Source organism: Lytechinus variegatus, chromosome 4 (assembly GCF_018143015.1).
Source record: "Lytechinus variegatus isolate NC3 chromosome 4, Lvar_3.0, whole genome shotgun sequence".
Classification (NCBI taxonomy): Eukaryota; Metazoa; Echinodermata; class Echinoidea; order Temnopleuroida; family Toxopneustidae; genus Lytechinus; species Lytechinus variegatus.
In genome coordinates, this window is record NC_054743.1 from 4,371,110 (window position 1) to 4,443,198 (window position 72,089).

Here is a 72,089-nt window from a genome sequence, read left to right on the forward strand (position 1 = left end):
TTTCAAAACTCACAAAAATTACTTATCTATTTCTTGATTGATTTTGATTATTTTTGTTCCATCTGACATATACAACAGGTTCACCAAGTTTATACACAGAGTTAAAAAAATTGACTAGAAAATTATTTATGCTAATATGCCTTATATAAAACTTATTCATATATCACCAAAAAATGCTTCTATGTCATTTCTTCATAAATTTCAAATCTATATCCTCAATTTATGTAACCAATATAATTCACTACAGTGTCTACTGGGCTGAAATTAAAATTGTGTTAAATTTCGTTGAAAGATGCCAGATGAGCTCCACATCATTGATGTGTGATTTTTTTTTTTTGCATTTTTCAAAGTACTAAACTACTAATTGCTTTTGATGTCATATTTTGGTAGCAAACAAACCAAAGACGTGTTCTACCTTCAGGCAGACAAGTATTGGTGATTGTGAAACAGCAGGCTCTTCTACATCAGGGGTATTACCTTCCTCAAAGAAGAAAACAAGGTTTTCAACAACAATGTAAGTGATTCTGCTCCTGCGTGGTATGTGGGGGGGGGGGGGTACTAGAATTATGATTTGAAGAGGTTCATTTGAAGTGAACAGCGACCAGACTGCATAGATCGATCACATAGTGTATATTATTGATTGATAAAAATATTGTAAATGACTAAATACATGGCCATGGAGGTGTCTTGAATGAAAAACAACAATAGGATGGGGCTGTTTCACTGTTAAATGAAATCTGACCAATTTTGAGTTATTGTAGTACTTAAAGATTGAATATATTCAAGGTATACTCATGGTGTACTTTAATTAGAACTAAATCTAGAATTATTGATTATCAATTATCAATTAATGATATAAGCTGATACATGTAGATTGCTGTGCACTTACTACAGATGACAGGTATTCAAATTGTTTTTTTTGTTGGTCAACATGTTGTTTTATTTGCACAAATTAAACTGTTGGGCATGCTAACAGCATCCCCAAGGTATTAATCACATATGTGTTTACTCCTGGAAAACAGTTTCAAACAGCATTTTAAGCTTTAATTATGATATCATTGTTTTCAAGGTTTTGGATACTGACAGAAGCTCTGCCAGCGATTTCGATCTGACTAATTCTGAGAGTGACGATGATCAGCTCTATACCAAGAATAAAGTCTATGGTAAGAATTAAGTAAAGTCATTAAGTTTCCCAAATTTCATACCTTGGTCATAGTATTTATGTGATACATGATACAAGCAGTTCCGTGTGATAATTATAATAACAAATATTTGAAGCACAAAATTCATTTTTAGCCCCCCCCCCAAAAAAAAAATGATAATAATAATAATGTCCATGTATTGTATAAATTTGGTAAACAAATCATGAAATTCTCAAACTTGTCATGGGTAATTCTTATCAAATTTAGGAAATGAATTTTGCATTTTCTGTTATCTTCTGCCTCTGCATTTACATATCAATAACTTGTAGTTTCTGTGCATCATATGTGCACATTACATTTGTTGGACTGGTCATGATTGACACCATATTGTGAAACTGGTTTTGTACTAAAACTTGTATCTGGCCACTCTCCTCTGTTTACATTACAGATGTTTTTAGCGCTGTCAAATATGCCTTTACACACTTGGGGAAGCCTTTTGCATTTTGTCTTTGATATCTTTCAAAGTACTAATTCCTTTTGATGTCATATTTTGGTAGCAAACCAACCAAAGACGTGTTCTACCTTCAAGCAGACAAGTATTGGTGATTGTGAAACAGCAGGTTCTTCTACATCAGGGGTATTACCTTCCTCAAAGAAGAAAACAAGGTTTTCCAACAACAATGTAAGTGATTCTGCTCCTGCGTGGTATGTGGGGGGGGGGTACTAGAATTATGATTTGAAGAGGTTCATTTGAAGTGAACAGCGATCCGACTGCACAGATCGATCACATAATGTATATTATTGATTGATAACAATATTGTAAATGACTAAATACATGGCCATGGAGGTGTCTTGAATGAAAAACAACAATAGGATGGGGCTGTTTCACTGTTAAATGAAATCTGACCAATTTTGAGTTATTGTAGTACTTAAAGATTGAATATATTCAAGGTATACTCATGGTGTACTTTATATTGGAACTAAATTTAGAATGATTGATTATCAATTGATTAAATAAGCTGATACATGTATACACATCAAAAAATAAGTCCCCCTTAAACAATCATCAATAATTTCCGAACCAATGCGATTTTTTAATATATTTTTATGTGAGCGTGTTGGTAATTTTATAAGCTATCCTCTGAGTAAATGTTATGGATATATTTGACGTGCTTCAGTGAGCAACGTCAGAAGGCAAAAATGTCACTTTTCAAAAGTCACAAGCCAAATATCATTAATTTGATTTCATTTTATTGGAACTAATTCCACATTCTCATCATGAAACGTAGTCAGAAGGCTTGAAAAGGGTATTTTCTAAAAGACAATTCAACTTTTTCGACTAAATTTCACGGTTGAATAAAGACAAGTCCAAATTTACTGTAATTGGATTTTTTACACATTTCTATCAATAAAAAAGATAGAATATGATGACAGATATTTTGGGGAAGAGTACCTTCAACAATATACATTGTTTCACGGTTCAATGAACATATTGAAAACAAAAATACGATTTCCAAATATTGTAGGCATGTATTGTTTCAATTTGGTAACTGAAAATTATCTGTTCTCATCTTTTGTGTTATGTTCATGACCAATTAACATGCTTCAATGATTTAAAGGCGTTTAATCAAACATTCACGCTTGAATAAACGTGTGGAATGTGATTAGCTCTTTTTTATGTCATTTCAAAAAATGCAATTTGTAACCGGATATCTGTCACAAACCTCCTTGCATAGTTCTTTTGATTTTATTTTTATGACAATCCCGATGTTTAATGCGTCAGTGAGCACACAATATTCGAAAATTATACAAATGAGAAGAAAGTTCAAAGCCTTTTCCCCACTCTGCCGTATCGAATGGTTATTTTGGTGTGTGCGCCTGTAACCGTCTTTGAAACAAACCCCTATGTCATATTTGTTAAAATTTAACTTCATGGGTGCATATGTTGATGAATAAGTAACCCCTTATTCAATATGGTGGAACTTGTTTTTCAAGGCTGTCTTTAGGAATGTTATTTGGCAGTAATGTTAGTCAACCTATGGTCAGAATTCTATGCAGAAATGAAATTGATTTATCTACTTCAGATACGCCATACTTACCTATTCCCTTAAATGCCATTCGATCGCCACGCTCGAATACACCCGGCAAAAAATTCTCCTATAAAAGGAGAAAAAGTCTGCAACGCAGACTAGAGCCCCGCACGACAAGGAGGGAAACCCCGCCCTATACTATATAAGTACCTTGCGTGCGTGGCTCACTTCCTCTTTCTTTTGCCGGCGCCCGAACCTAGCGGTTGTGTGGCGCTTACGCTCAGTTAGAGTTTCTATACACCCAAACAGTAAAAGACTTATCCCAAAAGTAGACAGAGGTCTCAGAACCCACGTCTCATGACAAAAAGTAGACAGAGGTCTCAGAACCCACGTCTCATGACAAAAAGTAGACAGAGGTCTCAGAACCCACGTCTCATTACAAAAGTAGACAGAGGTCTCAGAACCCACGTCTCATCACAGAAGTAGGCAGAGGTCTCGGTACCCACGCCTCATCCGATCCCACAGCCATAACCAGACGGAGGTACGTTTCAGGCCCCACGTCTGTATTATCCACCATAATGAGCCAAACAACTGGATCGAAAGACTCTCCCCGTCAGGGCCCCAATCAAGCCAATAATAACACTTCCCAGAACAATACGAAAGAGGATGGAGCTATGAAAGATGATGGAGGAAAGAAAACCCCCAATATAGCCAGGTCTAAACGAGGTACAGGGTTCAAAATCCCCCTCAAAGGAAAAGTCAAGACACCCTCCCAGGCCAAACCCAAGGGGAAGACAGCTAAAACCCATACTCCGGACGAATTAAACCTCGGGACGTCCGTCACCTTACTGGGGATGATACCGAAGGGGGCGAGTTTTCCTGGACGACTCGGATAAATTCGGAGACGATTCCCGTCACCAAGAAAGCGAAGATGGGAGAATCAGGGAAGGACGTAGAGTTGGGTTTTCATCCCCCTGACAACACGGACATTGCCTCGGCGGCATGGTTCATGAATATGTTCCAGGCGGTGCAAAAATGTATGAACTTGTCGAATCAGCCGATTGCAGGCGACACCAGCGCCCCTACCATCTCAGCGGCGCAGACCAAAACCCAGCCCGACAGCCCAGGCGCCCCGACGCCGGACGGGCCGCTGAGGCGTGACGGAGTACCGGCGAAGCGGCCACCGCAAGGACAACGGGACATCGAAAACCGTACTCGGGGGAGAAGCCCGAACTCTCAGCGATTGGAGCTGACCTGTCATGCTCCCTCTATTCATATTGAGGATGATTCAGACTCAGAATATGGCTACCATCGGCCCATAGCATCCCGCAAGCGAAAATTAACAGACTCTTTGCTGTCTCAACTCTCTACTTCACGATCAGAGAGACAGAGCACTGCTAGCGGTCGTTATGAGAAGGAGGGGGCTTCAGTGATTAATGAGGGTTTTTCGTCAGCTATTTTTGCTTCCAGCCCCAGCTCTCGCCATGATAGCGTAGAAAGCAAGCATGTTTCGGCTGCAGATTTGATTACGAAATACTGCCCCCAGCTTAAGGCAGAGACTACCGACTCAGAGGATTCTAAGCCTATTTTCTGTCTCGATTCGGAGCTTGGGAGACAATCTGTCAACTCAGCTGCGGTGAAGCTTGACAAACCCTTCTCATCCTGCTTGAATTACCTTAATGACAGGGGAGGGACTTCCGTCCTACCAACAGAGTGGTAAGTAAGCACTTTTGCTTTGGGGAACAAGACTTTAAGCACGTTTTCAAGACTCCCACAGTCCCAGATGCAGCCTTTTGTGTTGGTGATGTTAGGGCTAAGAGATCGCGCTACTCTAATCAGAATCCACTCGGGTCACGTAGAATTAAGCTTATGGAGGGTCAGTTGACCTCTATTGACCAGGCAGCCAGGGCATCTATGCGCCTAGCAACCTATCACACATATCTTTTGACAGCCGTTCGGAAATCTGAGAGACTATGTATCTCCCCGGAGGATCGCAGAGACATATGGGAGTGTGTTATGAAGGTTGCAGAATACCAGTTTGAACAGGCTTCGAGGACGGCCATACTTTGCACGAGAGCAAGACGTTCACAGGTCATTGACCTTCTTCAGATTGAAAAAAACAATGCTACTCGACTACTCGAAAGAGTGCCAGCCTGGGGGGATGACCTTTTCAGTGGTCGTTTTCAAGAAGTTTTAGAATCTTCCATCTCTGCCTCGTCCCAGGCTGATAAGACAGTGTACAGGTTGTCTTTGGAATTCTTATGGCCAACGTTCCTCCTCACGTCAGCAGGCCTCTGGGCCGAGTGACCAGCAACAGCAGGGCCCCCCACAACGTGAGGACAGGGATAGGAAGCCCCAGACCAATCAAAGGACCCCTACGCCCTTTCGGGGTCGACGCAGATCGTCCTGCGGTTCTCAGTACCCCCTAAACACTTGTGACTCCTTGTCCGGACCATTTTCCCCAGACTTACACGCCCCCGTATGAGGAAGACTCATTTTCTTTGCAAAAAATTGGAGCCATATAACAAGAGACAGATTAATTCTCAGGATAGTGGAGGGATATCGGGTCGAGATCAACCCAGATTATCGGGACGCGTTCGCACAACTAAGAACCACCTCTGCCCTCCCCCGCTCTCTCGAAAAGAGAGAAGCTCTTTTAAGGGAAATCAACGAACTGGAGAGAAAGCGTGCAATTTCCAAGGTGCCCTCCAGCCGAAAGATTGTTTTGTCAAATGTCTTCCTAATTTCGGAAACGGTCCGGAAAATTCAGGATGATCCTGAATCTAACGAAACTAAACAGGTTCATCGAAAACAAACCATTCAGGATGGAATGCCTCTCGAAGATCCTGCCCCTGTTTTGCCCCCACAAGTTGGCGGCCTTTATAGACTTATCGGATGCGTATCTTCACGTTCCAATAGCAAGGTCCTCTCAGCATCTCCTAGGTTTCGCAATAGGAGGGGACACTTACCAGTACCAGGCCCTCCCTTTCGGCCTTCGCTCTGCTCCTCGCATCTTTACAAGGCTCACCAGGGTAATTGCTGTAGAGCTAAGAAGAGGGGTAGATATTATTTGCTATCTGGACGATTGTTTGATCCTCGCCCCCTCGGAACAAACCCTTCACAGACCTTCTCATAAACTGGGAAAAATCAAGATTGCCTCCAACTCAGACTCCAGATTTCCTTGGAGCATTTATAGACATCTCGCGTCAGGTGGCAGCCCCCCCCCCTTCCCCACCGGGTTCAGAGAACGAGAGCAGTCGCGGAGCAACTCCTGTCCAGTCGTCTCTCGACTGCGAAGACTTGGCAGATTTTTCTGGGACTCTTAGCAAGCTTAGTGAATACAGTCCCCCCTTGCAGACTGAGGATGAATTTTCACATAAACAGGTTGAAGACGATTGCGGTGCAGTTAGCCCTCCGACACTTTGCATTCGAGATAATGGAAAAGTGTGTCCTGATAAAGTCAGACAACCAGACGGTGGTAACATATCTCAAAAAAGAAGGGGGAACTCGGTCAAGGACCCTTTGCAGACTGACTTTAGAGATTTTGACATGGTGCGACAGTCGCAACATCACGGTGAAGGCATCCCACATCCCAGAAAAGGAGAATCACATAGCAGACTTCTTATCAAGGGGACGCTATCTCCCTCAGAATGGATGCTCCACGAGACTGTGGCCAGGGAGATATTCAATCAACTCGGCAACCCACAGGTAGATCTATTTGCCTCAACACTACCAGGGACCCAGCACTACTACCCCAAGCCCAACAAACTGAGGCTCACACTGTGGCCCATTACACGGCAGCAGCAATCAAGGCTGGACTCTCTGAACGGGCTGCCAATTTCTCAGCAGAATGTTTACGGTCTTCCACACGATCAACCTACGACTCTAGACTCAGTCACTATGTTAGATGGTGTCGGCAGGCTAAGACTAATCCATGCAAGGCATCTGTAGGTGAGATTGCTGATTTTTTTATATCTTTGTATGACAAGAATTTGGCATGTAATACTATTCGGGGTTACAGGTCTGCCATAGCTGTTCTACACGAAGGCTTTGGCAATGGTGAATCTGTTTCCTCGTCTATTTTTCTGTCACGGTTATTAAAGTCCTTCTTTCTTAACAGACCCAGTAGAAGGCTTCTTGATCCTGCTTGGAGCCTTCCCCAGGTGTTAGTCTCCCTCAGTCAGCCCCCTTTTGAGCCAATGCATAATGCATCTTTGCGAGATTTAACCATAAAAACTGTTTTCCTTCTGGCAGCGGCTTCTGGTCAGAGGCGTAGCTCTATCCATGCTCTTACCACAGCTCCTGGGCATATTCGTTGGGAGAAAAACAAGATTAGACTTATTCCTCATGGCCGTTTTTCTTGCTAAGAACCAACGGGAGTCCTCTCTCCCTCTTGAAATTGTTCTACCATCAATAAGTTCCTTTTCTTCAGTTAGGGAGGATAGGGTTTGGTGCCCGGTAAGAGCATTAAAATGGTACCTTGATAGGACTAAACATTTTCGTGCTTCCGATCAACTTTTTGTTAGTTTTATTCCCCCTCACAGGGCTGTCTCACCGGATACTATCTCTCGTTGGACTGTGGAGGCGGTGAAATCTGCTGGTGATCCAGTCATCATTCACCAGAAAGCTAGAGCCCATGACACAAGAGGATTGGCTGCTTCCTGGGCTGTATTCAAGGGCGTACCCATGGAGGATATAATGAAAGCGGCATATTGGTCCAACGCTAATACATTCACATCCTGCTACCTCTCGGATGTCCTCGGTGATGAATCCAAGTTTGTGAGGGCCACCCTGTCCGGTCGCCATCGCTAATCCAAGGTACGAGTTTAACTTTACAAGCTTGTAATTAGTATCTTATGTAATAGAATTGATCTGTCGGCCTTTTGGCTTTGGCCCTTGGCCTGACCACCTCCCATAGTTGTTTCCGTGGGAATCTGGCATTTAAGGGAATAGGTAAGTATGGCGTATCTGAAGTAGATTATGTTGTTCAGTAGTGAACACCATATCTACGAAGTAGCTATACTTACCTATGCTACCCTCCCACCTCCCCTCTTTCTGTATCTGAGGTTCGTTTGCCTAAGAAAGAGGAAGTGAGCCACGCACGCAAGGTACTTATAGTATAGGGCGGGGTTTCCCTCCTTGTCGCGCGGGGCTCTAGTCTGCGTTGCAGACTTTTTCTCTTTTTATAGGAGAATTTTTTGCCGGGTGTATTCGAGCGTTGCGATCGAATGGCATTTAAGGGAATAGGTAAGTATGGCTACTTCACTACTGAACAACATAGTTTATTTATGGATGAGTGAGCACGCATCAAAGAGGAAAATTGGTATTTTCAACAATGTCACAGAGTCATTTTAAAGGGTATTAAAGTGAATATCGGGGCAAATTCGGTTTCAAATGTGACTTTAATCGCTGTTGTTTTATCATCCATCATTATCACCACACACTTTCCTAACATTAAACATTTTCATGGTTGAGCGAGCACATTTGAAAACTTAGGGATGAATACTCTTTAAAATGCATAAATGTATTCTTTGCCTAACAATTTCTCATGATCAGTTTAATTAATGGACAAATCAGTGGTGGATCGAGAATTTTGAAATGGGGAGGGCATATAACCGGGGGAGACACCAACATTTTCAGATTTTAACATGATCTAACCAGTTGTAGAGGATACCTCCACAATAAACACATATGATGATCTGGAACGGAGCGATTTCAAAGTGGGGGAGGGGGGTGACCTGAACATGCAAAAAATTAATAATCTACGGTCATGTTTACATTTTTGTACGTTTTTGGGGCTTTCGCTGCCCCTGCTATACGTTGTGCTGACTCAACCATGAACATACAATATTAAAATTGCATAAGGAGTTGCTAAATGATGGATGGTAAAACAAAATAACACCATAAAATTCACCTAATAGTAGCTTTTGACCAACTTTGTATTCTCACAATCTGAAAAACGACTATAATTGTGGCTTTAATTCAATCTTTAATTACTCATGCGTGACTCAACCGATCAATCTAATTTTTCACCAGGAGTTGCCTAATGAATGTAAAAAAACACTTACCAAATATCTAAAAATAATTCCGTTCAACAGTTGCCGCAATTTGATTTAGGGGGACTTACTTTTTTGTGTGTATAGATTGCTCTGCACTTACTACAGTTGACAGGTATTCAAATTGTATTTTTGTTGATCAACATATTGCTTTATTTTCACAAATTAAACTGTTGGGCATGAAAATAGCATCCCCTTATATTCATATGTGATCCTCGTGAGAGCCCAAGAGATAAATAGAACAGCCTGCATTATATGAGCTGTTTGATGTTTGAAAGAGAAGGTATTAATCACATATGTTTACTCCTGGAAAACAGTTTCAAACAGTATTTTAAGCTTTAATTATGATATCATTGTTTTCAAGGTTTTGGATACTGACAGAAGCTCTGCCAGCAATTTCGGTCTGCCTAATTCTGAGAGTGACGATGATCAGCTCTATACCAGGGCCTGTTTCAAAATTGGTAACCATCATGCTTATTTTTGAAAATTGTTTTTCAACGATGTTTTCTCATTTTTTATTGATGATTCATATCTCCTCTTTCATGAAGTATAAGTATCCATTCGATTTTTGACTGTTTTCTTGAATTTTTGTTAAATTTGAAAGCATGTCGGACGGAATTCTTTCTCTGAAATTAAATGGTCCTAGGTAACACTTAATATCTTTGTTTTGAAGCTGCATGTTTATAAATATTAACATATATATCAATCATCCTTTTTATACATTAACTGGAATCATATATGTAGAAATGAATGATTCCTGCAATTTTAGAAAAGGTAACTCAAAATTTTCCGTCCGACATGCAAACAATTTCCAAGAAGTTTTCCCTCAGAAAAACCATTGAAAATTTTATAGATTTTTTCCCAGCCAAATATCAATGAATTGATTGTAGTCTTAGAATGAATGATGATTTTTAAAATTTACCTGCACCTAAGTAGGAAAAAATAAGGATAACTTTTTTTTCCGTCCGACATGAAAGTGGCATGTCGGACGGAATCTATTGAGATAGCACAGATTACACTTCTGTTCTGGGCCTGTTTCAAAATTGGTAACCATCATGCTTATTTTTGAAAATTGTTTTTCAACGATGTTTTCTCATTTTTTATTGATGATTCATATCTCCTCTTTCATGAAGTATAAGTATCCATTCAATTTTTGACTGTTTTCTTGAATTTTTGGTAAATTTTATAACGTGATGCTTCACTAAATTGTGATTCTTGTTCACTCATGCATTATTTCAATTCAATAACTCATACAAACACAAATTTATTACAACATCCTAAACTTTGCAAATTCTATTGGACTCACCTACCTGCACCTAAGTAGGAAAAAATAAGGATAACTTTTTTTTCCGTCCGACATGAAAGTGGCATGTCGGACGGAATCTTTTGAGATAGCACAGATTACACTTCTGTTCTGGGCCTGTTTCAAAATTGGTAACCATCATGCTTATTTTTGAAAATTGTTTTTCAACGATGTTTTCTCATTTTTTATTGATGATTCATATCTCCTCTTTCATGAAGTATAAGTATCCATTCAATTTTTGACTGTTTTCTTGAATTTTTCGCAAATTTTATAACGTGATGCTTCACTAAATTGTGATTCTTGTTCACTCATGCATTATTTCAATTCAATAACTCATACAAACACAAATTTATTACAACATCCTAAACTTTGCAAATTCTATTGGACTCACCTCTCATTAAAAAACTTCAAGGCTAATACCTGCCCAGCCTAATTTCTATACACTCTGTTTAGGTGGAAGTGCTTCCTGAAGCATGAATGTTTTTTTGTGTGTGTAATTTGGAAGTTAGTGAGATTACTTGCTTTACACACAAATATATATATATCTACATATATCGGTTACACTTCGTAATTCCGAAGCTTCGTAATTCCGAAGGTTCTTTATTCTGAAGGTTCGTAATTCCGAAACACGTAAATTGCCTATACCTCGATGTTCGTTAATCCGAAAACGAAAAGGGGTTCGTTAATCCGAACATTTGTGGCGTAATTCCAACGATTCGTTATTCTGAAGGTTCGATCATCCGAAAACGAAATGAGATTCGTTGTTCCGAAGGTTCGTTAATCCGAAAACGAAATAAGGTTCGTTGTTCCGAAGGTTCGTTTATCCGAAAACGACATAAGGTTCGTTTTTCCGAAGGTTCGTTAATCCGAAAACGAAATAAGGTTCGTTTTTCCGAAGGTTCGTTAATCCGAAAACAAAATAAGGTTCGTTAATCCGAAAAATGAAAACCGGCAGTGAAAGCCAAAATGGAGTCAAGTGACTCTCGAAAGGGAGTCCGGCGTCCATTACTCTCGTGGGGAGTCAAATCTACTCTCATGAGAAGTCATGCTGACTCCGTATATAGAGTCAGATCATGGTTACGACCCCCCCCCCCCCGACAAAGCAAGATTGCACTATATACCCGGGGGCCAGGGGTCTATGCTGTATACATGCATGACAAAAGAAAACGTGTTTTAAGGGGTGTTCTTTCAGTTTCAGACAAGGACCAAACGTAGTTCTTGGTCGCAAGGGTATCAAAAACACCGATTTAAAAAAAAAATAGGTTATCACTAAAGGACTTGAACATACATGGTCAATCGCACGTAGCCGTATTTGTCTTTGGTGTACACAGTACAGCGTTTTGTTTGACTGTCCACCCCGGGCTCCGTTGGCCGGCGGCGCGGCAATTAATATTAAGACACAGTTTATATTGGCGAGCGACCAACACGTCTGCCTTTTCGTGGTGATTGATTTACGTTCGTTTTATCGTTGAGAGTTTTACTGAAATTTTTTTTCTAATTGGGGAGTATTTTCTCTTGGTGTGATGATATGGAAGAGCAGAATGCCGTCTTGTTCTGCAATCAACTGTACGAATCGAGATCCGGGATCGAGATGTTCGTGAAAATCTTCAGAACTTAAGGATCGACATTTCACATCCAGGCACAGGTAAAGAAAATAAGATTTTTCTTGTAGTCCCATCCGTAGATTTTTGTGTTAACTGTGTGTAGGTATTTATGATTTTGATAAATCTCGTGTGGACGGTGAGAAATGTTTGATTGAAAATCAAAATTGCACGAGACTTCAACAGATGGCAGCTATCTGTTTTGAGGAGGTTTTAACCTTTTTTTGTGTAATTCTCGACTCCTACCAAGGAGATGATATCTCCTTGCTCCTACACAGTGAGATGGCTCGCTATTGTGCAGCCGCTATTTGATTTATTGTTTCACATTCCACAAAAACATACATCTTGAACACAATTATGAATACATGATGACAAAAAATACATAGTTGTAGTATTTAACAAGAAAATACAATTACGTGAAATATGAGGAACCTATTAAAAAGCAAAGCTTGTAAACATATAGGTTCCCAGAAGAAAATGATAAAGGATTAAAAACTCCTAACGCAATGAAGCGACATTAATAAAATGAAAATACTCAATACATTATAAAGAGATCTACAAGATAGTCACTCGAGCAAGGCGCTTAACCGCTAGCATACGATTGTAAAAGAAATGTTTTCAGCCTACATTTAAAAGAATATAGAGAGGGCGCCTGAATTATATGGGTGTCTAAATTATTCCAAAAGGAAGGCCCTGTAAAAGCAAATGATTTAAGGGCAAGAACAGTGCGCACTGGGGAAATGTGGAAATTGTGTACTTGTCGAGTTGGGTAAGAATGGATTTCTTGATTTTGAACAAGCAAATCAGAAAATACACTTGGTAATTCCTGTTTATTTAGTTGATACATAAATATACCAACAAAATAATAATATAAATCGGTTACTTTCAATAACTTGTTTGAATAAAATAGCGGATTAGTATGAGCCAGAAAGTCAGAAGAAGAAATTATCCTCACGGCTCTTTTTTGAATTTTAAGTATGGATTCAAGTTTTGTCTTAGAGGCATTTCCCCAGGCTAAAATTCCATTATTCAGATATGGTAACAATAAAGTGGAATACAATAGTTTCAAAATGTGATGCGGAAAATGAGGCTTAAGTTTATTTATGACTCCAACATTTCTTGAGAGTAATTTACGAAGGTGATCAATGTGAACTTTCCATGATAATTTACAATCAATAAAGATACCAAGAAATTTTGCTGATTCAATTTGTTCTAAAACATTACCATTCATATAAACAAGACCTGGCAATGTGTGTAATGAGTTGCTAAAAACCATATAATGTGTCCTTTTAAAATCTAGGGATAACTTATTAGCTTGTATCCAATCACACACAGAGCATAATTCAACATTTAGTCTTTCAAGAAGGATTTGAGGATTGCTGTGTGTAAAAAATAAGCTCGTGTCATCTGCGAAAAGAAGAAATGATAAAAAAGAGGATGAGTTTTGGAAATCATTGATGTATAAAATAAATAGCAATGGACCCAAAAGGGAACCCTGAGGCACGCCACATGAAATTTGCTGTATCTGAGAATCGGAGTTATTAATGACCACAAATTGAGTTCTGTTTATAAGGTAACTTCTGAACCACTCCAAGGCCTTTCCACGAATCCCATAATGAGAAAGCTTGTATAAAAGTATTTCATGGTTGATCGTGTCAAAGGCCTTGGAGAAGTCCAGAAAAATACCAGCAACATGAGATTTGTTATCAATTGCCTTGGTAACTTTATCGATTAATAACATTATTGCATGAACTGTTGAATGCTTTTTACGAAAGCCAAATTGTGAATTAATAAAAATATTACAATTCATAAGAAATTTTATTGTACGAGAATATACTGTTTTCACTAAAATCTTGGAGAAATTAGTCAGTAGTGAAATAGGGCGATAGTTACCCAATTCATCCTCTGAACCCTTTTTATGGATAGGTATAACTTTAACAACCTTCATCTTATTAGGGACAATGCCACACTGTAAAGAAAGATTGTATACGTGCGTCAAGGGCATCACAATTTTATCAATAATTTTAATGAGAAAATCATAAGTAATACCATCATAACCAGAACTTTTTTTCGACGGTAGATTTTTAACTATTTCTATAATTTCGTGCTCGGAAACGGGTGAAAAGAATATGGTACGAGGATTACGGTTTGGCAAAAAAGAATGAAAGGGTTTGTTACTATTAGGTATAGCATTAGCCAAATTTGGGCCAATGTTTACAAAGAAGGAATTGAATGCTTCGGCAATGTCTGCATCATCTGTAATTTCTTTGTTTTGGTCGACGATCCTATTAATATTCTTTTTTGATCCTTCCTTCTTAAAAACTTGATTTATCACTTTCCAGGTTGACCTTGTATCTTTTTTATGAGTTTCAAATAAAGAGAAAAAATAGTTTCTTTTGGCTTGTCTCAGCACTGATGTTAGGGTATTTCTATAAATTGAATATTTAGATTTAGCGTTATCTGTGCCTGTAGATTTATATTTATAGTATAGTTTATTTTTCTTGTTTATTGATTTAAGTAGAGACCGTGTGATCCAGGGAGAACGTGGTACTTTTTTATAATTTGATTTGGATAATGTTCTTACTGGAAAATAATGGTCAAATGATGGTAGAATAATATTTAGAAATTCATCATAAGCTTGGTTAGCATCAGTTGTATTTAGTACCGTGGACCAGTCAACCTGAGACAAGCATTCTATAAAACGTCTAGTATTTTGTTCTGACATTCTTCTTAAACCTGGAAATGTTGAATAGTTTTGTTTAGTATTAAAAATGTGGGGAGAAGAAACAAATACAGGGAAGTGATCTGTTAGATCAGATACTATTATACTCATGTCTAAATAACCGTGGATGTTTGTGAAAACATTGTCAATGAGCGTCGTAGTAACACCAAAAATGCGAGTTGGCTTAGTGATGCAAGGAGTAAAAGAATTGGAGATCATAGTGTCTAAAAAATCCTGGCAAGCTGGCTTTTCGTGGTAGTGAAGCAGATCGATATTAAAATCGCCCATTATAAAGCAATGTTTGTTCTGAAAATAGGGTGAATCAGAAAAGGAATGCAATACTTCTGTAAAATCAGTTATGTTAGCGTTAGGCGGTCTGTAAATTTCACCAACAAGTACATTTTTTCCTGATGCAATTTCAATTTCAATGAAAATGCTTTCAATTGTTTCCGTCATGCATGTAAAATCATTAATTACTTTAAATTGGAGATTATTTCTTACATATAAAGCTACGCCGCCACCGTGTTTATTTACTCTATTATTGGCAACGATTGCATAATCATCCAAATGAACAAGAGAAGTAAGTGGATCGGATAACCAGGTTTCGCATAAACCTACGACAGATATTTCTTCATTCAGTGAGTTGAGAAACAATTGAAAATGGTCAAAATTTTTACACAAGCTTCTTATATTATAATGTAGAGCTGTAAAATTTGAAGATTCTAATTTTTTACATTTTAAATCCTGAGGCAATACATAATAAGAAGACGTGTCTTTTATTGATAAGTCATTTGTATCATAAGTAAGATTTATATCAGGCATCCTTTCATTATAAATATCCGCGACAGTTGGATTTGTACATTGTATGTGTTCAGGACTTACATTAAGATGGGGAAGAACATTAGGCACGTCATGGATACTACTCATTAAAGAGAGGAGATGTCACAGGAAGAGAAAAAGCGCCTCTGAAAGGCAAACAGTAAACAGGCAAACTATATTAGGGTTAACAATGCAAAATCCCCTCGACGAGGCTCATCGATTTATGTCTTTATATTCATTCATGAAAATATGTGAAAAGAACTACCAAAATGAAGAGTATTATTCCGTTTTGGCCTGAAATCCATCAAGACGGAAAAATAAACCGAAAAGGCAGAAAAACAGTGACTCGTCTTCGGCTATCGTGCAACTTCACTTTCCAGTTTTATCTGAACTTCATACATGTACGTAAACACATGGCCATTAATTCCCTGTACAGATCGAGCTAGAACTTCAGTCTCTGTATTTGGTGAGTGGAGCTAACGGAGTTTAGCAGAACAACCAACATATCAGAGACCAAAGCTTTTGGCCTAGACGTGACTTACCTAGTCTACCTTTCTCTTGATCATGTTGATTTTTATGTCACCCTTTCTTCGAATAATTGCAATCACATTTTTTTTTTGATTTCCTCACTGCAACCCAGATCTTTTGAGACAATGGGTGATAAACATGCGTCGGGACAGATGGATGCCAACAGCCAGGTCTCTTTCATGTTCCAAGCACTTCACACAAGAGAGCTTCCATAGGTTTGGACTACGTGTTCAGCTCATTGATTCTGCTGTGCCAACAATCTTTGACATACATGTACCTCATCATCTAAAAAAGGTATGTTGTAACGTGTATGTGTGGTTTGCATTGAAGTACAATCATTGTGAGTGTACACAGTCAGTTCTATTAAACACTTCCCAGGCTGTGAAAAATGCATGATTTGAAGTGATAAAGTAAAATTAGACAAAGCATTGACAATTTCATCTAAATCGGACAAGGACTATCAAAGTAAACACATTTTAAAGCTTTGCCTTATTTTGGTGTAACTGTTCTATGCATGCCATTATGAATATACAATGAGCAAGCTGATGATGTCGTTTGTATCCCCACTAATTTTATTCTTTTGTATTTTATCATTTGAAATTATATGTATTCTTTTTTAAACATTTAGAATACCAAAACCGGCTAATGGACACCAGTTGACAGAAATCACATTTATGATTGTTGCATATGAAAAGAGAACAAGCATGAATCTTTCTTTGCAACTAAAGGACCACAATTTATGGAATTAGCTAATTCTTAGTGATTGGACTTTTTAATCAACATAGTTTAATTGTTCTTTGCATGGGATAATCCTTTTACATTTTTTATTTTATCTCTTCTTTATCAAATATTTAGAAATTTCCTGCTGTCCGTGTTTCTGCACCACCTTTGAAGGAACCAGATGTTCATTCTAGTCCACTGCCACAGCAAAGTACATCAGCTGATCCTCTGGCTGAGCACAGTTATGCTACAATGGATTCGCCACGGAAATTGACGCGCAGGTTAAACCTGTCCGAAGACAGACTGGAAAAATGCAGAAAGAAACTAAAAGTAGTCCATCAACGAACACGCCGTTTGAAACGAAAGGTAGAGACCCTGAATGGTGTCGTCGATGAGCTACGGAATTATCAGCTGATTTCTACAAATTGTGCAGCCTTACCTGAAGGGACTGTAGACGGCATACCCAAAGAAGTGATGAATAGAATCATTGGCCCGAATTCACGAAAAACCTAGCTCCTGGTTTTTGGTGGTTTAAACCCCCTCCAGGTTTAAACCCCGAGCTGGGTTTTTCATTTACGTTTCACGAAAGAGGTTTAAACCCGAGGGGGTTTAAATGCGTCATAAAACGTCATGAAAAGTCATATTTTTAGTCTGCTCTTAGATGTGGTTTAAACCATGGTTTAATTTTACGAGCATGTGCACTTGAGGAGTTTGTGAAAAATCCGTGAAGCGAAGAAAATTTTTCTTGCGGTCCTGGACCAGACAAGTGGTCTTCTTGATTAGAAATTCGTAAGTATTCTTCATTGAATTCGTAAAAAAAATCCCGTTTTCCTTCTCTGGAATATATTGATACGTTTTAAGCAGTTATATGAAATTGGTAGTGTTGTTTTTCATGATTGCGAACAAGGTTTTGGTATTGACAAGTCCAGACGATGCACTTTATCGTCGCGTGTGTTTTGCCACAGTCCCATCCGTGCATTTAAGTGTTGGGATATTTTGTCGCTGTGTTGTTGAACGAATTGAAGGTGCTCAGCCGCGGGCCGGGCTTAATTGTTTTATGAGCTTCACGAGGATATTTATATTATTATGCCATCTATATCTTAATTTGTCAATGTCAAGATGAAAATTAAATATCTAAATCTATATAATTTTTGTACTATTTGGTGCATTTTAAGAGGAGAAACTCAGAGTCAGAAAGAATTTTTTTTTCAATTTGATTTTGAATTTGCCTTGACTAAACTTCGTAGGCCTACTAAAAAGCCTAAATTGCATTTCAAATTCAAAATATACATTTGTAGATCGAGACCTACCTTTTTGCTTTCAGCACAGGCCAATTTTTGAGGCTGTAGGAATATTAAAGAGTTGATTACTCAAAATTTGGTCTAAAGTCTTTTCACTTGCAAATAGAGAAAATAGAGCCCCCCCCCCCCACAAAAAAGGCATATTCCAGTTTCAAACAAATTATTACAATGTTTTTTTTTTATTTATTTATCATTCACAGTGTTTACTGTGAGATTTGCATTTAAAAAGTGCAAATCTCACATAAACCAATGAATATTTTTTTTTTAATGAAAAATTATTATTTTTTTTTAATTTGACCATTGTTTCACAGAATTACATCGGCATCAGAGGTACCATACAGTGTAAGTCTCTATGGATTATCTCCATCTTCTTCACAGCTTTAAATTACTAAGAGGTATGATTATTAATTTGATTTACATTGTTTTGATTTGTTTAAAAGTATTATTGAAATGATTTAAGATATCGAACATGAAATATTTAGACTGAAGAAATGAAATGGCTTGAATGTAGTTTTTGTTAATCTCAGGAAGTAAATTAAGATTGCAGTAATTATGTTGGCAGATCAAATCTACTTGCACATGTACAGTTTGGAATGATTATGAAGATCACAAAATAAAAGAAATAAAAATAATTTTCAACTCTTCTGCATACAGCTACCTTTCCCAAGACATTGTGGGCTACATGATGCTAAAAATCCATCAAAATCGTACAAGGATGGGCCATCTCGAGATCAGTATCGACTGTCAAAAGAAACCGTCACCAATATGCTGGAAGCCGAAATGAAGAGGGACACACAGAGGATAGATCAACTTCCTGTTTATTTGCAGGTGTTGACAACTCTCCATTTTTATGCAGTGGGTAAGTAATTTAATTTTTCATAAACGATTATTGAATGTTTCTTGGCACTGTTAAATCTAAATGACTGAGATTGTTTCTTTAATTTTAGGACTCCAGATAAAGCTGATGACATGACAATATCTAGAAATCAGAGAAGGAGCATATAAATAAGAGTATCATTTCAGTAACAGTCAAGTACCTATGAATTGCATAATTTAAAAATTCCAAAACTACCACAGCAGTAGTGAGGCTCTGCTTTTACAACTGTTATGTCAGGTTAGAGTTATAAATTTTGCCATTAACCCGTCGTAGAGCTTCATGAGGTTCACCAAACTTGTACACAAAATTTTGAAATTTTGAATATGAAATTATGCTAACTTATGCAAAATTTATTCATGCTAATTTATGCAAAATTCATAATCACAAAAAATGCTTCTGTATTTGTAGACCAATTTTGATTTTTTTTCTCATCCGTCTGGTAGAGCTACATGTACATGAGGGTCCCCAAATTTCCACACAGACTTTTGAAAGTTTGACTAGAACATTATTTATGTTAATTTATGCCAAATTCATTCATATATCACAAAAAATGCTTCTATGTCACTTCTCTATTAATTTCAATTCTGCTTCCTCAATCTATGTCACAAATATAATTCACTAATGACGACTTGGCTGACATTGAAAATTGATGGTACATTGTCCGGGTACTGTACAACCCAATTATTTGTTTTACCTTTAATAAAAAGATGTGCAAAACTTCAAGGTAAAAAGTCTTTAAAGCATTGGGCAAAAAATTATTCAATAGTTGTTTTGAAGTCAGCACTGCTGCTATATTGAATCGCATAATGATGGCGAGACTGCCAAAGGCGTTCCACTTGTTGAAATATATTGGAGAAAATTGTATGATATTTGTACAAGATGAATATTCATTGTTCAACATCTGTATGTGCTTCAATATAATGTTTTAAATTACCTCAAAACAATCAACTCACCCATCAACCATATGGTTTGTTTTTATTTTACAGGATCATTTTAAAAGATGCATGGTGATGAGGCAGCAATATCGCAGTCATCAATGTGTCAGAAGCTAAAGCAAGAAGGAAGAGGCAATACATGAAGATTCCTACAAGAGAAGAAGTTGAAGCAACTCGGAGACAGTTCTATCTAACTGTTAGATTTCCAGGAGTGAAAGGTGCAATTGATGGGACACATGTCTACATCAAGAGCCGGGGGGAGGGGGGATTGGGCCATATGATTCTTATATACCCCTTCCAACTTCATGTGGAGAGGAATGCCTATAACAATGGCAAAAGCATTAAGAACATAGAAACACAGAGTTCATTCAAATTTATGAAGAATACTTCTTTATTTGTTAATAAATTGATTATTATAACCCTGTGATTCCTGCAGCTTAGCTTCAGCAACCTCTCTTTCTTTATTCAAAACGTCCATTCGTAGTTTGTGCTCCTTCAAGCTCATATCGTGTCTTTCAATCTCATTTCATGCTCTTTCAATCTCATATCATATTTTTTCACTCTCATCTTGTACTCTTTATAAAGTCGAGACCATGTTTCTTCCATTGAACTTCAATTCTAATGGCATGCACTTCTACCAGCTCAAACTCTTCTGACAGATGATTCTTTTTTCCTTGAGATGGGTAATTCAAATTCCATTTTGCAGAACAAAGGTTTGTGGTTACTGTGGTATTGCTGCAGGGTTAAGCCTATCTAGGCCCCCCCCCTCAACGAATCGCGCAATATTTTTTACTTTCAAGTCTTGGGCAACTTTTGAGACCAACTTTGCATCACCCGGGTACGTGGTTTCGAAATTACGCAACATTATGTAAGTGCATGTCAGACCGAAATTTGCTCAAAAACGTGATTTTGTGTACAAAGTCAATTGAAAACACAAATTGTGTTTTAAACCAAAATTCATAAATGTATGATTATTTTTAGTTTTGCTGGTCTAAATGTATTGATTTTATGCTTTTTATGATCACAGAAGAGTCCCCAGCAAATTTCATTGAAAAAAACAATGAAAAACAAAAGGTCAAAAAACAAATAAATACATAAGAAATTGCAAAAAAACAATAAAATACATAAGAAAATGATTTGATATCGCATTTTTTCACGTAAACTTGCTAAGAACACCACAAAGAGTTTCTATACCAAAAATTAGTACATTTGGAGCTTTATTTAGGGAGTTAGAGGAAAAAGTAAGATTTCGCATACTAATTACGCATAAATTAGCATAACCCCTTTTAGCGATTCGCATGGAATAAATTACCCTACAATCTTGTAGATTATGTCCCAGGCAACCCACTTGCCAATTTTCGGCGCGATCGCGCGGTCGACGGCCGAGATCTTAGGGGGGGGGGGGGGCCATATGAACTCCCAAAATACCCCGGCCTAGATAGGGTGAAAATTCAATATTGAAATGCATTTAAGTACATAACATATAGTAACAGTACAGTTGTAAAACACATACTATAAATCATGTTGTCAAAGATGTATGTTGTTTAACATACTGGTAACTCTCTACTTGATAGGTTCAGCTTCTGACACCAATGTACACTGTGTTTTCTGATTGTTCTTGGAACCATAAATTGAATTTTTGAAAACATTAAAGACTTAATTATAAAAATTTATTTTAAAACAGACAACAATGCAATGCATTCTTTTCAGAAGTATACAATATTTAGTGCACAGTTCATTGAATTGCTTGAATCTGGTAACATACATATATTGAAGCCCTTTTCATACTTCGGATGATTCACCCTCCCAGTTCAGTTTTATAAATCCCTCTTCACCTGTAAATACCTTACTACATATCTGTAGTATATTCAGATTATTTTGTGTGTACCAGTGTATTGTGCATCCGATTGATCTTGTAATTACATGTACATGTACTTGTACTTTATTTGGGGATCATGTTTAATTTCCTACAGTATTTAACATCTATTTCAACTACTTCTGATATATGAGTCTGGCCAAAAAATATTCTGGCAGAAAGGGTCAATGGAAAAGGGGAAAAAAAGGCAAGGTAATTTTAATGATACTAAATTACCTTGAAGAGGAATGCGATTTTGAAGAAATTCCACCAGTCTGGGAATGTTTCCTTGATACCTCAGACAAATAAATTTGTAGAATTTGTCCTTGTTGTGAAAGAAATAGATGAACTTCTGTTCTTCTGCAGATTTATAAATATCAACAATGTGTCACATTCATCTCAGATGGGAGGGTTTTATTATTTTGTTTCAAGGAAAGTGATGAATACTCTTGATAATGTAATTATATTATGATTTGGGAAGTATTTTGAGAGGTCCACTATGTGAGATAGTTTTTATTCAAAAAAGCTTCAACTGGACATGGAGTTTTCACATTTGCAATCATTATTTGTGTATAAATTGCAACAAGCATAAAAAAGAAGAATGACCTTTCATTTTGTGAGGATGCATTTCCTAATTTAAGAACTGTTTATTTCAATAGATTATTAAACATATTTTTGTTTCATAAAATATTTAAAAGATAAATGTTCTTTACACGGTTGATTTATTGAGATATGTCTTTCAGTCAATGATGGATTTGAAGTGGAGGGGGGGGGACAGGATGTTTGATTAGGTTTTATTTAAAGTTCTTATATGCAAGAGTATTTTCTAATCATGTATTACAATAAGGATTAAGAATGCAATTTTATAGTGCTTGCTTCAAAGGATTTTCACTAGTAAAAAATTATCTGCACTTTTGTTATAAGTACCCCCTTATATATATTATGGGGGGATGTCAGATATATTGTGAGAAATATTCACCTAGAATGGGAAAACAAAATCAGAGTAGATGCACTTGGTTGTTTGGGTGGTGTAACTTGAGGCAGTGCTGGATTTGAAGTTGCCGTATTCCATGGTTGAGGGAAATAAAGATGATTGTTTAATTCCGGGAATGCTTGATATTTATATAGATTTTCAACAAAATTAAATGCATAAATGATCTAAACTAACTTATTAACAGAATTTTGTATGTATGAAAATGAATTAATTGGAGAATTAAATTAATAAAAAAATCACTTTAAAAAATAAAATCTATTTTTTATTAATGTCAACACAGTTACAAAAAATAAGCGTGAAGGGAGTGAAGTCAAAGTAGATGCACTGGCTTTGCTAGGTGTTATTGGAACTTGATCTATACATGACCTGCAATGTATATATATATATATATATATATATATATATATATATTTTTTTTTTTTTTTTTTGGGGGGGGAGAAACATTGTTCATTGGATTAATACATTACATGTACATGTACTAAGAATATTATATGCCTATAGAATGTACACTCTAATGAATTTGACATTTGAAAATATTTCCATAATATTTTTTGCCAAGGTATTTTGTTGTACAATCATTAAGACAGGAAATAATTATATGCTTGAATATTGAAATTTTCATGATTTCTCTATGTACAACGCCTTGAAATATTGAAATAAAAAAATAGTTAACTTTAAAATATTTAAACTGCTTTGATGTAAGATGCTTCTTATTACAGGTTTTCTGTCGATGCATTTTGAAAGAGCAAGGGGGAGGGGGTGGCAGAGAGAAAAAAAGGTAGTAGGATGGTGAATGTGTGTGCAGTAGCGTACCTAGGATTTTCTATGGGGGGGGGAATCATCTGCAAAAAAAATGAAAAAAAGGGGTCTTCAATCACAAAAGGATTTCGTACCAGAAAAAAATGGACAAGCAAAAAAAATAATTCTCGTCAGGGGGGGGGGGCAGGGATAGGTCCCTTGCATGGGTTGTGACTCGTCGGGGGGGGGGCAGTCTGCCCCCCGTAGGTACGCTAGTGTGTGTGAGAGATATAGAAAGAAAATGAGCGGTAACAAGAGAAAGATTATGAGAACGAGAGAGAACACTTCATCACTTTCACTTCAATATTGTTTAACTATTGAGAAAAGTTTCAAATTGAAATGAGAAATAGAAATTGATATAATTTATTTTGATAAAAAATATTCAGGAAATATATATGATAAACCTCTATTTTTTGGGGGGAATGAAATAAACTTCTAATTCTAGCTACAACTACCCCACCCCCAAAAAGGTTATCTTTCCAAAAGTCGGGTCATCTCGTCCCAAATGATTTTATTTTGATTTTGAATGATCTTGTATTTTTTACCGGCATCATAAAAGAACTAAACTATTTTGAGTAGGGATTTCAGCCAATGTTTCAGTTATCCACAAATATTTATTTTTTATGCGTGCTAGGGTTATGGGATGCACTTTTGATTACCATTAACAAAATAAAGTCAAGATTTAGGGAATAAATCAGGGCGGTCTCAATTTTAAGAAAGGAAAATAAACAAATTGGAGGATAACGTTTACTTCAGAAAATTTTGGGACATGTTCTTTCTAAAATTTACATTTGAATTTAATTTTTTTTTTATTTTTGGCGATGGAACTGGATTCAAAGGTCGTTTCGCAATTTTGATTATGACGTAAGAACAGCTGATCGACAATCTTTGTTATGAATGTTGTTTTTTTTACTGAAAAAGCATTAGAAGACCCATATACTTTTCGAATATTGGTTGCCGGACGACTGTACGGGCATGCGCGTTGTTAACTCTCAGCTCAGCCTCAATTACATAGCGATCGAGATCGTAGACATGCAAAATCAACAGCTTATTTTCATATTAAATGCCGCTTAACACCAAAAAGGTAAATATTAAGAGAAAGCGATGTGATAAGATACTACTTAATCTTGAAACTGATGAAGTAATTATATTCATACTTCAAGTTTCATCTGGTAATCTTTATATTACATCGGTTGGTTGTCATTTTATTTTCAGCCGAATTAAATTTATTCAATGATTAAAAACATGACATCGATGTTTACGGATGGGACCGACATGAGATTATCGTCGACGCGCAGACGACCGCAATGGTTGAGACAAATTTTTATTTTTATTGCATTTTGTGATGTATATAAAAAATAGCGGATGTACAATACAATTCGACTCATCCAACAATGAATAAGTTTTTAATGTACTTTCATTTCATGTAATCGATTGAGATTGCAAATTTCGGTATTTTATACCCCAGACTTTGGATTTTCGAACCCTGTTTGCCGTGGTCAGCAAAGACGTAGCAGACAACATACGCTCTACTGAGCATGCTCAGAACCGTGGTCTAAAATAAAACCATGGACTAAAGAAACCATCGTTCGTGAAACAGAGAGGGGGTTTAAACCCCCTCGGGGTTTAAACCGTGGACTAAAAAACCTATGAGGGGGTTTAAATCTCCTTTGTGAATTCGGGCCATTGAGTACATAAAGAGGAAAAATCATCTGCTTATCCTGAGGAGCTGAAGTCTTTTGCATTCACATTACAATTCTATTCGGTAAAGGCTTTTGAATACGTCAGAAAGATTTGACTTGTGTCTATAGGATTGATGATGGTCCAGGTTTCACAAAACAAGCGTTCATGTCACTCGCAGGAAAAGTGACTAGAAACAGAGAGGCTGGTAAGGAGACTGTCATCACCTTGATGTTAGATGCCTAAAAAGACTCTCTTCCCAAGATCTTGGTCATTGACCGCGAGATCAAGACGAAAATTGGCACGCGTATTACAACCAACGTTATCTACAGAACTATATATACGTAATTATTTGGCAATTATTCAGCTTGATTTTCAATTAATTAATTATACTAATTAATGCATGAAATTACTTAATTGGCCATTAATTTGTAAATAAGGGCCCAAAACTGCTAAGTTTGATCTGATACTCCTTATCTGCATTCTTATTGAATACCAATCAAAAGATTTCAGTGCTTATCACTTTTTAATGTATTTTACTGTTTTACAAAATTTGTCCAACAATTGTATTTATGCGAGCCAGAACATGTGCAGAATTTTGAACCATTAAAAACTTTGCCTTCAGGAACTATTAAAGAACATCATTGTGTAATGTTCCTTATCATTTGCCTATGTTAATTTTCAATATCTTTGACATGTTAGGTGCTTCATGCCTATTAATATTGGCCCTATGTGTTTCTTATCCCTCTTAGACCCTACATATAGAGTCTCGATGACCCCCCAAATGGAATCCTGACGACTCTCCAGGGGAGTTGAGGTGACTCCCAATTGGGAGTCCAGCAAACGGTTGACTCTATGTCAAAATTAACTCCATGTTGGGAGTCATCTGACTCCCCTGGGGAGTCAATGTTTCCTGACTCCCCTGGGGAGTCATATATCATGACTCCCCAGGGGAGTTGAGGTGACTCCCAAATGGGAGTCCAACAAACGGTTGACTCTATGTCAAAATTAACTCCATGTTGGGAGTCAGATGACTCCCAACATGGATTTAATTTTGACATAAAGTCAACCGTTTGCTGGACTCCCAATAGGGAGTCACCCAGACTCCCTTTTGGCTGTGAGTGGGGAAAGCAGAGGCAAGGGGAGGGGGGCGGGGGACACTTTTGCCGTTCAATTATTATGAGGATGGGAAAGCAAGGGCGGCCGAACGAATTTTCGGGGTAAAGCCAAAAAATGAAACTCATACGTCAAAATGGGCACTTTGGTGATATTTTCACCTTAAGATTATCATCTGCTTGAAGTCATTGTGTGTTTGATAGTGATTAAGTAGAGAAAAACTTTTTTGAAGTGACTTCTTATTATGGCAAAATGTATATTTAGGCTTTATTTTTCGGGAGAGAGTATAATGAGCGAGCGGCTTGGTAAAACAAATTCAAAGGTGAAGTTGTATATAAACGTTTTTTGTGGTCAATTATTCTTAAAATGGTATTATTGCGAGGTGTTGCGAGCGGGAATCACAAGCTAAAAGTTTAGGTTATTTCAATAAAAAATGAAAATTAGTTTTTAAAAATCCGAACAGATTTCTGCTGTCATTAAAAAGATGTGCACCTAACTAAAGAATTAACACGAGCGCAAAACGCGAGCTTAAACATACTGACCAGAAAAGGAACTAGTTAAAGAAAGCATGTAGTGACCTTTTTAGGATGCATATTTAACCAATCGAATGAGAGTGCGAAGCGCAAGCTGAAAATTTTCAATATTCTAGCCTTAAAACTTAACTTAACTTGTATACTTTAAAAAGAGTATTTTATTTCGAAAAAAACATGAAAAACGGCATATTTATTTTTAAAAAAGGAACTTTCCCATTTTGGAAAATATTAATTCCCATGTTTTTTATTTCATTTTTGATGGCCCCTGCCTCCCTCCCGACCTGATCTAAAGGGTACAGTTTAAGAACTTTTTGCAGTTAGCCATGAAGACGATGCGTGTTTTAACCAATGGCGGCGGAACGTATTTTTTTTTGGGGGGGGGGGGCAAAGCAAAAAAAGGGGCCAATAGGGGCAATTTGGTGCAAACGGATATTTTCACCATTAGATTATCATCTGTGTAAAGAGGTTGTGTGTTTTGTAGTAACTAAATTGAGCACAATTTTTTAAGTGATCACTAAAGTTATATATTTACGTTTCATTTCTGCGAGCGTAGAGAGCAAGCGGTTTGGGGGAAAAAGTCAAATCTGAAGATGTAAAATTCACCTTTTTGGTCAATTACTGTTAAAAGGGCATCCTTGTGAGATGTTGCGAGCGAATCACGTGCTCAAACTTTTGGAAATTTCATGTGGGCCTAGAATGATAATATTGATATAGATACTATTTACCCAAGCAGGGAAGCCACTTCAGTTCTGAAAACTATTCTCCCAGCTATTATTATTTTTTTTTTACAAGAATGCTTGTAAAAATGTCCAGTTTTCAGGTTGGAAAATCGGAAAAATTTGGCTCACGTTTCTCGCTCGCATCAAGTATTGTTTATTGAGGAACTCATTCTATTCCTGGTTACAAAAAAGAAGTATGAAATGTCCAGTTTTCAGGTTGGAATATCACAAATTTTAAACTTGCGGTTCGCGCTCTCATTATTTAGTTCGTAAGATATATATTCTATTCATGAGTCACTAAATGCAGTCCTTAAAAGATTACTTTCTGAAGCCTGTTGCATAAAACTTTTTACCTGAGAAAACTCTGGTAAAAAATGAAAACTAAGGTTAGTCTGATTTCCGCCACTGACTTTAGCACAGGGCAAAAACTGTAGAAACAACCTGAGTTTTCTCAGGTAAAACGTTTCATGCAGCGGGTCCCAGGTCAGTATATAAACAAATTACAGCTTGCCCTCGCATTAATTCTTTAGAAAGATACACATCTTTCTCACGATTACAAAAAATGCTCCGAATGCTCACTTCACGTCTTGTTACATGAAATGTCTACTAGTTTGAGCTTGTGATTCGCTTTCAACATCTCACAAGGATCATTATTAGTATTATTTTTATTACCAGCAGAAGCTGTTATTAAAATTGACATCCCCTCCAATACAAATCCTATTATCTAGAGGTTGCTCGCGCGCTTCCAACACACTTGATCCCCTGCATCTTTAATTAAACCATTTGCTTATAGGCAGCAATTGCTCAGATAAAATCGAAATTAGCCTATGCTTGATCAGGGCGCCTATATTCTTAATGAAATACATGCTTTGGCCCCAACACACGCATGTATAATCGATCGTTATTACTATCATTGCATAATATCGTGCAATCTTGTTATGACAACATCGTTTTTGTTACCAAAATGAATTATTTTCATTTTCGGAAATACGAACCTTATTTAATTTTCGGATTAACGAACCTTATTTCGTTTTCGGATTAACGAACCTTCGGAATTACGAACCTTATTTCGTTTTCGGATTAACGAACCTTCGGAATTACGAACCTTATTTTGTTTTCGGATTAACGAACCTTCGGAATTACGAACCTTATTTCGTTTTCGGATTAACGAACCTTCGGAATTACGAACCTTCGGAATAACCGAACCTTCGGAATTACGAAGCTTCGGAATTACGAATGTATGCGCATATATATATATACACACACAACAAAGAAAAGTAAGCCTCCCCTCTAACAAACATCTGTAATTTCCGAACCAATGCAAGTTTTAATTTTACATGAGCGTGTAGATCAAGCTACCCTTTGAGAAAATGTTATGGACAAAGTTACAGCAGGAAAGAAAGGAGGTAGAAACAGCAATAGCTAGTTTAGCAAGAGATCGTGTAGGAGACAGGAAAATCAAGAAAATGCATCAAGCCCTCCTAAACATGGAGTATATACCCAGGACCTGTGTTATGAAACACATGGTGTTTCATAATGACAATAAGTTTTTTCGTCATGTATAATCAAAACTTGTAAATCTTGTGAAATTGCATTTTGTCATCGTTTAAAAATACAGCCTTATGACTTATAGTGTTGTCACATAAAGAAAAGTTTTTTTGTCATGTTTCTGCCGGAAAATACCAAAACTTGTAAATCTTGTGAAATTGCATTTTGTCATCGTTTAAAAATACAGCCTTATGACTTATAGTGTTGTCACATAAAGAAAAGTTTTTTTGTCATGTTTCTGCCGGAAAATACCAAAACTTGTAAATCTTGTGAAATTGCATTTTGTCATCGTTTAAAAATACAGCCTTATGAAATATAGTGTTGTCACATAAAGAAAAGTGGTACTATCTTGTTGGTGGCAATGGGGCAAACGAAAACTTTGACACTTCCCAAACATCCTAAAATTTACTTTATCTTACAAAATATTTGTGTTATCAAGAAAAATTTGGTGTCGAACGATGGGGTATGTCATGCCCCTGCATCACATTGCTTTGTCATCAGGACCTGAAATATATTTAGGTGTCTGTTTCCCCCCCCCCCCCCAAAAAAAAATAGTATTTTAGGAAAATAACAATGAAAACTTGACAAAAACATTTCATATTTGTGCTAGTTACTTCTCAAGACACACATTTCAGATTTCACTTTTTGTTCAGTACTGACATATTATAATAGAAAATGTAATATTAATCATAGATTTGACAGTTATATATTTCTATGAAACAATGTTTGAAAATACAATAACAAACAATATATCATTTGGCACGACTTTTACTTTTTTTCTTCAAAGAAAATTCCACCAGTTATATACTTTCATCTCAACGGCTTCTAAATCATGTGAAATAGCTTAATATGATCTTTCATTTTTACACCAAATTCTTCATGGTAGTATTTATATTTCTGAAGATGTAGTAAATGTTATGATGTTTGGCAAAGCAAACAAATTTCACCAAGTTCTGTGGGTGTATCTAAACTTTCAGCCTCAACTGAACACACACATACATATATATATGAATATACAATAAAAAAGTAAGTCCCCCCTTAAGCATCCAAAATTTCCAAGCCAATGCAAGTTTTAATATACTTTACAAAATGTTATGGGCAAAGTTACAGCAGGAAAGAAAGGAGGTAGAAACAGCAATACCTACAGGGGGTGTTTCTCAAAGATTTAAGTATGACTTAAGTCGCTCTTAAATGTCGACGCGTACATGATATGCAACGCGCGATCTTATTGATAGATACCCAATAGTGCGAGCCTCATGACACGATCTTACCATTGCGGTCAAGCCTTTCATACCGCACGCAACTCGGTTTTTAAGTGCGACTCTAAGTCGTACTTAAATATTTGTGAAACACCCCCCAGATCATGTAGGGGACAGACAAATCAAGAAAAGAAAATCAAGGTAATTTTTTTTTTTTAGATTTCATTGATTAACAAAATATATGTGCTCTATATGTACATGTATTAATGTTATCTTTTGCTAGTTTAGATGTTATTCAGTGCTTTACACAAATTGTAAAGCAGCAAGAGTTGGATATATATGCATAGGTATCAACCCAATGTTTTTTTTTCTTCAGATATTTCATTGCTTTACAAACAATGGAAAACACTAAGTTTGTGATATATGTATAGGATCAACCCAATGTTTTTTTTTTCTTTAGATATTTCATTGCTTTACAAACAATGGAAAACACTAAGTGTAAGATACATGTACAGGTGTCAACATATTCTTTATTTTAGACAGTATTCAGTACTTCACAAACAATGGAAAACACCGGGTGTGCTATAAATCAATGTGATCTTTGCTAGTTTAGATGTTATCCAGTTCTTTACACAAATTGTAAAGCAGCAAGTGTTGGATACATGTACAGGTATCAGCCCGATGTTATTTTTTCAGGTATTTCATTCTTTTACATACAATGGAAAAACTAAGTGTACAATATATGTACAGGTATCAACGTAATGTTATTTTTTTCAGATATTTCATTGCTTTACAAACAATAGAAAACACAATAAAGGTATCAATGTAATCTTTGTAATTTTATATGTTATGTTAATCAGTACTATAAACAAATTGGAAAGCAGCAAGTGTTGGATATATGTAGAGGTATCAATGAAATCTTTAAAATTTTTAGATGATATCCAGTGTTTGCCAAACTTGGAAAGCAGCAAGTGTTTTGTATATGTACAGTTACAGTGTCAACATAATCTTTGTAATTTTAGAGGTTATTCAGCACTTTGCACAACTTGGGAAATACTAAGTGCGTGATATGAATACTGGTATCAACTTATTCTTTATTTTAGACATTATTCAGTACTTCACAAACAATGAAAAACACCAGGTGTGCTATAAATTAACATGATCTTTACGAGTTTAGATGTTATTGTGCTTTACACAAATTGTAAAGCAGCAAGTGTTGGATATATGTACAGGTATGAACCCAATGTTTTTATTTCAGATATTTCATTGCTTTATAAACAATAGAAAACACTAAGTGTGTGATATATGTAGTTGTCAAAATATTTTTTTTCCTTTAGATATTTCATTGCTTTACAAACAATGGAAAACACTAAGTGTGTGATATATGTACAGGTGTGAACATATTCTTTATTTTAGACAGTATTCAGTACTTCACAAAGAATGGAAAACACCAGGTGTGCTATAAATCAATGTGATCTTTGCTAGTTTAGATGTTATTCAGTGCTTTACACAAATTGTAAAGCAGCAAGTGTGGGATACATGTACAGGTATCAACCCAATGTTATTTTTTTCTTCAGATGTTTCATTGCTTTACAAACAATGGAAAACACTAAGTGTGTGATATATTTATAGGTATCAACCGAATGTTGTTTTTTTTCTTCAGATATTTCATTGCTTTACAAACAATGGAAAACACTAAGTGTGTGATATATGTATAGGTATCAACCCAATGTTTTTTTTCTTCAGATATTTCATTGCTTTACAAACAATGGAAAAGACTTAAGTGTAGTATATATGTATAGGTATCAACCCAATGTTTTTTTTTCTTCAGATATGTGATAAGTGTGTGATATATGTACAGGTGTCAACGTATTCCAGTGTACGATATATGTACAGGTAACAATGTAATCTTTGTTATTTTTTATTTGTTTGGTATTTTGCACAAATTGTAAAGCAGCAAGTGTTTGATATATGTACAGGTATCCATGTATAATCTTTGTTTAGATGTTATTTGGTGCTTTACACAAATTGCAAAGCAACAAATGTGTGAAGTTGGGAGTGTTAGATGTTGATCTTGCCAGTCTTCAGGGGGGCGTTTCATGAAGATTTTTGTCTGACAAGTTGTCAGATCTGACATCTTTCCTTGATTCTGATTGGCTGGGATGCACTGTAACTATAGTAACTGTCGGATAAAATGGGACTTGTCGGATAAAACGTCCGACAAGTCCTTTCATGAAACGCTCCCCAGGTATCAATATACATGTACATTGTTATTTCAGATGATACTCAGTGCTTGATGTTACATATATGGTAAAGTGTTCATGGTGGTGAAGTACCAATTCGTATGTCTAAAGTATGACCTTAAATGCATTCACATGTTAACTTATTTCTTGCCATTTTAGGCGTTCCCGACTGGGGTACATTGTAAGGTACCATGATATACCTACAGTATGTCCTTAAATGCACATTGGTTCTTTACATTGCAATTAGCATGACAACATTAAATGCCAGTCTTTCCTTGCCATTTGACGTGTTAATCGATGCTTTGCTTTTTATATGTACAGTGTTCACTTGAATACCTTGTTGATGTGGATATTACCTAGTGTCTTACAGACATGGTCAATTTGCAAATGTGTGATCTTCATCTACATAAATGTAGGCCATCTAATTGTGACTAGATGTAAATGTTGACTTAATAGTTTGTGAAATGTTTCATATTTTTAGATTTTCCCATCAAATTTCTAATTTAGTGAATAAAAAAATAAAGATAGGTCAATCTATCTCGCACAAAGTGCATAAGAAATTATAAGTAGGTCATTAAATTTTGCAGATAGCACAGCCAAAAGCACCAATCAGCATTCAAATTTGCTTTAGTGTAGGCTAAGTCACCAATCGACATACAAGGTCGTACAATGCCAACCAAGTTCGATTATGAAACCCCCTTAAGCTGCAGTACTGGAGTAATTAATTTTGCCGTAGGAAATCCAAATCATTTAATTTGTATATATTTGTTTATGCATGCCTGCCCACAGGATGGGATGTATAATGGTATCATGCATATTTGATTTAGATATGACAATTATCCCAGACTAAATTGTGGTAAAAGAGCAAGAGACCTACTATCTTGGTATTGTGAAACAAATGGCGCTCCACAGCATATGATTTGGCTTAATTATGTCTTTGCTTTGAATCATCAAAATAAATTTACAGTGCGTCCCAGAATAAAACGAAACCGAGATTAAGCGATGATTTATCACAACTTAATCACAAATACAATAGACAAAGGACCTACCATTGTAAAGCTTAGAATCTCTTCTTTCACCTGATATTACTTAGATTATTCCTCATTCACGCATGAGTGAGCAAAAGTAATTTAAAGAAGGGATACCAAAAACTAATTTGGCAGGGGGTGTCTGAATTTCAAAAAGAAAATCACATGTCTAAAAAAGTTCAATTTTTGCTCTTTCATTTGACACCTTAGAGACTAAAGATGGTCAAGAAGTAAAAAAGTTATGTTCCTTCGAAACAATGCTTGTATTTTCATAATTTCTTAAAATAAACGTGTTTTCACCGGTTTCCCACAGAAGCTATGGCATGGTTAACAAAAGACTTAATGCATAGCTGATCGTCAACAAAACGGAGTTTCGAGTGAGTTTGAATGCAAGCCTGTTAACCCTAAATAGACTGGGCTATTTCGACGCCTAAGAAGACTGGGGATGGGGGGCTGATTCAGCCCCCCCCCCCCCCTTATGATCTCGGCCGTCGATCGCGAGATCGCGACGAAAATTGGCACACGCGTTACCCATGGCATTATTTACAAAACTATAACATCAAATTTTGCAAAAAAATATCATGTCTCATTAATTATGCTAATTTATGCGTAAAATCATAAGTTTGCTCTTATTAATAAATAATGCCCCTGAAATGCTAATTTTGATCAAATTGATTTTTAAAAAAATTCAAAATCACATTTATTTTCTTATGTATTCTATTGTTTTCTAAATTTCTTATGTATTTCTTTGTTTTTCGACTTTTTGTTTTTTATTGTTTTTTCAATGGAAATTGTTGGGGACTTTATTTTGACCATAAAAAAGATAAAATTAATTGATTTTAAGCAGTAAAAAGAAAAACAATGATGTATTTGTGAATATTGGCTAAGAACACTATTTGCATTGGATTTGTACACAAATTCACGTTTTTGAGTAATTTTGGGTCTGCATGCACTTACGAAATGTTGCGTAATTTTGGAACTGCGTACCCGGGGGTCACAATTTTGGTCTCAAAAGTTGCGCGAGACTTGAAAGTAAAAAGTCAGAGAGCGATGCGGTCAAAAAATTTCGCGCAGAGGATTTATCGCAAAGGGGGGGGGGGGCTGAATCAGCCCCCTCCCCCGTCTTTTTAGGGTTAAACCTCTTCATTTTATGAAATTATTGAAATTCAAGCCTTATTTCAAATAACCAGAATTCGTTATTTTTTGACCATTTTCTGTAATTGAGGTATCAAATTAAAGAGCAGATATTGAACTTTTTGAAAATGTGGTTTTCATTTTGAAACCCAGATAGAGCCCACCAAATGACTTTTTGGTATCCCCTCTTCAAATTGTTTTTGCTCACTAATGCGTGAATGGGAAATAATCTAAGCAATATCAGGTGAAAGAGGAGATTCTAAGCTTTACAATGGTTGGTCATCTGTCTATTGTATTTGTGATTAAGTTATGATAAATCATCGATCTCGGTTTCGTTTTGTGTGGGACGCACTGTATATATAATAGCTTAAACATTAAATGTAAATCATATGTCGTAATTTGGATTATGATGTTTTCCATTCATTTCTAAAACCATAACCATACAAGTTTGCTGAATAAACATAACTCATGTAAACAGCAGAGAATGTTGTGTGTGTTTCATTCTTGTAGTAGAGACTGGAAGAAAATTAATGCTGTGTATGAATATGATAATGGGTATGCGAGATCGTGGGTCCAGAAAAACAATTTTTCCAACATAAAAGTCTTATGATAATGTTGATGATGGTCATGATAATTCTGCTGCTGACATTGAGGATAATGATGGTGATTGTAATGCTTTAGGTGATGATCAGGGTGACCAGATTTCACAAAATGAAATACGGGACAATCGACAAAATAAGATCAACAAAGAAGACTACACAGTGTTAGACTTGTGAAAAAAAATAAAGAATTGAAAGGATCGAGGGTGAACGAAAGAATGAAGGAGAGAAAGAAAAGACGAAAGAAAAGAGATGAATTGAGAAGAAAAAAAATGAAGGGGAAAAAATAAAGTTAGAATAAAAGGATGAAAGAAAGAATAAGAGAAGAAAAGGTTTCCATCATTATTTGAATTGAATATAGAAAGAAAGGAAGAGAAGTTAAATGAATGTGTGAATTCAAAGACAAAATAAAGGAGAGAAAGAAAAAAAGAGGTAAGTCATGTTTCCTTTATTCTTTGAAAATAAGAAACAAAGAAAGAAGTAAAACAGGAAGGAACGAGGGAAGAAATTTAGAGAGGGAAAGAAAGAATAAGGGAAATAAGGGAAAAGAATAAACGAAAAATAAAATAATGAATGAAAGAAAGAAAGGAGGAAAGAGAGGGAGGAAAGAATGAAGGGAGGATGAGAATGAAAAAAAAAGAAAATAATGGAAGGAGAGAAAGAACCGAAACCGAAACGAAAAAGGAAAGAGAGGGAGAAGGAAGCAAAAAAAAGTTAAAGGAAAAAAAAATAAGGAAATGAAAAAAAATGAAATTTAATTAAAAAAAAAGGCAGGTAAAAAAGAAGGATAGAAAAAAGGCAAGCAGGGAGGATACAAGAATGAAGATAGAAGGATAGAAAAGATCAAACAAAAAACAATCCAATCATCTAACAAAAAATCTTGAAATTTGGTGTTTTTTTAGTATGGTAAAACAAAATGTTTCAGAAATTAATAAAAATTCGAAGTGAGGCATTGTCAACTTAGCAATTTGATGACATCGCAGCATGATACACAACGAAAGCTGAAACAACTAGATCTAGTTATGAAAACTCATAACTTGTTTCTCCGATTACATTTACATCTCCAAATCAATAACCTGAGAATCCATAATATAATTATACAAATTTCCCGCCGATTTTGTGATTATTTTGGTGGAAAACCTGTTTGTCATGTCATTGTTAGCACCATTGAGAATCTGCTCCGATCCTAATTGCCAAGCCAGTACCTGCCAAACACAGGTAGAAGGCCAGTTTGCAATGTATTGGGTACAGTTTAGCAAGAAAATCACCGCAAAGGTTTAGTTATCGATTTTATTGTTGTCTCTGCTTCGTCATCTTTTAAATGTATTAAATACATTTTGTTCAATTTTCTGAAATACGGGACAAATAGGCGTCCCGGGAAGGGTTTGTCGGGACACCGGGACAAAGGAGCAAAATACGGGACGATCCCGGGAAATACGGGACGTCTGGTCACCCTGGTGATGATGGTGCTCACCCAAATGCCTTATAAAATTTTTTTTTTCCTCTCTTCTTCTTGTGCTACTTGCCATTGTCAACATCAAATCTTAACCGAAGGTTAAGTTTTTGTCTCGCCCACCAGAGGTGAAGGCGAGACTTAGGGATCCAAATGTCGTCAATCCGTGCGTCACAAACCTGTAATGACACATAACTCCCTAACCATAAGTCGCGTTTCAACCAAACTTGAATGGTGGATGGACTTGGGGAACTTGCATTTTATGCTGCAGTCTGAGGTCACATGGTAAGGTCAAAGGTCATTTTCAGGTCAACGTTAAAGTTTACATGCAAGACTCTCTGATGACACCTAACTCCGCAACCGTATCTCGTTTTTCAACCAAACTTGGATAGTACATGGACTTGAGGGACGTGCATGTTATGCTGCAGTTGGAGGTCACATAATAAGGTCAAAGGTCATTTTCAGGTCAACATTAAAGTTTACATGCAAGACTCTTAACTCCGCAACCGTAAGTCGCTTTTCAACCAAACTTAGATGGTAGATGTACTTAGGCGACCTGCATGTTATGCTGCAGTCGGAGGTCACATGGTAAGGTCAAAGGTCATTTTCAGGTCAACATTAAAGTTTACGTGCAAGGCTCTTATGACAAGTGTTATTCCATCCCAGTCATTTCACAATGAAGTTTCAAAATAATCCTCTTCCGTGATACCACAAATGATATTCCTGGTTGTTTTCATAAGTGGGCGAGACACAAAATTGCTTTTGCCTTGTTGAAATGACAGCATTACTTAGAAAGTATATAGACTTAGTTCTTGAAATTTGGACATAATAGGCAGGGGTATGAGTGGTCACTAATAAAAAGATCTGAAAAAAGCTGAGTGGTGAAAAAGTCTGAGATAGAACGAGCTCCCATTCCTTTTGTACAGAGGAAAGCCCAAATAATAATTAAAAAAATAAAAATCTGAACTCTCACACCCTTCATAAGGTTAATCAAGTATCACTAAACATCCTGCTTTGGTTTAAGTCACATGACCAAGGTCTAAGGTCATTTAGGGTCAATGAACTTTGACCAAGTTGGGGTATTTGTTGAATTACGGATCTGATTAATAAAAGTTACACATAAGTGTATATAACTGAACATCCTGTGTGAGTTTCAGGTAACATGACCAAGGTCAAAGGTCAATGAACTTTGGTAAGGTTGGGGGTATTTGTTGAATTACCATAACTTTAAAAGTTTATGGATCTGATTAACAAAAGTTGAACATAAGATTGATCAAGTACCACGGTCAAAGGTCATTTAAGGTCAATGAACTTTGGTCATGTTGAAGATAATTATTAGATTGTTGTCATAACTTTCAATGTTTATGGACGAAGGACAAAGTCATTTCAGGTCAATGGGCTTTAACTATTTGGGAGGTATTCGTTTGAATTTGAATTACCAATTACCATAACTGTGTTCTATTTATGCAATAGATGGTATATCTTAGCTAGACGGATGCAACCCCCGGTCTTTCTTTTTCAGACACCCAACAACAGGTTTAAAAAAACTGTCCACTTAATTGCAATGAACCACTCAAGAATTAAACTGGTCTTAAATTACTGGTCTCCAATCCAATCCAATCCAAAAGTCATTTGATATAGCGCCTTTTCCTTTCGGTAAACATCATGAGATCGAAGGATATCTCCAATTGGACGAACATAGAGTGTAAACAACAGTGGCCCGAGGACGGAACCTTGCGGAATGCCGTAGTGCAATGTATGTGGTCTGGAAAACTGACCCGACACAAGAACGCGGCTACTTCGATTCTCCAGATAAGATTTCACAAGTTCAAGGGCAATTCCTCCAACTCCAATGTCGTCCTGGAGACGATTCAGAGTTAACCTTCAACTGGACATTTCAAACTGGTCTCGATTACTGGACTTTGTTACTGTTCTGGATGGTCTATACCGCTGTAAACTGGTAGGCCTATCCAGCCTCAACTGGTGTAACTGGTATTTTTTTATACAACCATAACTATCAGTCAATCGTCGCTGAGCTTAATAATATTTTAGCTAGACGAATGCGATCCTCGGTCTTCTGTCTACGTTTTCCAGACACCCAACAACAGGTTTGGAAAACAAAGACTGAAGACCGGGGACATGCGTAATGTAAGTGGTAGTAAAATAGTTGCAAACGCCAGTTGAGTTGAGTCTGCTTGTACGTGATTGCGCATTGAAATGTGTCAGAAAACTACCCTTCTTTGTAACCAAATACTTTTTCTTCATTTCAGATATACAGGAGCTGCAATTCGCTTTTCTTTGTAATGCAAATAAGTTGCTAGAGCAGGAGTGTGAGTGGTAGTGAGAGTGACTCTAGGATGGTTGAGCGGATTTGAATGAGTGTGTACAAGTGAATGGGTTGTATGTGAGGGGTTTCTCAGTTTGTCTCACTGCTAATTGAGGAAGCCATTTAGGTGGCCATAGAGGAAAGACTTCTAGCATGTCCATTCCTTATCAGCCATGTTACTGAATTTATTTTGAAGCCAAGCACTACCAAAGCTGAATTGTAAGTTATAAATTGTCTTGTTTTCACACTTATATACTATGATGTGTTATTCTCTGACGAATTTGATATTGAATTTTAAGGATGTTTTAGTATAAAGACTGGAGTTGTATCAGGCATAATGTGTGAAGATAGATCGATGATTGATTAATAATTGCCGCTCAGGATTAATCCTGATTTATAGTGGTCTCGTTATTGCATGTAAATTAGTTAACATTTCATTCAGTAAAACAAGTATTTACCTTAATCTTTAACTTCACTTAGATATTTCTAAATGATGATTTGCTTGTGATTTTATTGTTATTTGATCTAAAGTAATTGTGGGTGTCAAACAGAAATAAACTGTTACAATTGTATTATATAGAGGTAAGGTATTATTTGCATATCGCTATCTATGGAAGTTTGGATTGTAATTACAGGTGGCTCCTCCCTTTGGGGACTAGGACAGAGTATAAAGCCAACTGAAGGGTTAGACAGCGTGTGACAGAACTTCCCCCTCCTGTGTGATGAATTAACTTCGTGAATCTCGCAATACTGAGTGAGAGATGATGGCGTCAAGCCTCTGTGTGGTGGGGAACTGTTATGGAATCTTCGTGCTGTACCCATTTGCAACTCGCTAATCTTCAAAAGGAAAGTAAGAACAGTACCATCTGGCCATTACATGTCCGCACTACTTGCTTTGCCTAAAGCAAGGAACATTTACTTCAAAATCTCCGGACCTTGAACTCTAGCCAGCTTCCATAGAAGTCACACACAATTTCATTTAAACGATTTGATTTATGCAAGACTGGTTACTGAACATAATTTCCTGGTTATATATTTGTAATATTTAATTATATTCTGATTGACATCCAATTTTAAGTAACTATGATTTCATTAATTGCATCATGAGTACTCTGATAATAAACGGAGTCTAAACTTAAACCTCCTCGACTCTGTACTCTGTTTGTGTCCAAGCATTTTCCTGACATAATGTATGCAATAAATTTTCAGTTTTATGACATTTTTCAGAATTGGAATGGCTGGATTCCGTAAGTGGGTGAAATGTGTACGTTATAATTGCTATCTATCGTTATTAATCATGCCCTTGCTGATAACCATATTAACAATCCGCATATAATCATAGCTTATGACGTATCCAAGTTCTTAAACTGGAGATGAATGTTATAGGCAAATCTTAGCTAGACGGATCCTTGGTCTCCTTTCTTCGTTTTCCAGACACCCAACAACAGGTTTGGAAAACGAAGACCGGGGACATGCGTAATGTCAATGGTAGTAAAATAGTTGCAAACGCGAGATGAGTTGAGTTTGCTTGTACGTGATTGTGCATTGTAATGTATGCAAATTTTCAGTTTTATGACATTTTTCAGAACTGGAATGGCTGGATTCCGTGGGTGAAATATGTACGTTCATTGCTATCGATCCTTATTAATCATGCCCTAGCTGAAAACGGTATTTATAATCCGCAGCCAATCATAGCTGATGACGTATCCAAGATCAGAATATTCTAAAACTGGAGCTGAATGTTATAGGTTCATCTTAGCTAGACGATTCCCGGTCTTCTGTCTTCGTTTTCCAGACACCCAACAACAGGTTTGGAAAACGAAGACCGGGGACATGCGTAGTGTCTATGGTAGTAAAATAGTTGCAAACGCCAGGTGAGTTGAGTCTGCTTGTACGTGATTGCGCATTGTAAGTATGCAAATTTTCAGTTTTGTGACACTTTTCAGAACTGGAATGGCTGGATTCCGTGGGTGAAATATATACGTTCATTGCTATCTATCCTTATTAATCATGCCCTAGCTGATAACGGTATTCACAATCCGCAGCCAATCATAGCTGATGACGTATCCATGATCAGAATATTCTAAAACTGGAGCTGAATGGTATATGCACATCTTGGCCCGAATTCACAAAGGTGGACTAAAGTTATACCCGGGGTATAAAACGCGTCATTTGACGTCATTTTAATCCATGGACTAAAGTTAGTACCTAGGTACTAACTTTTGCGATTCACAAAGGTGGACTAAAGTTATACCGGGGTATAAAACGCGTCATTTGACGTCACGATTTAGTCAGCTCTTTGGGGTGGACTAAATCGGTGGATTAAAGTTAGTCCACGGTTTTAACCAATCAGAGAGCAGCATTTCTATTGCGGAAAAGTTACCGTCAGTTTGCCGCCAAAAAGTTAACTTTTTTCGGCAGTCAATTCATGTGTTGTTGCCGTATATAACGCTACGAATTTCACGACTGCGACCAAGATTGTAAGTAAATTGCATCATTACTTGAAGTTTAATTAGTAAGAACTCTTCAGATTCATCTATATCTATTAATGATTGCTTAAACTGTCCTAAAAGTATGCTCCAAAACTCAATATTGTATCTGAATCATTGTCATCGTCGTGTGTAGAGCTGCTCAGTCCCAGCAATGTGTTTTTGTGTGTTTAACAGTGCGAGGATGCAACGATCCCGCTGGTACGCTAACCCAGGCCAGGGAGCTCCTGCTCGGCTTCTCTGCGGGCCGGAGCTCCCTGGCCTGGGTTAATCACGTACACATGGTACCGTAGCCTACTCTATCTTCTGTGTTATCTTAAGCCATTCTTGCAAGGAAATATGGCCAAATCGTGGTTTTGGGAACCACTCGTAGATTTGTGTACGTGCACTTGTAGTTGTAGTTTTACAAAGACTGAATGGAGGTGGAAATGGGGAACTGTGCGTGTGATTGAATAAAGCGCTGCTGTATGAAGTGAACGGTGGTTCCCAATATCACGATAATGCCGGAAATATTAATTATATTTGCTATCAACCCCCCCCCCCCAATAAAATGCCAATATTTCTTCGCAATAATATTTGTGAATTGAGTCTAGAAATGAAGTTGAAGTCATGATAGGCCTAGATCTAATTGATATCCATTTTAATCGTTGCAATTTTCGGATTTGGAGATGGATCTAGTTTCTTCTATTTTAATGTTAGATCTATATTGCTTGATTTTTCGGTGTGGCTTGCTTCACTTCAGACCCCTATTATTTTTATATTTTTTGTCTGTTAAAAGATGGTATGTGCACAGTCAAAATTTGTATGATGGGGTGTCCAAACTTCGCGCACTTTTCAAAAATATTCATCAGGCTTAATTTTTGCACACAAAATACTCAAAATTTATACAAAAGCAATTCAAGAAATAGTTACCACATTGACGGCAAGATCGTAAACTATAAAATCATGGACAAAAATGTAAGGTAGGTCAAGGGGTTTTGCCATTATCGCGATCTCAAAATTCTATTCCGATCGGCGAATGCGGGCTGTGCAAAATGGTGATATCGTGATGCTTGTTGATTCTTCAAAACGGGCGCTCGCGGTGACAAATTTGCCGATCTTTTGCCAATATTTTCATGAATACTGAACTCATCCTAAAGAAACTTACACCAAAGGGTAATTTTAGGTCGCTTTTCACGTTGATGATGTCAGATTTTAAGGATATTGGCTAGTTATTTAGATAATGACCGTCCGCGAAGTATGGACACGCGCGAAGTTTGGACTCACTGCCATAATATTAGACTGATCATGAATTAATGAGTTATTGGAATTTGTTGTTTCTCTAATTATTTATAGTATTTTGAATTGTACTAGTATTTGATGTACTGATTGAATTTTAGCAGCCTGAATCAGGTTTGTCAGAATGGTATACAAGTGGTCCTGTATACAAGTGAACTTTTCTATACCTACCCCCCCCCCCCTATTATTTTAATATTTTTTGTCTGTTAAAAGATGGTATGTGCACAGTCAAAATTTGTTATATTAGACTGATCATGAATTAATGAGTTATTGGAATTTGTTGTTTCTCTAATTATTGAATTGTACTAGTATCTGATGTACTGATTGAATTTTAACACAGCCTGAATCAGGTTGGTGAGAATGGTATACAAGTGGTCCTGTATACAAGTGAACTTTTCTATACCTACCCCCCCCCCCCCCCCCCCCCCCCCCGTAAATCATTATTGTATATTCATGATTTATTTATTGTCAGTCTGTGTATAATTAGCCAGATCCAACTTTGATTAAAGGTTCTCTTTCTTTTTTGTGTGTGCTACATGTATATTTTTTCCCCACCCCTTTCTTTTTTCCACTTGGTGACCGTACAAATGTATTTTAATTTCACATTAGGCCACATTTAGATCTCCATTGTCTTTATATACCGTGACATTGCAGTATGATTGATTAGTATTTTTCCCCATTCTATTTTTCCTCCTAACAGTCTTAACACTTCAGCAACATACCATACATGTACCTACGATTGTGAAAGTCATGGCTCGCAATTTTGAACAGCTGCGCCGTGTTGAGAGAGAGAGGGAGGTATGTATGAGTTCTCTTTTTTTTCTTTAATTTCATTAGAATATCCTTTTTGAAGAAACAAAGAACCTCTATGAATTAAATTCTATATACATTTAGATGCATGTTATTTTTTCCTTATAGACAAAAAGGAAAAGTAAATAAAACAAAACTGCAGCTGGTCCAAGCTATTTAAAAAAAACTTGGATAGAAGATGGACTAGGGGGACCTGCATGTTAGGCTGCAGTCAGAGGTCACATGGTAAGGTCAAAGTTCATTTTGAGATCAAAATGAAAGTTTATGTGCAAAACTCTTATGATAAGTGTTATTCCATCCCAGTCATTTCTCAATGGAGTTTTGATACAATTCTATTGATTGCCCTCGCAAATCAAGATATTTCTGGTTATTTTTATTAGTTGGCAAGACACAAAATGGATTTTGCCTTGTTTACTGTAATGTAATTAAAACTTTAAAGAGTAAACTACCCATTCATGTTGACTCTTCAACACAATCTTCCAACTCCAACTTTCTTGCAGATTCAGCAACACATTGGAAGACCAGAGCGTGGATTAAGGGACAGGAAGAATCCATTTGAATGCTACGAGGATGAACCTTTCAGAGAAAGGTACCGCTTCTCCAAAGAAACTGCGATGTATATCATCAATATGCTCGAAGGGGATTTAGAGAGACAGACAGACAGGAATGACCCATTGCCTGTCATGTTGCAGGTTTTGACTGGACTTCGTTTCTATGCTGTTGGTGAGTTAATCCTTTTCCCTGTTATCAAGATCCCTTGAGTTTTGGAAGTTTGCATGTGCCCTCTAACTATAATATAGGGGAGAGGGGGGGGGGGGGTGGGGTTACATCACTTAGATGAATGTGCTTTCAAATTTCTCCAGTCATTCATGCTTTCTTCCAGGAATGTAAAATTGACTAGACTGCTGAATGCTGATTAAATCCTTATGTATTTTCAATCATAATTTACAATATTTTGTCTCTTGTTTTGTCCTTCATGTCATTATCCTCTTCACCACTTTTTCTTTTTCTTTCTACCTCACTCAAATTTCTCTTTCTATTTTAAATCCCGTTACACCCTCTCTCTCTTTTTCTCCATCTCTCTCTGTCTCTTTCCCTGAGCTTACCTCTCCCTCAATCTTCTATCAATAATAATATGAGATAATCATATCTTTTTAAGTAGACTTATTACTTTTGATACATAACACTGTTAATACGTTTTTGCTCATTTGCCTTGTTATATTATACTTCATAAATTCTTGTATATTGACCCTTTCACCATGTGCAGCTGATCAATTTTTATGTCTATTATATACACCAATAAATAAATGTTTATGATCATCATTGCCGAAACATATTTTTTTTTGGGGGGGGGGGCATCATGGTCTTGTGGTTAGACACTTGTCTTTCAATCTGAGAGACTTGTGTTCGATTCTCAACCTAGGCATTCTTTCCTTCTACAAGAAATTTACCCATGTTGTGCTGCACTCAATAACCCAGGTGAGGTGAATGGGTACCTGGAAGGAATAAATTCCTCGAATGCTTGAGCGTCTGTATGGTGGATCAGCTACTGCAGGGGTAATAATTATGGTACCAATTGTAAAGCGCAGTATGGTATTTAACTGCGCTATGTAAATGGTCCATATTATTATTATTCATCTGAGAAATAAATCTGCTGCATGATAACACGACCTATGCTCTTGCAACATATGCTTCATTCTTAATCCTTCTGAGGATATATTGCTAGGGTTAGGTTTGTAAGAGGGTTTCTGATTCAGAATAATGTAAGGATCAAGGATTAGGGATTATTTAATCATGACTGGCTTCCATATCAAACCCATTACTTAATATCACTTATTCATAATTGTAGGCACCTTTCAGAAGATGCATGCAGACGAAGCAACTGTATCACAATCATCCGTGTGCAGAATCATCAAAGATGTTTCTGAGGCAATCGCAAGGAGGAAGAGACAGTTCATGAAGTTTCCGACGACAAGAGATGAAATTGAAACCACCCAGCGACAATTTTATGATTACTGCGGGTTTCCAGGGGTCATCGGTGCTATCGATGGGACCCATGTCTACATCAGGAGTCCTGGTGGGGAACAAGCCCTGTACTTCCTAAACAGGAAGAACAGGTACTCTGTAAATGTACAGGTTAGTATTACACTACACTGTTTTCAATTTGAAATTGAACTGATTGATACTGGACTCAGGAATAATTTGATAATGACCCCAAAAAAGACATAGTACTATTGTCTATCTCATTTTCTTCTCTCATGGAAGTTATTGCCCTCAATACAGAACTGCTTAAAGATAGTAACAGATAAATGTAACACCTATGTGGAAATTAAAAATAGTTGAGAAACATTTTCCCTGAAGAACATATCACTTGATACATAGGGATAGTGATTTTCTGATTTACTGGTTAATCAGAAAATCTGTATTTCTCTCACACATGTGCTTTTCTTGTAGAAGTTCATTGAATTCTACATTTCAAAACAGATTTCATGTGTTTTCTGTATACATTTTCTATGAAACGTCAATTTCTAGATTGAGTTTAAATGAAATTATAGGTTATGATGGTAGATTTTTTTTAATGGATATTTATCCTTTCACAACATTTAGGTTGTATGTGATGTAGCTGGAAAAATAACAAATATCGTTGCCAGATGGCCGGGCAGCACCCACGATTCACGGATTTTCTCTGAGTGTGCATTGAAAGGACAGCTGGAAGCTAGGGCTGATGGTTCTGAGTGGCTACTTGGGGATAGTGGGTATGTCAATTATTTTTTCAAGATAATTTTCATTAGAGGGAGATTGCCAGATGAGCTTATGCCGTGGCGTGTCGGCCGTCCACAATTTCAAAATGCTTCTTCATTTCAAGTCCAATTGCAGTTCTGTTTGTTTTATACACATGTTTGATAGCTCAAGGTGGGGATACAAAATTTCTACACAGAATTTTGAAAAACATTAAATATACTAATTTATACATACACCTGTATTTTTCTTAAGAATCACATTTTGACTTGGAAATTATTTATGTTATTTATAAGAAATTAATATATGAATTACAAAAAAATTGTGAGAATGAATTTATGTATTATATGGGTGTAAAATTACCTCATGAATGTATGTGAAGTTCTTTTGAGCAAAAGTGATTTAAACATTTGGTAGATTATAAGTGAGGAATTAGGTTTCTGTGCTGTCCGCCCATCTTGTTTTCGTTCTTGTGATGACAATGTAAATTGAGTTTTCTCATTTTTGTCTCGCCCACCAGAGGTGAAGGCGAGACTTAGGGATCCAAATGTCGTCCGTCCGTCACAAACCGAATGACACATAACTCCACATCCGTAAGTCGCTTTTCAACCAAACTTGGATGGTAGATGGACTTGGGGGACCTGCATGGCGGACGATTAGGCTGTAGTTGGAGGTCACATGGTAAGGTCAAAGGTCATTTTCAGGTCAACGTTAAAGTTTACATGTAAGACTCTATTATGACACCTAACTCTGCAACTGCAAGTCGCTTTTCAACCAAACTTGGAAAGTGGATGGACTTGGGGGACCTGCATGTTATGCTGCAGTCGAAGGTCACATGGTAAGGTCAAAGGTCATTTTCAGGTCAACATTAAAGTTTATGTGCAAGGCTCTTATGACAAGTGTTACCATCCCAGTCATTTCACAATGAAGTTACGTGTCCTCGCAAATCGCAATATTTCTGGTCTTTTTCAAACGTGGGCGAGACACTAAATCGCTCTTGCCTTGTTTATAAAGATTTGAGTATTTTTCCTGTCCTCATTCATTTTCAAACAAGAAATTTTCTCATTTGTGATAGCAATGGTATTTGAAAAATATTAACACCCAAAATTAGCATTCTAGGAACTTTTTTAGTGAATTAGAGCAAAAAGTATGATTAACGCATAAATAAGCATGATAAAGCCTTATGAAAAAATCTTTATTTTGAAAAAAATTATACAGCCTTTACATCACATCCCACACTGTTATCATGCCAATTTTCACGGTGTTGGTTGATTTAACCTCACAGTCACATAAAACACTGTAAGACCGGTGTGGTTAGGATTAAGTTAAGATTCACCAGTCTTGAATTCAAAGTAATGCAAGCCTAGAAGTTGAAATGAAGTACCAACCATGAAAAGGATTTCGATGTATCTAATTATAGATTTGAATCGCAAAATAATTGGTTTAAAATTATAAACAAAATCTCCATCAAAATAATGTAATGAGAAACATAATTACATAAGGAATGTTAACGTAAGCAATGAATAAATATGTAAGAGAAATTCTAATGCTTCTTATTTAATTTTTCTATTGCAGGTACCCCTGCCTCCCCTTTCTGTTGACTCCCCTCCTTAATCCTCTTGGACGGCCACAGGTGCGCTACAATAGCGCCCACAAAAGAGGACGTTGCGTTATCGAGCGCACCTTTGGCCGTTGGAAGAGGAGGTTCCCGTGCCTCAATGATTTGCGCGTGAAGGTGGATACTACTTTCACAATAATAGTGGCTTGCTCGGTCCTGTGGAACATCTCCCTCGACCATAACGAGGTAGATATTCCAGGACCTGAGCCAGAGGAAATGCCTCCACTTGTCCACCTTCCTCCTGGCCTACATGACGCTGTCGCTGGTAGGCTCAGGAGAGAGCAAATCATTGAGGACCATTTTTCCAACTAACCCAAGTAGCCACTCAGAACCATCTTCTCTGGTACCAGCTGTTCTTCCAGTCCACTTAGAGGAAATCCTTGAATTGAGATGCTGACAAGGTATTTGTTATTTTCCAGCATTACAGGGCTTTTACACTGGGCATTCAGAGTGTTAGGTAGTACGCATACAATCATTTTTACTACCGTATTATGGACATTGTTTCTTTGAGACCATGTCGCTCTTTTACGTGCACTTTGGAGCATGAAAAATATTAGCTTTTACAATTTGAATTCAAGGATTACACTGTCACAGCCTCATTTTTTAAATTGGCATCATTGTCATAAATTGAAAGTTGCTCTTTCAATTCTCTGATGGTGCTATTCATGATGCATTTTTTAAAAAATATTCAATTTAAGGAACTCCTTGTCATACATGTAGACACCTTTTTAAGATACCAATTTATTTCCCCAAAGTTAAACTTGTGCGATACATATCATTTTTCATGTGTCAAATGAAAATTAAAAAAAAAGAGTTTTAAAGTAAATACTTCCAGTTTTAAAAGTCCAAAATGATTGAAAAGATGCCAGAATTCTGTCATTTGTGATTTGCACACCAAATAGTTTTCCCAAACAACTCTGCATACCCAGTGTGGAAGCCCTTTCACATGCAATCTACATTTACATGTTCCCCATCAGCGACTCCTTATGTAGACATGTCTCATTGATACACCCAGTACACCTGGTTACATGCAGTAATGGTAAAATTGTCTGCTGACTTGGTTCAAATTCATCTCTCATTGTTTGAAACTTCATGAATTAATATCCTCCCTCTTGCGTTTGTTTCAGAAATATCTTTGATGAATAAAATGATTATGATACATTTGCTTCGTCTAAACGAAGTCCTGTCAAAACAATTTTAAGGTCATTCCCTGTTTTTCAAAAAAATCAATTTCAAGCATATTGATGATATACATTGTATGTAAAGGCATTCTTGTAGCATTCAAATGGATTTCTTGTTAAAATTGTCCATCATGCTCTGGTCATCCATCTTTAATATCCAGTGATATACAACTGTGTTATGAAAGTGTTAAATATTCACATGCATTGGGTACATAGTTACCAAGTCAAAAGAATGATAGTAACAAGATCATTAACAGTGTCTGAATTCCAATTTATTGACATATTTGTTGTATGAACAATAAATATTTCTTCAACTTTATTGCCATTAGTGGTCTAATATATATATTTATAAATATATATATGTATGTACACACATAAAAATATGTCTTATTAAAAGAAATGGATTATGTACATTTCTGCTCTCTGATAAATAATTTAGGTACATGAAAATTATGATGAAAGAACTTGTATGTTAAATACTTTCCAAAAGGCAAGATAATTAATACCAATTTAGGGGGCAATTGAGCCTTGACTAAATGTTTTGAAGAAATGAAAAAAAAAATAAAATGCAAAAGTTCATCATAATAGAAATAAGGAAGTTTGGATATTTTTCATTTAGTCCTCGGAATATGCGGCAAGAGCAGCCTTTAGCTTCACCTCTTCAGTCTTCTTTTGAACTTTAAGGATTTCCATCCTATACTCATGTTCTATCCTCATGTATTCAAGTCGTATCTGGTGCTCTTCCTCTGCCAGTTCAACGAGTCTCTCCTCGCTTGAATGGATATGTGGATGTTTGGGTCTAGTTTTTGGTTGGTGGGGAATGGTTGATCGCCTCTTCTCTCCACGAGGTTGAAGTTTTCGAGTTGTGTCTTGCCTAGGAGAGAACATCAATACATAACTTATTATTATAAAAAAAATATATAAATGGAGGCATTTGAATGTGAATTGCAATTATTATATTCAGAGCTATACACACCCATATTGCAAATGTAAATGATCTCAAAAGTTTCTAGAAAACAAGTCGTAAATGAAATGTGCAAGTACTTATTTAGCAATCGGGTGATTTATATAGAAGTTGTCCAAAGCGTTTCAATGTGATGAATTATGTAATTCATGAAAATGAAGATTCATGAACAAGTAATGCTTGTTTATATGGTGCAAGCATATTTGTTTTAACTTCTTTAACAGACTAAGATTTTTAAAAAAGATTCTATTCAAGGCTGTGTGTTGGTATTTATTATAGGATCAGGTTCAGCAGAGGCATTTAAACAAGGTATACAATGTAGGTAGTGTGGTTGATATAGTTCCATCAGGAGTTGGCCGGAAAAGGAATTATTTTATAAAAAATTTATAAAAATGTAAATGTTGAATAATGCTGACAATCTAGTATTTATATTTAATATATCAGTATGTCAAATGAATTATAATCTACACATGAATATTGATTTTCATGACTGTTTTATAAGCATGGGTGTGTGAATTGAATTAATGTTAATAGAGAATTGTGATTTTAATGCCTGTATTCCCCTCAGATGATTCACTTTTAAAGTAGATTCTTTTATAGACTAGATTTCTCTACCAACTGAGCCATCTGTTTTCAAATGTGTATCTTGTTAATAATAAAAAAGAAGTGAACTTACCTTGTTGTTTCAATGTCTCCATTCTGAGTTGTGGATGGAAGGGAACTGTTCTGCATGTTTGCTTGACTGAATTAATGTATATGTGTGAAAAAAAAAATTATGCAAATATTACTAATGGAATGTAAGATCTGAAGTAATTCAGGAGAGTGTTAAATGTTGCTTATCACCCCCCCCCCCCTTTTTTATTAGGGGCAAGGAGGAAACAGTTAAACTGAAGTTGAACATTACTTAGGTTTATTAAGTTAGCAGCACTTAAGGAGATTAATTCGTAAAAAAAAATGATTACATATAATTTCATGCACTATTCACTTTATTTTGTATATCACGTAGGCATTTACTTTTCAAATGTGTGTATTGTTGGTGAGGAAAACATGGAACTTACCTTGTTGATGCAAGAACTGGTTTATGACTTGTTGATGGATGGAGACTGTTCTGTTCGTCTTGCCTGCATAAATGTAAAAATGTGTGTGAGAGTGAAAAAAACAATTGTTTAATTTTTTTCGAAATGAAGAAGTACATCTCTTGTAGTATAAGGTTATCAAGGGTGCATTCATAAAAAAAGAAAGTCCACCTTTAATAGGTGTAAGGAGGGAGGGGGTACAGTGAGGTTCTACAACTTACTTGAATGTATTGAATGTGCATCAATGATGGAGTTGAATTCTGAAAAACACACAAGTGCCTATCTTGAATTCAAAAAGCACCATTCCTTTTCCTTTCCCCCCTTTTTGTATAGCAGGTAATCCCATATGTGGCTTATCCGGTTTCAAACACATGACCCACACACCTCTTTTGGAGCAAATCTTCACCCCCCCCCACCATGAATAAAGGATAAAACATTTTAAACAAGATAATTCATCCACCTTCCAAGTGGGTTGGTTAGAAAATATTGCATTAGCAACTAGGCTTTTACTTTCCAAATTTGTTTATTGTTAGGGAGGAAAAACATGGAAATTACCTTGTTGCTGCAACAACTGGTTTATGACTTGTTGATGGATGGAGACTGTTCTGTTCGTCTTGCCTGAATAAATGTGTGAGAGAATTATTAAAATATTACTAATGGAACGGGACATGTTAAGTAGTATAATAAGGTTATCAAGGTTGTATTCATAAAAAAAAGAAAATCCACCTTTAATAGGTGTAAGGAGGGAGGGGGTAAAGTGAGGTTCTACAAATTACTTGAATGTATTGAATATGTATCAATGATGGAGATAAACTCTGCCAAAACAAAAGTGCCCGTTCGGAATTTTAAATCACTATTCAAATTAAGTTTTATTTTATATTAAAGAGCAAGTAATAATTAAAAGCCCTTACTCAATCTGATATGCGGCTTAGCCGGTTTCAACACATGACCCACACCTCTCTTGGGGCTATTCAATATGACCTCCCCCCCCCCCCGATGCTACCTTTGAAGTAGGATAGTTAGATAATATTGCTTTAGCAACTGGGCTTTTACTTTCCAAATTTGTGTGTTGGTGAGGAAAACAGAAATTACCTTGTTGATGCAAGAACTGGTTCATAACATGGAGTGGGTCATCTAAAGTAGTATGATGGGGTTATCAAGGTATGATAGGGTTATCAACATTCATAAAAAAGAAAATCCACCTTTAATAGGTTTTAGGAGGAAGGGGGTAAAGTGAAGTTCTACAAATTACTTGAATGTATTAATTGAACACCAATGATGGAGATGAAGTCTGCCCCCCCCCAAAAAAAAAAGTGCCCATTTTTAATTTTAGAGAAACATTCAACTTGATTTTTTCATAGCAGGTAATAATTGAAATTAAGCATCTCATATGTTGCTTAGATGGTTTGAAAAATTGCCCTAACTACTAGCTCTCCTATGACATTTTTTAAAATGTACCAGGCGATATTCGACACCCCCCCCCAAAAAAAAAAAACCTTTCAAAGGAAAGTTAATTTGCCAAAAAAAATCTGAACGTGCTTTTTTGTATAACTTGGAAGTGTGAAAGGACTTGAGAAGAATTAACCACCCCAATCCTTTTTTCTTCACATATATACTGGTACATGTATGATGAAAGTGATTTGTGATTTTTAAAAATAGATCTGCACATTTTAAAGTTCGGCTTTAAATTAAAAAGGGCCTACGATGAAAGAGGTAGGATAGAGGTATGGGGGCAAATTTCTTTATGGTATGCATCATCGGAATTGATTTAAAAAAAAATAGAAAACCATGACTATTTTTTCTTAAAATAATTGTTTGATTATTGGTAGTAGGAATATCCACATGGCCTCGTTTTTGTTATATTTTTGTCTTTTTTATTAAAAAAAAAATGGTCAAGAAGTGCATGTTGTGAGCTGAGTTTGTATTTTTTTCACGCTGGATTATGTGTAATTGATTGTCGAAGTATAGGGGGAATTGCAAATCGGTAGACTGAGAAGATAATAGTTTATAGGCCCTGCATGTGACCTGTGTACAGTAGATCGAGCCTCTGTTCAAGCGAACAACTCATGCTGACATTTTCCACGAGAAAATGCAAAAGAACAGCCAGTGCTCTTTGTTTATGACACTCCATACAGCGAGATGTCAGAGTTATAGCTTTATGGTGGAGAGAGAGGGAAAGAGATATACAGTAGTTGAAAGAAATTGAATGAACGAGCTTCAAAAATGGATTATCAAATTATTCAATTAAGTGACGGGAGAATTGTGGGTTTGTGTTTTGTTGACACAGTTGGAAATTGAATTTTTGTCAAAGGTTATTGAAATAAGAAATGAAATTGGCAAAGCTTCGTTAATACATTTTTTCATGAACTATTTTGCGCATTTCAAGAAAATGTGCAGATACTGCTGGCGTTTCATAATCGGAATTTGAAGTAAACAACAACAAATACCGGCTTGTCATTTGCAAGACGATATGGACGACGAAGAGATTTTTCTTTCCGGTATTTTTGCTCATTTCTTATCATAGGAGTACAATTGTGGAAACATTTTATTGCACAAAAAAGCTTTCGGGCTTTGGGGTAAGTCTCAAGCTATTCAAAGTATATTAGAGACCGAAATGAAAAGAGAAAGGGATACTCTGCGATCCCTAACACAAGTACAGATGGACATGAGGATGAACTTCGATATTGAACCGTCACGTCCGTAGAGTATGCGCTATAAATGGCTTTTCCAAACACAAATTACTACGTATGGGACTAAGTTGAAGTTACGCGGTGTCGCAGACGACAAGAGAACGCCGGTAATAAAAATTCTTTGAAATAAATTTGAAAGGGATTTCAAGAATTGATGAATGGGTCATATTTTGACTTTTTTGCATTTTTCTGATGTTTTATTTGTAAGGATTTCAAAAATAGTACCAGTTTTACATGATAAACTATTTATAGATATAAAATAATGAATAATTCTAAATCAAACTGTTATTAAAATGAACTTACTGCAAACAATCATCGCCTGTGGTCAGACCTCCATGGCTTAGAAATTCCAGGGCTGTGACAGCCTCATTATTCAACCCGGCATCATCGTCATATGGGTTAGATAACTGGATAAAGTCACTTGGGAGAATCTCCTTGATTAATAGAGTTACTGATGAAGGAGGATCTGGAGGTGGCCCTCCTCCCGTCATACGGGAGCGTCTCTTCCACTCGCCATACTCCTTTTTTGCCTGGCTGCGAAGTTGTTTCCACTTGGTCTTTATTTGCCCGGTGGTCCACTTGTTCCCATATCTGGCAATAATTGCAGAACAAACCTCATCCCAAGCTAGGTTTTTTCTTTTGTTGTTTAGAGCATCATTTGCTCTATTAGCAAAGATGTGGGCACGGTCCTGCACGAGCTCCAGAAGATACGATCGCTCGCTGTGATGCCAGTTGGCAGATCTGTTTTTTGCAGACTCCATTGCAAACTGGCATCACATCACTTCTGAGCATGCTCAGTACAAGCAGACAATCATCTCACTACTGAGCATGCTCAGTGCAGTGTTATAATAGTATGCTAGCTTCAGTTCATGATTTAATCCATGGACTAAAGTTATACCCCGGGTATAACTCAGCCATGGACTAACTTTAGTACCCGGGTATAAAGTTAGTCCATGGATTAGTTAGTCCACCGTTTGTGAATAGCGCGGTGGACTAACTTTATACCCGGGTATTAGCTAACCCCCGACTAAATTTAACCCCGGTATAACTTTAGTCCACCTTTGTGAATTCGGGCCCTTATCTATAGACGGATCCCCGGTCTTCTGTCTTCGTTTTCCAGACACCCCAAAACAGGTTAGGAAAACGAATACCGAAGACTGGGGACATGCGTAATGTCGATGGTAGTAAAATAGTTGCAAACGCCACTTGAGTTGAGTCTGCTTGTACGTGATTGCGCATTGTAACGTTTGCAAGTTTTCAGTTTTATGACATTTTTCAGCACTCGAATGGCTGGATTCCGTGGGTGATATATGTACGTTCATTGCTATCTATCCTTATTAATCATGCCCTAGCTGATAACGGTATTCACATACCGCAGCCAATCATAGCTGATGACGTATCCAAGATCAGAATATTCTAAAACTGAAGCTGAATATTATAGGCCCATCTTAGCTGAAAACGGATCCCCTGTCTTCTGTCTTCATTTCCAGACACCCAACAACAGGTTTGGAAAACGAAGACCGGGGACATGCGTGATGTCGATGGTAGTAAAATAGTTGCAAACGCCACTTGAGTTGAGTCTGCTTGTACGTGATTGCGCATTGTAACGTTTGCAAGTTTTCAGTTTTATGACATTTTTCAGCACTCGAATGGCTGGATTCCGTGGGTGATATATGTACGTTCATTGCTATCTATCCTTATTAATCATGCCCTATCCATCAGGACTTATTTTAAATCTCTGTAATTTAGTGCGTACCCCAGATCAGAATATTCTTAAACTGAAGCAGAAAATAATAGGCTCATCTTACCTAGACGGATCCCCGGTCTTCTGTCTTCGTTTTCCAGACACCCAACAACAGGTTTGGAAAACGAAGACCGGGGACATGCGTAATGTCAATGGTAGTAAAATAGTTGCAAACGCCAGTTGAGTCTGCTTGTACGTGATTGTGCATTGTAATGTATGCAAATTTTCAGTTTTATGACATTTTTCAGAACTGGAATGGCTAGATTCCGTGGGTGAAATATGTACGTTCATTGCTATTTATCCTTATTAATCATGCCCTAGCTGATAACGGTATTCACAATCTGCAGCCAATCATAGCTGATGACGTATCCAAGATCAGAATATTCTAAAACTGGAGCTGAATGTTATAGGCCCATCTTAGCTATAGACGGGTCCCCGGTCTTCTGTCTTCGTTTTCCAGACACCCAACAACAGGTTTGGAAAACGAAGACCGGGGACACGCGTAGTGTCTATGGTAGTAAAATAGCTGCAAACGCCAGGTGAGTTGAGTCTGCTTGTACGTGATTGCGCATTGTAAGTATGCAAATTTTCAGTTTTATGACATTTTCCAGAACTGGAATGGCTGGATTCCGTGGGAGAAATATATACGTTCATTGCTATTTATCCTTATTAATCATGCCCTAGCTGATAACGGTATTCATAATCCGCAGCCAATCATAGCTGATGACGTATCCATGATCAGAATATTCTAAAACTGGAGCTGAATGGTATATGCACATCTTATCTATAGACGGATCCCCGGTCTTCTGTCTTCGTTTTCCAGACACCCAACAACAGGTTTGGAAAACGAAGACCGGGGACATGCGTAATGTCAATGGTAGTAAAATAGTTGCAAACGCCAGTTGAGTTGAGTCTGCTTGTACGTGATTGCACATTTTAATGTATGCAAGTTTTCAGTTTTATGACATTTTTCAGAATTGGAACTGCTGGATTCCGTACGTGGGTGAAATAAGTAATTGCTATATATCTATCCTTATTAATCATGCCCTAGCTGATAATTTACACAAATAACCATAACTTATCTGCAGCCAATCATAGCTGATGACGTACACTCTCACTGGGACAAGTTCACATTGACTGCAGTTAAGGACCAATCGAATTCCGGAATTAGTTTGAATCCTTTAAATTCATTTTTAAATCTCGAAAGATTTAAATCCAAAATATTTGAGATTTAAATTGAAGTCTTTAGGATTAAAACTAAATCCAGAAATCGATTGCTCCCTAACTACAGTCCTTCAGGAATTTTTTTTTAATCTCTGAAATTTAGAGTGTATCCAAGATCAGAATATTCTTAAACTGGAGCTGAATGTTATAGGCACATCTTAGCTAGACGGATCCCCGGTCTCCTGTCTTCGTTTTCCAGACACCCAACAACAGGTTTGGAAAACGAAGACCGGGGACACGCGTAGTGTCTATGGTAGTAAAATAGTTGCAAACGCCAGGTGAGTTGAGTCTGCTTGTACGTGATTGCGCATTGTAAGTATGCAAATTTTCAGTTTTATGACATTTTTCAGAACTGGAATGGATGGATTCCGTGGGTGAAATATATACGTTCATTGCTATCTATCCTTATTAATCATGCCCTAGCTGATAACGGTATTCACAATCTGCAGCCAATCATAGCTGATGACGTATCCAGATCAGAATATTCTAAAACTGGAGCTGAATGGTATAGGCCCATCTTAGCTATAGACGGATCCCCGGTCTTCTGTCTTCGTTTTCCAGACACCCAACAACAGGTTTGGAAAACGAAGACCGGGGACATTCGTAATGTCAATGGTAGTAATATAGTTGCAAACGCCAGTTGAGTTGAGTCTGTTTGTACGTGATTGCGCATTGTAATGTATGCAAGTTTTCAGTTTTATGACATTTTCAGAATTGGAACGGCTGGATTCTGTACGTGAGTTAAATAAGTAATTGCTATATATCTATCCTTATTAATCATGCCCTAGCTGATAATTCACACAAATAACCATAACTTATCCGCAGCCAATCATAGCTGATGACGTACACTCTCACTGGGACAAGTTCACATGGACTGCAGTTATGGACCAATCAAATTACGGAATTAGTTTGAATCCTTGAAATTCATTTTTAAATCTCGAAAGATTTAAAATTATTTGAGATTTAAATTGAAGTCTTTAGGATTAAAACTAAATCCAGAAATCGATTGCTCCCTTACTACAGTCCATCAGGACTTTTTTTTAAATCTCTGAAATTTAGAGTGTATCCAAGAATAGAATATTCTTAAACTGGAGCTGAATGTTATAGGCACATCTTAGCTAGACGGATACCCGGTCTCCTGTCTTCGTTTTCCAGACACCCAACAACAGGTTAGGAAAACGAATACCGAAGACTGGGGACATGCCTAATGTCCATGTTTGTAAAATAGTTGCAAACGCCACTTGAGTTGAGTCTGCTTGTACGTGATTACGCATTGTAAGTATGCAAATTTTCAGTTTTATGACATTTTTCAGCACTGGAATGGCTGGATTCCGTGGGTGATTTATCGTCCCTGTTTTCACGAAGTGACGGATGAGCGCGCAACTTTTAAAAAGCTAGTTTTGAGTAAATCGCTTGCATAGGTTTAGACCTCGATCTCAAACTCTTTAATGTATGAATAAATATCATCTTTTCGTAAAAGGCATATTCTAGACAATTTTCAATTCCAATCATTTTCATTTTCCTTTATTATTTAAGAAGATATAGAGATATAAATAGAACCATATTTTCGTGAAAAAAAATATTACGGGACGCGCTTAGATTTATTTTCACGAAGTGACGGATAGTGCTCCGCACGCATAACCGTCACTTCGTGAAAACCCTAAATTCAAGGACGCGCTTCAATTTTGTTTTTACGAAGTGACGGGAAGAGGCTCCGCCTTAGTCCCACGCATAGCCTTGTGGATGCAATTCCATAAATAGGTTTTAGATATACATAAACTCTTAATTTGCTATTGCAAACAAAATTAATCCTAAATGTGAGATAAATAAGGCCTGCAGCTTTCGCTTATAAGTACAAAAATCACTTCAAATACCGTGTTCTTTTTTTTCTCGTAATAAAAGGGAAGCCCAATAATTCTTAGGCATATTTCATCTCAATATCATATTCATTTTTGATAGATGAACACTGAAATACGAAAGCTTGGTATAACAGGTCATGAAAAATGTGACTACAATAGTCAAATTGTCTTTTGTCTTTGTAAATTTATAAAAAGTATATCTATATTCCCTTTGTGTGCTCTGGCTCCGTTGGGAAATTGAAAATTCAACATCACAAACTTTTATTAGTTTAACCTCCTTACACCCTTCATAAAATGAAATCCCGATTGAGTGTCTCTTAAATGTTGTCTATTTATGTAAAAGGTATTCTCTGTTATAAAGGCCGAGTTATGATTCAACATTATTCTTTGAGACTTAATTACCGCGAAAATGGTATTAAACTAAATGTGGAACTAATTTGTCAAAGGGCAACAAGAATAAGTAAATTATGACTGATTGCTACCCCCCCCAAAAAAAAAAAGATAATAAGAGTAAGAATTTGTCAAAATAAAGTGAGCAAATTTCGAGTTACATATCACTCTTGCCTCCCCCCCACCACCCCCTCTCTCTCGATCTCTCTCTACTCCATTTTTTCCTTTATCACAATGGTCATGCATTCTCTCCTGAAAATCCTATTAAAATACCTTTTCATGCAAATTAAGAGTTATGACTTGTCATAAATCATTGAAAATACTAACTACATAAAATAAATTCTACAGAGTTAGCGATGTGAATAAATTTAGAACACTTTTAATTCTATAACATTAAATCATAGCAGCAAGTGACAAATAGAAAAGTAACATTTTTTTCATATGAATCATTTCGATAAAAGGTTTGCTTAATAGATTCATTAAAATATCAACTCCCTATAATGTTAACAATGTAGATATATTTTTGACAAAATTTTTATTTCAATAATATATAGGACCATAATCGCTAGTGACAAACACATCGACATTCATAATTATTACAATTAATCTAATATTGCGCTGTGAAATGTGTAGGATTAATCCACCTGGTACACATTGACATAATTTTGTCAATTTATACATTGAATAAAACTTTAATATATGCAACAATATATTTATTTGTATATCATACCCTGCTTTACACAATCAGGAATCCTAGTCTGTGAATGCCACATTTAGAAATACAGAATTGCTAACATGTACCAAATTCTACATTCAAAACATTCCAATGGCAAATGAATAAACGTTCAATCACAAGAATACTGGGATATAATCAATGCTAGTGGTGCAGGAAAGTTGTATTCTCTAATGTATAATATACAAGTAAAATTGCATATTTCTTTTCCCTCAAAATAGAAGTAACATAATCAACATCTTTGGCATTTTTTATGAAGAGAATGTCATAATTAAATCAGTCGACACAATTGCCTTGAGAGTTATTTCATCTTTTCACACACTGTCAAGGACTAAAAAGTCAAATAGTGCTAAATGCTTGTCTTTACCGAAGGAAACATGTAAACATTTGAATAAACAATTATAACTATGAAGGTCAAGAAGGAAATATGATTTTAAATCAATAATTCAATGTCATATCAAACAGGATCATTTTTAACAAATTTATAATCAAAATCACAAACGACAGCGACAAAAGCAAAAAAATGCAATGATAAAAAAATACAAATGAAAGTAGATTCGTATTTTTTCCATTATTCTCAAGTTATTGGCTAAATACACTCATGAATACATTTTCAAATTAAACACTTTTTTTTAATTGCAAATTGTCAGAGTCCAAAACAGGAAGATATATAAAAATACACCTTAGTTCCTTCCAAATCTGAAAACTTTACAAAAATTGTCTTCAAGATTTTAGCAAACAACGTCTTTGAACTAGTGGGTAAAAAAAGAGTAAAATTCTTACTACAAATACACAGAAAAACATGTGCTGTAGTGCATCTTTAACCTCAAGCTAACACTTATCATGCATTATTTCTTTCTTGAATAACAGTCATTAACAAAATTTAACAGTTGGATATTCTGGAATAAATGATGATACATCGACTCTAGAACTGAATGAACCAGGTGTGTAAGTGATGACAAATAAAGACCTGACAATTCTGTAGAGAGTTGGGGGATTAAATTGAATAAGTTCTCAAACTATTATCCAGAAAGGGGGGATCTCAAGCTTGAAATAAAAAGCAAAAATAACTAAAATCAGCGTAAGAATTCTCACACCCCTGATAAACCGATAAAACATTACCTGTTAGAAGCTAGACGGATCCCCGGTCTCCTGTCTTCGTTTTCCAGAAACCCAACAACAGGTTTGGAAAACGAAGACCGAAGACCGGGGACACGCGTAGTGTCTATGGTAGTAAAATAGTTGCAAACGCCAGGTGAGTTGAGTCTGCTTGTACGTGATTGCGCATTGTAAGTATGCAAATTTTCAGTTTTATGACATTTTTCAGAACTGGAATGGCTGGATTCCGTGGGTGAAATATGTACGTTCATTGCTATTTATCCTTATTAATCATGCCCTAGCTGATAACGGTATTCATAATCCGCCGCCAATCATAGTTCATGACGTATCCAAGATCAGAATATTCTAAAACTGGAGCTGAATGGTATAGACCCATCTTAGCTATAGACGGATCCCCGGTCTTCTGTCTTCGTTTTCCAGACACCCAACAACAGGTTTGGAAAACGAAGACCGGGGACATGCGTAATGTCAATGGTAGTAAAATAGTTGCAAACGCCAGTTGAGTTGAGTCTGCTTGTACGTGATTGCGCATTGTAACGTATGCAAGTTTTCAGTTTTATGACATTTTCAGAATTGGAATGGCTAGATTCCGTACGTGGGTGAAATATGTACGTTATAATTGCTATCTATCCTTATTAACCATGCCCTAGATGATAACGATATTCACAATCCGCAGCCAATCATAGCTGATGACGTATCCAAGATCAGAATATTCTTAAACTATGGAGCTGGAGGTTATATGCCCATCTTAGCTAGATTGATCCCTGGTCTTCTGTCTTCGTTTTCTAGACACCCAACAACAGGTTTGGAAAACGAAGATCGAAGACCGGGGACCTGCGCATTGTCAATGGGAGAACATGTGTAGGGGCAAAGTCTAAAGTCCATTCTAACCCGCGCACGTGTTTTGTACACACTTTGCACTGCTTTTGTACACACTTCGTGCGTGCACTTCAAGCGCTTTCACACGAGTGTGATATGTTTCTCCGGTCTTCGGTCTTCCGTCTTCGTTTTCCAGACACCCGAATAAAGACCCCTTGAAAAATTTGCTTTTGAAATAAAAATGCTTGAAATAAACCTTTATTCCTTTAGTTTTCTTACTTTAAGCCCCCTAAATGTACATGCAGCGGGTCAAGCTATTGTTAATCTCGTTGCATGAGTCGATTTTTACAATTTAGGATACGTGGTTAATCCGAAAAGGCCGTTGGGATAATCCTTGGCCCCTTGATTTTTATAATAAAAATGATTGAAAGAGCCCTTTATACCTCTAATTTTGTTAATGTGAGCTCCCTAAATGTGCATGCACCGGGCCAAGTTAGTGTTTATCTGGTTGCCCGAGTCAAGTTCTACTAGTAAGTACATACTGAATACATACATGTATGTCTAACAGTCCAAACCGGTACAGTAGTAATTCATCACTTTATTAACATTCAAATCGTTCAAACAAAGGAATAAAATATATACAAACATAAAGGAGCGCCCAGGACATATCTCAGTAACAGACCAAGCAGGGCATACATAAATTACATAGATTATATTAACATAATAGCATATACAATACATTACTATAATTACCCCGAATCAAAATATTAAAACAAACATGAAATTAAAAAAAAAAGTACAGTGTGTAAAAGGGGAAAAAACGTAAAATGAAGCAGTCGAGAAAAGAGAGGTGGAAATTAGAAAAGAAGGGCGAGACAGTACATACAAAGGTTAAATCAAGAAAATAGAAGCGAGAGAAGGGATGAGAAAGGGGGAGAGTGAAAGAGAGAAGAGAGAAAGAGGGGAGAATAGTGGGGGCTGGTGGGATAGAGAGAGGGGGTATGAGAGAGAAAAGAACATGTGACTTCCAGGGCGTTACATAAATTCAAATGATTGTACATATACCCCGACACAGGCAAATGCCCGGATTACAACCTTTCTTCCTTCCTTGGATACATAATTATAAATTGATATTTTCCCCCCTTTCCACACCATACACTCTCAGACAAACAGAAAAAAAAACAGTATTGGGCTGGTGATCGCATGAACCCACCAACCGCTAGACAGATAAATTACACACTAAATGAATGCATTTTAATGATCAACAGTCGGAAGGGCCATACGCTCACCAACGGCAATAGGTTGGACACATTATTTCTGAGGGTTATGTTATGGGGGTCACATTTTGGAGATCCTCATAAGTCGTAGTATGTTTTGTTATGATTTTTTGCCTTACGGTATTTGGTTATTATTACATTATTTCATTATTACATTAGAGGGTTATGACATTCCCATACGGGTTCCTCCTTGGCCGAATATATTACAAATGAAGAAGTGATGGCAAGTGAGGCAAGTTTATCCCGAAAGGTCTTGAAAGGTACTGGTTTCCCACATAGCGAGAGAAATTTCTTCAGCTTTTGTGAATTGTCGTTATTGGAAAGAAAACCACATCGAAACCATTAGCTTCTATGTCCGAAATCACAGGTGAATATTTATTTGATTTTCGTTCATTTGCCCTGATCAGATTGGTTTCGAAAGGAACAATGAGTTCAATAATTGCAAGTTTCTCATCCCTTTTCCAAAATATGCACATATCTGGGATTAAGTCTGTTTGGGTGCATTCAACAGGTACAGTAGACCGGACAGACCGTGCGTCACCTGCGAGATCACTTTGGATGACAGGACTCGATACAGATTCACTGTGCGCATCAATACCCGACTTGGTGACCTTAACGATATGATGAAATATATTGTTGTGGCGCCAAGTGAAAAGTCCTTGTTCTAAGGCAACTGGACAGTGATTTAGCACATGGTGAAGTGTTTCACGTTTACAACATTTTGTGCATCTATCACTTGACCTTTTACCCCATGTAAGCAAAATTGCAAGTGTATTCAATGAATCCGTAAGAGCATTAAGCATAAATTTGGTTACTCTTTCGGGTAGATTGTATGCCCCACTTTTCCACTGGGAGTATTGGTTTCTATACTAATCAATTCAAGGGTTTTGAATCCAACAAATTATTCACCATTTCTTGATTGTGGTGTCACAAAAAACATCTGTAAAGAAACCTGTAAGTTATTGAATTACTACGAGTACGATTTATGAGAGAAGATATTCACGAGAGAGATGTTCCGGGGAGAAGATTTAAAATTTAATATGCACGTGTATAATGATCGAAAAAGTAGAGGGCGCTCTTTAATGTTCTTGAAAGAAAGTACAAGTCGTTCAGAGACGAGCGGAAAATGTAATTACACACGTTGGTGTTTCTGAGGGGAGCGCACAACCTGTTGGCAGCTCCTCTATCTGCTCTCTATTTCTTTGCTTAATTTGGGTGACTTTTGTTGTTATCTGGAACCAACTTATCAACCGTGGATTTGGATTCATTTATAGCTTGTTCTGGAGAAGTTTTGTTAAATTTGAGTCACAGGTTTTAAAAATCTGGACTTGTACTTTTTCTAACTTGCAACTTCACACTGCTGTAATCTAGCCATGTTGTTGATCTTGCACAGTGTACAGTATTGATACCTACTCAAGCCTGATTATCGCCTTTACTAATGCCCTATTGTAACACACAAGCAGGACTCTCCACAACAGACTCCATGCAGTCAAGTGTTTTACTATTGTGTTTCTTCTTGGACTGTGCCTTGGACATGATATAGGGTCAGCATTTTATCAAACATGTACTTAAGCCTTCATGTACTGTACCACAACCGTTCTTGTCCACTTCTGCATGTGTTAGGAGATTCTACGGTAGACGAATTAACTATTACCCGAATTCAGATGCTTCTTACAGTGCCGGCCGCGGGAAACGTCACAATGCCCCCTAGGGCAAACGCGGTAGCCGTAGCGGGCATTTGAGGGGAGCGGACGCGGGAAGACGCCCGCGTCCGCTCCCCTAGGACATGAGTGCCCGCAGTTATCGCCCGCGTCTATCCTAGGGTGTTTTCTCTAGGATGTTCGGCAGTGCATTCTTGGTCGAAAAAAAGTCTGATTTGACACATTCGTTCAAGACTGCATGTGATCTTTTTCTCATACCAAGCATAAGTTTTCGATCATTTATCGTGGATAAAATCTGTTATGAAAAATACATTACAAAGTTTTGGGCTGATAACTGGGATTTTAGGTTTTTCACCGAATGACTTATTGCGTTGAATTACACACTGGCACCAGCGTAAATGGTCATTCCCTATGAATATTCTCCCCGTGGTGTCCGTTATTTCATTCACTGATATAATGAGTTTCTGACAAAGGAGCCAGTATTTATCGATGTTGACCCTACATTCCGGAGGTCGTCCTCGAACTATTTACTCTATTCTTTCCCTGCATGGCCATCCTTTTTCGATATACCCTGATATGCCGTTCAGGCGCGGATCTACGAGATGCAGATAAAATGGAGAAGAAAGCAAAAATGAAAGAAAAAGGCGAAAAAGAAGGGATGGATTGAAGACGAGAAGAAAAGAGATAATAGAAATAGCAAACTGAGAGCCCGGAATGAGAGAAGAGGAAAGGGGAGAAAGAGAATTGGGGGGGGGGGAGGAGGATAAAGGGGGAACGGGGGGGGGGGGGCAAAGAAAAGAAATAAGGAAAAGGTAAAATGGAGAATGGATAAGGAAGGGGGAATTAAAACAAGAAGGAGAACCTAGAGAGAGAGAAAACAGAGGTAATGAAAAAAGTGAAGGTGAGATAGAAAGAAAAGAGGGAAGGCAAATAATAGAAAGAAGGATAATGAGAAGGAATAAGGGGTGAGAAATTAAAAAGGAAGGAAAAATTGAGAAAGATGAAATAGCTGGGATAAAAGTTACTGAAGGGGAGAAAGACAGGGGGAAAGGGACTAAGAAAAGAAACAAGGAAAATGAAAGAAAATGATACGACTATTCTTGTAAAAATACTGGAACCCCTCTCTAATTTTCATAATTTTTTATTCCCTTCCTGATTTACCTTATTTATCTCAACCACTAACTCTCATCTTTTCCCGATGTTTATCTCTGGACATCATTTAAATATGCACCTCTCATCATGAAATTTATTTTCATTTATCGTTTAGTTCTTTCTCAATCCCTCTCTCAAACTATTCTTTCTCTCTTCCCAACATATAATGCTATGTTAAATTAAGCTACTTGTACATTTCTATAGAATACAAGAAACTGTTGTTTCACAATATAACGGAGAGGGTATTACAAAAGAAGGGGAAGGGAAAGCAAGAGAAAATAAAGGGGAGAAACAAATCAAGGAGTGAAAGGGGGCACAGAAAAGGAAGAGGGGAAAGGGAAGAAAAGGAAAGGGAAAAATATATAGAGGGAGAGCAGAAGGAGGGAAAGAGAGGAAAAGGTGAAGGGGAGCAAGAAGGAAAAGAGTGAAAAAATGGGGGGGGGGATAAAAAGGAGGGGGAAAAGGAGAGAAAATATAGCGAGGGATATCGAGCGTGATGATTAAAGGGATTTTCGACTATATTATATAGAGGTGAACCGGGACGGGCTTTTATTCTTCAACTTGGCTCGACTAACTCCTTTGTTCCCCGAAAAGAATAGTTAGGTTTGATAGTTAGCGTTTGCGTGAGCACCCGCTAAAATTCTTAATAAAAGAAAAGAATGGTTTGTATAGCTCCATTCTTGCTTTGTCGGCAAGTGATAATTAACTCGTTAAGTACCCATTCCATACAATACGTCATAGTGGCTTTCAAAAAATATACTTTTGCTTGGGTTTAAGCATTTAAGCTAAATGCGTTAGAAAAGTTTTTAATAGTTACATACATGCTAATAGTTTTGTTGTTCTGCTCTGAAACCCATTGAGCATCGAATCAAGATGGAAAGTGCGCTTTACAAATCTCATGTATTATTATTTTTTATGTGCCATATAACACTGAATTATGTATTGTACCAAGCTGTGGTTTGGTTTTGTTATTTGGTTTTATCATTTCCAATTCATATAACAAAATATATTCGAAGGAAAATCTTGTTTAATTAAAATGAAATAATTGAAAACATGTCTAGACCCTCAATGATATCCAACTAATCTATCAATACAAAACCGCAGTTCGTAAAAATGATAGGTTAATCTATACTTCGACGATCATCATATAAGTGTATCAAGGATATTAATATTCGTTTTAAACCCAACTATAATTTTGTATAAAATTGTGCGTAATAAATGCGTTGGACAAGTAATGTTTACTCTGATTATGTTAATTATTATCATCTTCCGAATCCGAATATCTACCGATGTAACTAACACCGCAATCAAGAGCAGATAATGTAATCAGATGTTTTAGCAAAAAGACAAACTTGTTAAATCTGCAACATTGGGGTAAATTTATACTTTTTATAGGGTGGGGGTTTTAGAGACCCGATTTGAACCGAACTGAAAAGAATATCCTTATTCATTGTTGTTGACCCATCAGATAATTAATACCCCCCCCCCCCGTTGCACCCACAAATGTAATAACGCCCACAAATGTAATAACACTTTACCCACAAATGTAATAACACTTTACCCACAAATGTAATAATTTTTGATCTTCCACAAATGTAATAATGACTTTACCCACAAATGTAATAAATTTGAAGGGATTTTTGGCGAATCCGTTCTAAACTAAAGCCCTATAGTAATGCGTTCATATAGCACAAAAGTGCTAATTCTTTTGTTCAGACCGGGTTAATAAAACATCAAAGTACAAGTCCAAAGTCATTCTTCCAGACCTGGTTGTTTAAAAAATTCTAATATAAATCCAAAGTCTTTTTTCCAGACCCGGTTGTTTAAAAAAAATATAATAAAAGTCCAAAGTCTTTTTTCCAGACCCGGTTGTTTCAAGAATTTTAATAAGTCCAAAGTCTTTTTCCTGACCCAGTTATATTAAAATTTATAATATAAGTCCAAACTAAGATACGATAATGATATTCCTGTGGAAAAAAAAGTCTTAGTCTTTTCTCCAGACCCAGTTAATTAAAACTGGTGGAATTAATGTCTTTGTTGTTGTTTCAACTTATACGGTGTATATTGTGAATATATGCACTAAGAGTAAATTGAGAATCAATCGTTGTCTTTTCTCCAGACCCGGTTACCTGTTGTTTAAACATTATGAATAACAGTTTAAAAACAGTATAAAGACCCCATTGTCTTATTGATGCTGGATATAGCGTAGTCTTTCAGCCCGACCATATATTTCTTTAAAAAAACGCTAATAGTAAGAATAAAAAAATCTAAGTCTATGACCAAACAAACCTTCAACCTAAGAACCTGTTTAAAAAGAGGTTTAGAGTGTTTTCTTTATTCCAGACCTAAAACAGTTACGAAAAAAAATCTTCTAACATAAGACCTTATATTCTTATTCTCGTGGAATAACACAAGTTTTAAAACGTACTCTTTCCTCCAGACCGGCTATTAAATAAAGTAATTGAAAAACTTCGAATCTAAGACCAAATTTCCAAAGTTTCACCCAGTAAAAATATTTCTTTTTTTTTTAAATAATACTACTACCCCTACAAAACATAATGCGTGGGTAAAGCAGACATCCTTTCTCCAGACTTGGTTACTATTTGATAAATAAATAGTTTTTACAAATATTCTAAAACGAATACCCAATAATCTAATTACTGTGGAACAACATGAAGACCGATTGTCGAAGATCGACTTTCCTCCAGACATAATTATTTCAGGAATAAAAAATCAATAAAACTCAACCCCAACAACGAATGTAAGAACCAACAATCCTCCAAATTAAGACCATGCATGTAGAAAAGCAAATGTTTAGAGCGTTGTATTTTTTCAAGACCCGGTGATTTAAAAATGATTTAAACAATCCTAAAAACAAAAGACTCATATTCTTTATTCTTGTGGAATAACACGAGTATTATGCTTAGTCTTTCGTCTGGACCCGGTTATTTAAAAGATAAAGAAATATTGAAAAAAAAATGACAGCTGAGACCAATCTTCAAAATTAAACCCACTTGAAATGCTTGGGCTTAGAGTGTTGTCTTTACCCCTCACCGACGTATATTATACATTTTAAAACGAGCGTGTCTGAAAAAAGACTTTGGACTTGCATTATAATTTTTGAATTAGCCCTAACCGGGTCTGGACAAAAGACTTTTGGACGTATATTATAATTTTGAAACAACGGGTCTGGTAAAAAGACTTTGGACGTATATTATAATTTTGAAAAACCGGGTCTGGAAAAATACTTGGACTTGTACTGTAATATTTCATTAACCGGGTCTGGAAAAAAGACTTTGAACTTTTGTGCTATATGAACGCATTACTATAGGATATTAGTTTAGAACGAATTTGCCCAAAATCACTACAAATTTATTACATTTGTAGGTAAAGTCATTATTGCACTTGTGGGTAAAGTGCATTATTAAATTTGTGGGTAAAGTGTTATTACATTTGTGGGCGTTATTACATTTGTGAGTAAAGTGTTATTACACTTGTGGGCGATCAAAAATTATTACATTTGTGGGTAAAGTGTTATGACATTTGTGGGTAAAGTGTTATTACATTTGTGGGTAAAGTGTTATTACATTTGTGGGCGATTATTACATTTGTGGGAGTAACACCCCCACCCCATTTCTAAGAACATCCTGTCATAAATTGGTAAGCGGATGTGATGAAAGGAGAGGGGTCGGTGTGGACGGGGAGTAAGACTCTCACAGATTATTGACAATAACAAAAGAACCAAATAAAAAAAATCGATGAGCACAACCTGTTTTGCTATTGTTCGCTTTTTGCGCGTCTACTTTTTATGATGTGAGAAAGAACAATTTCCCCGATATACAAATGCATTAGCATGGTTAGAGAAATGAATTAAGATGATTAAAGGCAAAGAAAATGAAGGAAGAAATGAATGAGCCAAACTCTAAATTGGAAAATAAAGAAAGGGACAAGATAACACGACACTAAAAGGGAAAACAGAAATTAAAGAATGAAAGAAGGGATGAAAGAAAAGAAAACAAATAACATCTTAAATCAAAAATTCAACCTACAATAGATCCCGATCACACTAGTTTAAAAACATAATGGTCTATAACAAGATAATCGAAGTACATGCACATGTAAACATTTTGCAATGTACGTACCCTAGGATTTCCTAGGGTAAGTGCGGGCAATTTTACATAGCATGCAGGAAACCGCGGGCCCGTCTAAATGCCCTAGTCTGCTCCCCTTGAATACCCTCCCTTAGACGCGAAAGCCCCTAGGGTGTTTGCGTACTCGGGCGTGACGTGTCCTGCGGCCGACACCAGTGCCGGCCGCGGGAATCGTCACAATGCCCCCTAGGGCAAACGGTATAGCCCGTAGCGGGCATTTCAGGGGAGCGGACGCGGGAAGACGCCCGCGTCTGTTAAGGCCCTAAACCGCAAATTGCCGCCTAAGCATGTAGAATATTAACAAGGACCGTGCGCGCGTAAGAGGCGTGAACACAGAGGGCGGCAAACATAAATCGCAGAAGGATAGAGGTTGAAGAGTGAGGAATTAGAACTAGGGCGCTGATCTCATTTTTATGAGAAATGTTGTTGTTGATACACGTATTTATCTATTTATTTATTCAAATATTTTACCAGGGTGCTCATTCAACATAAAGTTGGTCTCCCATGGGGCCCTAAAAGGCTATCATTATTGTTCTTCTTGTTTGTTGGTTTTGGACTTTTGGTTATGGCGGGAGTTGGGCAACTTGGGCTGTACATAGTGCCGTTTTTTGTGTGTTTTTTGGGGGTGTTTTTTGTGTATCCCTAATTCTCCCCTAGTATAATCTAACGCCTGTAGGTTTAAGCAAAGGAAAAGGAAAAGGGAAGAAATGAAAGGGGGAAAATAAAGAAAGAATCGCTATAAATATTTTTTTTAAATATTTATTATAATCTTTTTAAAACTTTAATACAAAATGTTACGAGGGTAATGAAGCCATGTACTCATATTATTATAGTCATAATCAGTACGAAATAGCAGTAGTAGTAGTAGTAGAAGTAGTAGTAGCAGTAAGAGTAGTAGTAGTAGTAGTTTTAGTAGTAGTAGTAGTAGTAGTCTTTCCCCTTTGGGCTCTCCCACCCCTCCCCCCCAGGGTCCCCGCGAGGGCCATATTTACAATGTGAATATTATCTGTGCATCCCCTATTCATGAGCACAATTCCAGTATCAATATGGGATAAAATTTGACCATCAAATTTGCAACAGAAAAAAATATTTTCCCCCTTGAAATGCCCCACCCCCAACTCGAAACCCCCACAGGGCCCCAAGGGGGTCATCCTAGGAGCTGTCATGAAGAACTCTTAATTTTTCACCCAATAAGATTCTATGCATGACACAACTTCCATTTCTGGAACTGGAGAAGGAGAAGTAGAAATTTACAGTTTTGCCTCTGGATGCCCCCCCACAGGGTCCAGGGGGTACCATTTAAACACCTGTGCGTCCCCTACCCCTAAGCATGATTTCAGCCAGGTTTGGATAAAATTTGACCATCTATTTTGAAAAAGAAAAAAAAAAGGATTTTCCTTAAAGTGCCCCACCCCCAAATTTTAAGCCCCCACAGGGCCCCAAGGGGGCCACCCCTGGAACTGGCATGAACAACTTTTGTTCTTCACCTATGAAGGTGTCTACACACAAAACAACTTGACTGTTCTACCTATGGATCTGAAGAAGAAGAAAATTTGATGAAGGTTCTCGCGAAATTTTAGGCCAGCAGACTTAGCAGAATCAAACAACTTTCGCGAATTGCATGAAGTCTTTACGTACATGTATCCATGTATGCACAGCTAGCTGGCTCAATTTCTCGCGCGAACGTGTGCACGCCATAGAGTTATAACTCTATGGTGCACGCACGAAGAGTGCATTGCTATTGAGTAAACAAGACTAAACTTTTTTTCTACAAGCTTAGGCGGCGATTTGCGGTTTAGGTGCAATTTGCGGTTTAAGGCCTTAACACGCGTCCACTCCCCTAGGACATGAGTGCC

At 36.8% G+C, this 72,089-nt stretch overlaps 4 protein-coding genes and 2 long non-coding RNA genes across 7 annotated transcripts; 5 read left to right on the forward strand and 1 right to left on the reverse strand.

The window, feature by feature from the left end:
- Positions 1-6,822: 6,822 nt before the first annotated feature.
- LOC121412429 lies at positions 6,823-7,539 on the forward strand. The gene has a single exon (XM_041605239.1). It carries the CDS (start codon positions 6,823-6,825, stop codon positions 7,537-7,539), a length of 717 nt encoding a protein of 238 aa, XP_041461173.1.
- Positions 7,540-16,303: 8,764 nt separating this feature from the next.
- LOC121412430 (THAP domain-containing protein 1-like) lies at positions 16,304-17,434 on the forward strand. Its single transcript, XM_041605241.1, has 2 exons — positions 16,304-16,495; positions 17,057-17,434. The coding sequence occupies exons 1-2, from the start codon at positions 16,340-16,342 to the stop codon at positions 17,432-17,434; spliced, it is 534 nt and encodes a 177-aa protein (XP_041461175.1). The 5' UTR covers positions 16,304-16,339.
- Positions 17,435-17,630: 196 nt separating this feature from the next.
- LOC121412507 lies at positions 17,631-20,290 on the forward strand. The gene is made up of 4 exons (XR_005969623.1): positions 17,631-17,710; positions 18,534-18,617; positions 18,877-19,081; positions 20,086-20,290. It is a non-coding gene; the product is annotated as an uncharacterized LOC121412507 (long non-coding RNA).
- An 18,866-nt stretch (positions 20,291-39,156) lies between these two features.
- On the forward strand, positions 39,157-39,925 carry LOC121412508. The gene is made up of 2 exons (XR_005969624.1): positions 39,157-39,478; positions 39,895-39,925. It is a non-coding gene; the product is annotated as an uncharacterized LOC121412508 (long non-coding RNA).
- A 1,456-nt stretch (positions 39,926-41,381) lies between these two features.
- On the forward strand, positions 41,382-48,934 carry LOC121413222 (putative nuclease HARBI1). 2 transcript variants are annotated; one of them, XM_041605970.1, is made up of 7 exons: positions 41,382-41,739; positions 43,727-43,824; positions 44,337-44,559; positions 45,686-45,972; positions 46,444-46,521; positions 46,567-46,592; positions 48,151-48,934. In XM_041605970.1, exons 2-7 carry the CDS (start codon positions 43,777-43,779, stop codon positions 48,503-48,505), a joined length of 1,017 nt encoding a protein of 338 aa, XP_041461904.1. In that variant the 5' UTR covers positions 41,382-41,739; positions 43,727-43,776; the 3' UTR covers positions 48,506-48,934. The 2 variants fall into 2 exon arrangements, with proteins under 2 accessions (XP_041461904.1, XP_041461903.1); XM_041605969.1 differs by having other exon boundaries at positions 46,444-46,592; positions 48,151-48,926.
- On the reverse strand, positions 48,651-55,174 carry LOC121413223. The gene is made up of 5 exons (XM_041605971.1): positions 54,408-55,174; positions 51,970-52,032; positions 51,397-51,459; positions 51,015-51,080; positions 48,651-50,248 (listed from the first exon to the last, which is right to left on the reverse strand). Exons 1-5 carry the CDS (start codon positions 54,863-54,865, stop codon positions 49,990-49,992), a joined length of 909 nt encoding a protein of 302 aa, XP_041461905.1. The 5' UTR covers positions 54,866-55,174; the 3' UTR covers positions 48,651-49,989.
- Positions 55,175-72,089: the final 16,915 nt, after the last annotated feature.

Excerpts from the sequence above, each read along its gene's own strand:
- LOC121412429 (XM_041605239.1), top strand. The coding sequence starts at position 6,823 with ATGGATGCTCCACGAGACTGTGGCCAGGGAGATATTCAATCAACTCGG.
- LOC121412430 (XM_041605241.1), top strand. The coding sequence starts at position 16,340 with ATGCGTCGGGACAGATGGATGCCAACAGCCAGGTCTCTTTCATGTTCC. Across the intron at positions 16,496-17,056 it reads TACCTCATCATCTAAAAAAG|AAATTTCCTGCTGTCCGTGT; the intron begins GTATGTTGTAAC and ends TCAAATATTTAG.
- LOC121413222 (XM_041605969.1), top strand. The coding sequence starts at position 43,777 with ATGGCTCGCAATTTTGAACAGCTGCGCCGTGTTGAGAGAGAGAGGGAG. Across the intron at positions 43,825-44,336 it reads GTGTTGAGAGAGAGAGGGAG|ATTCAGCAACACATTGGAAG; the intron begins GTATGTATGAGT and ends ACTTTCTTGCAG. Across the intron at positions 44,560-45,685 it reads ACTTCGTTTCTATGCTGTTG|GCACCTTTCAGAAGATGCAT; the intron begins GTGAGTTAATCC and ends TCATAATTGTAG.
- LOC121413223 (XM_041605971.1), bottom strand. The coding sequence starts at position 54,865 with ATGGAGTCTGCAAAAAACAGATCTGCCAACTGGCATCACAGCGAGCGA. Across the intron at positions 51,081-51,396 it reads CCAGTTCTTGCATCAACAAG|TCAAGCAAACATGCAGAACA; the intron begins GTAAGTTCCATG and ends ACATTAATTCAG. Across the intron at positions 50,249-51,014 it reads GGAGACATTGAAACAACAAG|GCAAGACACAACTCGAAAAC; the intron begins GTAAGTTCACTT and ends GTTCTCTCCTAG.